The sequence below is a fragment of the Paramormyrops kingsleyae genome, chromosome 14 (assembly GCF_048594095.1).
Source record: "Paramormyrops kingsleyae isolate MSU_618 chromosome 14, PKINGS_0.4, whole genome shotgun sequence".
Lineage (NCBI taxonomy): Eukaryota > Metazoa > Chordata > Actinopteri > Osteoglossiformes > Mormyridae > Paramormyrops > Paramormyrops kingsleyae.
In genome coordinates, this window is record NC_132810.1 from 24,867,116 (window position 1) to 24,939,204 (window position 72,089).

Below are 72,089 nucleotides of genomic sequence, written 5' to 3' on the forward strand. Positions count from 1 at the left end.
AACTGATTTTCAAGGTTTATACAGACATGTTATGTTGTTGTAGCGCCCCCGTTTGACCGATCGGCACCAAATTTGGAGGGCCCTTCCGGACTACTATTCTACAGGATATATTAAAGTTTGGTGATGATTGGCTGAGGCAGGCCTGAGATATAGCTGTCTGATTGAATTGGGCATGGCACCTGTATGGTTTGTGTGTGGCTGGTGACTATACCTCATGGAAAGTTTATGATTTTTTTATGAATTATTTATTATGACTGTCTCCTGATTTAAATGATACCAGATTTGTGTAGGTTTGGTGAAAATCCTAGGAGGTTAACGAAATGTCTTGTTTTCAGACCAATATGAATTATGCAAAAACGCAAAGATGCAGAAGCAAGTTCTACATGTTGTTTGATTTGGCATGTCGTACTGAATTGACCTGGCAAGAAATGTCGATTGTAGGCTTCACCGTTCTCGAGAAATAGGCAGAAATGCAAAAGTTGTCACTGTTGCGCCCCCATCTGGCCGAGTGAGGTGTCCTTTACAGTTTAGGCAGAGGGTCAGAGCACAAATGTATCACCCAAATTTGATTTAGATTGGTCATTGAGAAGCCTGTGAAATGCCTGCTTGATTTTGATTGGCTGATGGCGGCCACTCTTTAAGGAATAATTACTGCCATTGTAGGTGACTGACCACAGGCTGCTTCCTAGTACATATCTACCAAATTTCAGTTAGATTGGCAAAGGCAGTCAGGAGATATTGCCAGTTTTTAGTTGTAGCGCCCCCTATTGACGAAATGCGGCCCGCCTCGGACCGTGTCCCCAGAATGGTGTAGGGAGGTAGCATTTCAAATTTGGTCAAGGTAGGCCAAGGCACGGCCAAGTTATAGCCGTCAGACCAAAACGGGCCAAATTTGGACATTGTTTGGGCGTGGCTAATGGCCGTAGGATATAAAAATGTCTGAATTTTGTGGATAATTCTTGATCAGCAGAGAATTCTGATTCGTCTGACACCTCATTTGTCTGATTTGGTAGGACAAGCCAGGACTTTAAGGAAAAAGTAGGATTGGCAAATTATGCAAATTAGCAAAAAATCTAAGTAGGCGGAGCTTCATAGTCCAAATGGCAAGTTGGTAGGGCTTTGCTGTCTGTATATGTAGAACAAAGAATTTCGATTGTAGGTCTAACAGGACAGGAGATATCGACCGAAACGTGTTGGGGGGCGCTAAGGCGCCCCCATCTGGCTGGCAGGACTGGGTAGGACAACCTGAGTAGTGGGTAGGAATTGACATCATCTGACCAAGTTTGGTTGGTCTAGCTCTTACAGTTTAGGCTGTACATTCAGTTTTAGGGCAGAAAAATAATAATAATAATAATAACTAGAAACTGCAGGCAGTTACTGAAGGGTCCAAAGGGTATGACAAGTAGGACAGGTAGGACAGGTAGGACAACAGATGGTTTGAGTAGAAGGTAGAAATCAGGATGGAGATTGTTGAGTGTCCGTCTAACAGGTCAGGAAATGTAGGACAGAATGTAGGACCCTGTGGTGTAGTGCCTGAACCTGACTGAATGTAATGTTTTGGTGAGATAGTCTGAGTAGTAGGTAGAAATCAGGATATAGACTAGTTAGTATCGGTCCAACAGGTCAGCAAATGCAGGACAGAATGTAGAACCCTGTGGTGGAGTGCCTTAGCCTGACTTAATACATGTTTTGGGTCAGATGGCCTGACTAGTTGGTAGATTTAGGGACCTTCATACCTGGTCTGGTAAGTGTAGATATTACATAGTTGCTTTTTTATACTGCCTGTGTAAACATAGGCTGTGTTGCATATTCTTAACAAAGTGCTGAGTTGCGGGAGTGTGACATGTAACAGCAGTAATATCATGCTGTATGCTATTCTAGGATGTATATTTAGACAGGAGAAAGGCTAAAAGTATTGAAGGCATTATTGAAATGGAGCGCTGACTCCACCTGCTGGCCAATTTATTATAAAATTGTAATTGCTGTAGTGTACACAGCCTGAAGAAAGATTAAAGTTTGAAAGATTTGTAAAAGTCAAATGGCAGGAGAATATAAGCAGATTAAAAATATGGACTTAGATGAAGGTTAAGGTGATTAATATTTTAATTTTTAAATAAACAATAAGCAGATTTCAGCTGCATTAACCAAGGTTGGTCTTAGACATATTATGACAGTGGCTGTAGTGCCCCCGTTTGACTGATTGCCACCAAACTTGGAAGGTCTTTTGCAGCTTGGCTGAGGCAGTCTAGTAACACAGCCGTGCATCAAATTTTGTGAGGATTGGATGAAGCATGCCAGAGATATAGCTATTTGAATGAAATAGGCATGGAAACAGTGTGGCCAGCAGGTGGAGTCAGCGCTCCATTTTAGAAATTGTATTCAATACTTTCAGGCCTTCTTATGTGTAAATTAAGTCTGATAATGTTCTATGAGGCAAATTGGTGAAAAATGAAAGTGAATAAAAAATATGGACTCAGGTGAAGGGAAAGGTAACAATTCTTTCAAGGTTTTATGAGAAATAAGGACATTTCAGCTGAATTTGCTAAGGTGGGTCTTAGACATATATGGACAGTGGCTGTAGCGCCCCTGTTTGACCGATTGGCACCAATATTGGAGGGTCTGTCTGAGGTCCCTTACTACATTAGGCCGTCAAATTTGATGAGGATTGGCTGAAGCACGGCTGAGATTCAGATGGTTGATTGAAATGAGCATGGATATGGTGCAGGTTTGTTGTAGCTGGTGGCCATAGCATACAGGTCAAGATATTTTTATGAATTATCCATAAGGGCAATGTCCTGATTGATGTACTACCAGAATGACCTACTTGGGCTGGATATTGTAGAAGTTACAGTAATATGTTATTTATTAAGTTATTAAACATCACAAGGGAATGAAAATGACTATCATTGGGCATTGCATATGTCTTGATTTGGCATGACTCACAGAACTGGCAGTACAAAATATTTTAACCAGTAATATGTCACTAGAACAGAAATGAGATAAATGTAAGTTGAACTGATTTTCAAGGTTTATACAGACATGTTATATTGTTGTAGCGCCCCCGTTTGACCGATCGGCACCAAATTTGGAGGGCCCTTCCGGACTACTATTCTACAGGATATATTAAAGTTTGGTGATGATTGGCTGAGGCAGGCCTGAGATATAGCTGTCTGATTGAATTGGGCATGGCACCTGTATGGTTTGTGTGTGGCTGGTGACTATACCTCATGGAAAGTTTATGATTTTTTTATGAATTATTTATTATGACTGTCTCCTGATTTAAATGATACCAGATTTGTGTAGGTTTGGTGAAAATCCTAGGAGGTTAACGAAATGTCTTGTTTTCAGACCAATATGAATTATGCAAAAACGCAAAGATGCAGAAGCAAGTTCTACATGTTGTTTGATTTGGCATGTCGTACTTAATTGACCGGGCAACAATTAGACTGCCATAACAGGATGGAGATTTAGCGTAGCTCTAATGTGACAGGAGATGTAGGGCAAACCGTAGAGGAGGATACTAAAAAGTCAGACAGAACTACAGGTCAGCAGATGTCAGACAGAACAGAACTTGTTTAGGTCAGATGGTTTGAGTAGAAGGTAGAAATCATGATGTAGATTGTTGAGTGTCGGTCTAACAGGTCAGGAAATGTAGGACAGAATGTAGAACCCTGTGGTGTAGTGCCTGAACCTGACTGAATGCATTGTTTTGGTCAGATGGTCTCAGTAGTAGGTAGAAATCAGGATATAGATTAGTTAGTATCGGTCTAACAGGTCAGCAAATGTAGGACAGAATGTAGAACCCTGTGGTGGAGTGCCTTAGCCTGACTGAATGCATGGTTTGGGTCAGATGGCCTGACTAGTTGGTAGATTTAGGGACCTTCATACCTGGTCTGGTAAGTCTAGATATTACAGTTTTCTTTTTTATACTGCCTGTGTAAACATAGGCTGTGTTGCATATTCTTAACAAAGTGCTGAGTTGCGTATTGTGACATGTAACAGCAGTAATATCATGCTGTATCATATTCTAGGTTATACATTTAGACAGGAGAAAGGCTAAAAGTATTGAAGGCATTATTGAAATGGAGCGCTGACTCCACCTGCTGGCCAATTTATTATAAAATTGTAATTGCTGCAGTGTACACAGCCTGAAGAAAGATTGAAGTTTGAAAGATTTGTAAAAGTCAAATGGCAGGAAAATATAAGCAGATTAAAAATATGGACTTAGATGAAGGGAAAGGTGATTAATTTTTTAATTTTTAAATAAACGATAAGCAGATTTCAGCTGCATTAACCAAGGTTGGTCTTAGACATATTAGGACAGTGGCTGTAGTGCCCCCGTTTGACCGATTGCCACCAAACTTGGAAGGTCTTTCTGAAGTCTAGTAACACAGATGTGCGTCAAATTTTGTGAGGATTGGATGAAGCATGCCAGAGATATAGCTATTTTAATGAAATGGGCATGGAAACAGTGTGGCCAGCAGGTGGAGTCAGCGCTCCATTTTAGAAATTGTATTCAATACTTTCAGGCCTTCTTATGTGTAAATTAAGTCTGATAATGTTCTATGAGGCAAATCGGTGAAAAATGAAAGTGAATAAGAAATATGGACTCAGGTGAAGGGAAAGGTAACAATTCTTTCAAGGTTTTATGAGAAATAAGGACATTTCAGCTGAATTTGCTAAGGTGGGTCTTAGAAATATATGGACAGTGGCTGTAGCGCCCCCATTTGACCGATTGGAACCAAAATTGGAGGGTCTGTCTGAGGTCCCTTACTACATTAGGCCGTCAAATTTGATGAGGATTGGCTGAAGCACAGCTGAGCTTTAGATGGTTGATTGAAATGAGCATGGATATGGTGCAGGTTTGTTGTAGCTGGTGGCCATAGCGTACAGGTTAAGATATTTTTATGAATTATCCATAATGGCAATGTCCTGATTGATGTACTACCAGAATGACCTACTTGGGCTGAACATTGTAGAAGTTACAGTAATATGTTATTTATTAAGTTTTTAAACATCACAAGGGAATGAAAATGACTATCATTGGGCATTGCATATGTCTTGATTTGGCATGACTCACAGAACTGGCAGTACAAAATATTTTAACCAGTAACATGTCACTAGAACAGAAATGAGATAAATGTAAGTTGAACTGATTTTCAAGGTTTATACAGACATGTTATGTTGTTGTAGCGCCCCCGTTTGACCGATCGGCACCAAATTTGGAGGGCCCTTCCGGACTACTATTCTACAGGATATATTAAAGTTTGGTGATGATTGGCTGAGGCAGGCCTGAGATATAGCTGTCTGATTGAATTGGGCATGGCACCTGTATGGTTTGTGTGTGGCTGGTGACTATACCTCATGGAAAGTTTATGATTTTTTTTATGAATTATTTATTATGACTGTCTCCTGATTTAAATGATACCAGATTTGTGTAGGTTTGGTGAAAATCCTAGGAGGTTAACGAAATGTCTTGTTTTCAGACCAATATGAATTATGCAAAAACGCAAAGATGCAGAAGCAAGTTCTACATGTTGTTTGATTTGGCATGTCGTACTGAATTGACCTGGCAAGAAATGTCGATTGTAGGCTTCACCGTTCTCGAGAAATAGGCAGAAATGCAAAAGTTGTCACTGTTGCGCCCCCATCTGGCCGAGTGAGGTGTCCTTTACAGTTTAGGCAGAGGGTCAGAGCACAAATGTATCACCCAAATTTGATTTAGATTGGTCATTGAGAAGCCTGTGAAATGCCTGCTTGATTTTGATTGGCTGATGGCGGCCACTCTTTAAGGAATAATTACTGCCATTGTAGGTGACTGACCACAGGCTGCTTCCTAGTACATATCTACCAAATTTCAGTTAGATTGGCAAAGGCAGTCAGGAGATATTGCCAGTTTTTAGTTGTAGCGCCCCCTATTGACGAAATGCGGCCCGCCTCGGACCGTGTCCCCAGAATGGTGTAGGGAGGTAGCATTTCAAATTTGGTCAAGGTAGGCCAAGGCACGGCCAAGTTATAGCCGTCAGACCAAAACGGGCCAAATTTGGACATTGTTTGGGCGTGGCTAATGGCCGTAGGATATAAAAATGTCTGAATTTTGTGGATAATTCTTGATCAGCAGAGAATTCTGATTCGTCTGACACCTCATTTGTCTGATTTGGTAGGACAAGCCAGGACTTTAAGGAAAAAGTAGGATTGGCAAATTATGCAAATTAGCAAAAAATCTAAGTAGGCGGAGCTTCATAGTCCAAATGGCAAGTTGGTAGGGCTTTGCTGTCTGTATATGTAGAACAAAGAATTTCGATTGTAGGTCTAACAGGACAGGAGATATCGACCGAAACGTGTTGGGGGGCGCTAAGGCGCCCCCATCTGGCTGGCAGGACTGGGTAGGACAACCTGAGTAGTGGGTAGGAATTGACATCATCTGACCAAGTTTGGTTGGTCTAGCTCTTACAGTTTAGGCTGTACATTCAGTTTTAGGGCAGAAAAATAATAATAATAATAATAATAATAATAATCCTAAGAAAAACAATAATGGTCCATAAGGACTTCGTCCTTTGGACCCTTAATAATAATAATCCTAAGAAAAACAATAATGGTCCATAAGGACTTCGTCCTTTGGACCCTTAATAATCCTAAGAAAAACAATAAGGTTCCATAGCATTTCATGCTTTGGACCCTTAATAAAGATAACTGCAAGCAGTGACAATCGGGTCCAAAGCTAATGGAAAGAAGCAATGAAGAGGAATGAAGTGAATGGCATAAAATTAGAAGTTCACTAATTATTGGAAATGAAGTACAGTCTGTAATTGATGAGCAATGCATTTAAATTGGTAGAAAATAGGAAATGCTTCTATGAGATGATACCTAACATTTGAACATTACCGTGGAAATGTTTATCAAGGTACGATGAAGGGAAAAGGGTAGATGAGAAACCGAAGGGAAATGTGGTGACTAGCTGTTTGAGAAATATTGCAATTGCTGCAGTGTACAGAGGATGAAGTAACATTGAAGTTTGATAGATTTCTAAAACTTAAATGGCAGAAATATATAAGCAGATTAAAAATATTGACTTAGATGAAGGGAAAGGTGATTAATATTTAAATGTTTAAATAAACAATAAGGAGATGTCAGCTGCATTAACCAAGGTTGTTGTTAGACATATTATGACAATGGCTAAATTGCAAATGAAGTGCAGACTGTAACTGATGACCAATGCATTGAATTAGTCAGAAAGTATGAAAATGGTAGATAAGAAACAGAAGGGAAATGTGGTGACTAGCTGATGGAAAAAATTGAAATTGCTGCAGTGTACATCACTGAAGTTTGATACATTTCTAAAAGTCAAATGGCAGGATAATGAAACCAATTTATTAATATATGACTGAGGTGAAGGTAATGGTGATTAATATTTAAATATTTGATGAGAAATAAGCTAATTTCAGTTGCATTAACCAAGGTTGGTCTTAGAAATATTATGACAGTGGCTAAATTGTAAATGAAGTACAGACTGTAACTGATGGCCAATGCATTTAAATAGTCAGAAAGTAGGAAATGCTACTATAAGATGATACCTGACATTTGAACATTACCGTAGAAATATTGATTAAGGTATAATAAATGGAAATCGGTAGATGAGAAACAGAAGGGAAATGTGGTGACTAGCTGTTCAAAGAAATTGCAATTGCTGCAATGTACAGAGCATGAAGTATCACTGAAGTTTGATACATTTCTAAAAGTCTAATGGCAGGAAAATTAAAGCAATTTAAAAATATTAACTGAGATCAAGGTAATAGTGATTAATCTTTAAATATTTGACGAGAAATAAGGTAATATCAGCTGCATTAGCCTATGTTGGTCTTAGACATATTTAGAGAGTAGCTGTAGCGCCCCCCTTTGACCAATCAGCACATAAGGTGGAGGGTCTGTCTGTGGGCCAGAGATAAATCAGTCGGTCAATTTTTGAGAGGATTGGATGAAGCATGCCAGCGATATAACTGTTTGATTGAAATGGGCATGGAAATGGTTTGGCCAGCAGGTGGAGTCAGCGCTCCATTTTAGAAATACTATTTAATACTTTTAGGCCTTCTCATGTGTAAATCAAGTCTGATAATGTTATATGAGGCAAATAGGTGAAAAATGAAAGGAAATGAAAAATATGGACAAAGGTGAAGGGAAAGGTAACAATTCTTTGAAGGTTTTATGAGAAAGAAGGACATTTCAGCTGAATTTGCTAAGGTGGGTCTTAGACATAAATGGACAGTAGCTGTAGCGCCCCCATTTGACCGATCGGCACCAAATTTGCAGGGTCTGTCTGAGGTGCAGTGCTACATTAGTGGGTCAAATTTGGTGATGATCAGATGAAGTATGCCTCTGATTTAGCTGTTTGATTGAAATGATCATGGAAATGCTGTAGGTTCAGTGTGGCTGGTGGCTATACTGTACAGGCAAGTGAAGTTATCTTTATAAATTATACATATGGGCAGTGTCCTGATTTTTCTACTACCAGATTGACCTACTTAGGCTGGACATTGCAGTAGTTACAGTAATATGTTATTAATTAAGTTTTTAAATATGACAAGGTAATGCAAATGACTATCATGGGACATTGCATATTTCTTGATTTGACATGACTCACAGAACTTGCAGGGCAAAAGATTTTAACCAGTAATATGTCACTGGATCAAAAATGAGATAAATGTAAGTTGAGCTGATTTAGCAGTTTATACAGTGATGTTATATTGCTGTAGCACCCCCGTTTGACTGATCGGCACCAAATTTGGAGGGCCCTTCTCCAGTAATATCCTACATTATATATTTAAGTTTGATGATGATTGGTTGAGGCAGGCCTGAGATATAGCTGTCTGATTGAAATGGGTGTGGCACCACTATGGTTTGGGTGTGGCTGGTGGCCGTACCTCATGGAAAGTTTATGATTTTTTTAATAATTTTATATATGGACTGTCTCCTGATTTAAATGATACCAGATTTGTGTAGGTTTGGTGAAAATCCTAGGACGATAAGAAAAAGTACTGTTTTAAGACTTTTACAAAATAGGCAAAAATGGCAAGAGATATGATGAAGTTCTTTATACCATTAAATTTGTCATGAGCTAGTGGATAGCATAAGCAGCAAATGTCAATTATATAATTAACAGTCCAGGAGAAATAGGCAGAAATGTGCTGTAGCGCCCCCATATGGCAGACTGACATGTCCTTTACAGGGTGGGCTCAGGGTCAGAATACAAATGTATAAGCCAAATTTGGTTTGGATTGCTCATTGTTTAGCTGGTCAAATGGCTGCTTGATTTTGATTGGCTAATGGTGGCCAGGATTTTACAACTAATGACTGCCATTTTACTTCTCTGACCTCAGGCTTGTACATAGTACATATCTGCCAAATTTCAATTAGATTGGTTAAGGCAGTCAGGAGATATTGGCAGTTATTAGTTGTAGCGCCCCCTATTGACGAAATGTGGGTCGCATTGTATGTTGACCCCATAATAGAGCAGGGAGGTTGGATTGTAAGTTTGGTTCAGGTAGGCTAAGGTATGGAGAAGTTATAGCATTCAGACTGAAATAGTCCAAATTTAGGTGGGATTTGGGCATGGCTAGTGGCCATAAAATAGACAAATGTCAGACTTTCTTGAATCTATTTTGATCAGCTAAGTGGACTGATCGGTTTGACAGCTCATTTGTCTGATTTGGTCCAATATTGTAGGACTTGAAGGCAGAAGTCAGTTTCACAAATTATGCAAATTAGCAAAAAATCTAAGTAGGCGGAGCTTCATAGTCCAAATAGCCAGTTGGTAGAGCAAAGCTGTCTGTATCAGCAGAAATAATAATTTCAATTATAGGACTAATAGGACAGGAGCTATGGACTGAAACGCGTTGGGGGGCGCTAGAGCGCCCCCATCTGGCTGACAGGCCTGGGTCAGAGAATCTGAGTAGCGGGTAGGAATTGACATCATATTACCAAGTTTGGTTGGTCTAGCACTTACGGTTTAGGCTGTGCATTCAGTTTTAGGGCGCAAAAAATAATAATAATAACTAGAAACTGCAGGCAGTTACTGAAGGGTCCAAAGGGTATGACAAGTAGGACAGGTAGGACAGGTAGGACAACAGATGGTTTGAGTAGAAGGTAGAAATCAGGATGGAGATTGTTGAGTGTCCGTCTAACAGGTCAGGAAATGTAGGACAGAATGTAGGACCCTGTGGTGTAGTGCCTGAACCTGACTGAATGCAATGTTTTGGTGAGATAGTCTGAGTAGTAGGTAGAAATCAGGATATAGACTAGTTAGTATCGGTCTAACAGGTCAGCAAATGCAGGACAGAATGTAGAACCCTGTGGTGGAGTGCCTTAGCCTGACTTAATACATGTTTTGGGTCAGATGGCCTGACTAGTTGGTAGATTTAGGGACCTTCATACCTGGTCTGGTAAGTGTAGATATTACATAGTTGCTTTTTTATACTGCCTGTGTAAACATAGGCTGTGTTGCATATTCTTAACAAAGTGCTGAGTTGCGGGAGTGTGACATGTAACAGCAGTAATATCATGCTGTATGCTATTCTAGGATGTATATTTAGACAGGAGAAAGGCTAAAAGTATTGAAGGCATTATTGAAATGGAGCGCTGACTCCACCTGCTGGCCAATTTATTATAAAATTGTAATTGCTGTAGTGTACACAGCCTGAAGAAAGATTAAAGTTTGAAAGATTTGTAAAAGTCAAATGGCAGGAGAATATAAGCAGATTAAAAATATGGACTTAGATGAAGGGAAAGGTGATTAATATTTTAATTTTTAAATAAACAATAAGCAGATTTCAGCTGCATTAACCAAGGTTGGTCTTAGACATATTATGACAGTGGCTGTAGTGCCCCCGTTTGACTGATTGCCACCAAACTTGGAAGGTCTTTTGCAGCTTGGCTGAGGCAGTCTAGTAACACAGCCGTGCATCAAATTTTGTGAGGATTGGATGAAGCATGCCAGAGATATAGCTATTTGAATGAAATAGGCATGGAAACAGTGTGGCCAGCAGGTGGAGTCAGCGCTCCATTTTAGAAATTGTATTCAATACTTTCAGGCCTTCTTATGTGTAAATTAAGTCTGATAATGTTCTATGAGGCAAATTGGTGAAAAATGAAAGTGAATAAAAAATATGGACTCAGGTGAAGGGAAAGGTAACAATTCTTTCAAGGTTTTATGAGAAATAAGGACATTTCAGCTGAATTTGCTAAGGTGGGTCTTAGACATATATGGAGTGGCTGTAGCGCCCCTGTTTGACCGATTGGCACCAATATTGGAGGGTCTGTCTGAGGTCCCTTACTACATTAGGCCGTCAAATTTGATGAGGATTGGCTGAAGCACGGCTGAGATTTAGATGGTTGATTGAAATGAGCATGGATATGGTGCAGGTTTGTTGTAGCTGGTGGCCATAGCATACAGGTCAAGATATTTTTATGAATTATCCATAAGGGCAATGTCCTGATTGATGTACTACCAGAATGACCTACTTGGGCTGGATATTGTAGAAGTTACAGTAATATGTTATTTATTAAGTTATTAAACATCACAAGGGAATGAAAATGACTATCATTGGGCATTGCATATGTCTTGATTTGGCATGACTCACAGAACTGGCAGTACAAAATATTTTAACCAGTAATATGTCACTAGAACAGAAATGAGATAAATGTAAGTTGAACTGATTTTCAAGGTTTATACAGACATGTTATATTGTTGTAGCGCCCCCGTTTGACCGATCGGCACCAAATTTGGAGGGCCCTTCCGGACTACTATTCTACAGGATATATTAAAGTTTGGTGATGATTGGCTGAGGCAGGCCTGAGATATAGCTGTCTGATTGAATTGGGCATGGCACCTGTATGGTTTGTGTGTGGCTGGTGACTATACCTCATGGAAAGTTTATGATTTTTTTATGAATTATTTATTATGACTGTCTCCTGATTTAAATGATACCAGATTTGTGTAGGTTTGGTGAAAATCCTAGGAGGTTAACGAAATGTCTTGTTTTCAGACCAATATGAATTATGCAAAAACGCAAAGATGCAGAAGCAAGTTCTACATGTTGTTTGATTTGGCATGTCGTACTTAATTGACCGGGCAACAATTAGACTGCCATAACAGGATGGAGATTTAGCGTAGCTCTAATGTGACAGGAGATGTAGGGCAAACCGTAGAGGAGGATACTAAAAAGTCAGACAGAACTACAGGTCAGCAGATGTCAGACAGAACAGAACTTGTTTAGGTCAGATGGTTTGAGTAGAAGGTAGAAATCATGATGTAGATTGTTGAGTGTCGGTCTAACAGGTCAGGAAATGTAGGACAGAATGTAGAACCCTGTGGTGTAGTGCCTGAACCTGACTGAATGCATTGTTTTGGTCAGATGGTCTCAGTAGTAGGTAGAAATCAGGATATAGATTAGTTAGTATCGGTCTAACAGGTCAGCAAATGTAGGACAGAATGTAGAACCCTGTGGTGGAGTGCCTTAGCCTGACTGAATGCATGGTTTGGGTCAGATGGCCTGACTAGTTGGTAGATTTAGGGACCTTCATACCTGGTCTGGTAAGTCTAGATATTACAGAGTTTTCTTTTTTATACTGCCTGTGTAAACATAGGCTGTGTTGCATATTCTTAACAAAGTGCTGAGTTGCGTATTGTGACATGTAACAGCAGTAATATCATGCTGTATCATATTCTAGGTTATACATTTAGACAGGAGAAAGGCTAAAAGTATTGAAGGCATTATTGAAATGGAGCGCTGACTCCACCTGCTGGCCAATTTATTATAAAATTGTAATTGCTGCAGTGTACACAGCCTGAAGAAAGATTGAAGTTTGAAAGATTTGTAAAAGTCAAATGGCAGGAAAATATAAGCAGATTAAAAATATGGACTTAGATGAAGGGAAAGGTGATTAATTTTTTAATTTTTAAATAAACGATAAGCAGATTTCAGCTGCATTAACCAAGGTTGGTCTTAGACATATTAGGACAGTGGCTGTAGTGCCCCCGTTTGACCGATTGCCACCAAACTTGGAAGGTCTTTCTGAAGTCTAGTAACACAGATGTGCGTCAAATTTTGTGAGGATAGGATGAAGCATGCCAGAGATATAGCTATTTTAATAAAATGGGCATGGAAACAGTGTGGCCAGCAGGTGGAGTCAGCGCTCCATTTTAGAAATTTTATTCAATATTTTCAGGCCTTCTTATGTGTAAATTAAGTCTGATAATGTTCTATGAGGCAAATCGGTGAAAAATGAAAGTGAATAAGAAATATGGACTCAGGTGAAGGGAAAGGTAACAATTCTTTCAAGGTTTTATGAGAAATAAGGACATTTCAGCTGAATTTGCTAAGGTGGGTCTTAGAAATATATGGACAGTGGCTGTAGCGCCCCCATTTGACCGATTGGAACCAAAATTGGAGGGTCTGTCTGAGGTCCCTTACTACATTAGGCCGTCAAATTTGATGAGGATTGGCTGAAGCACAGCTGAGCTTTAGATGGTTGATTGAAATGAGCATGGATATGGTGCAGGTTTGTTGTAGCTGGTGGCCATAGCGTACAGGTTAAGATATTTTTATGAATTATCCATAATGGCAATGTCCTGATTGATGTACTACCAGAATGACCTACTTGGGCTGAACATTGTAGAAGTTACAGTAATATGTTATTTATTAAGTTTTTAAACATCACAAGGGAATGAAAATGACTATCATTGGGCATTGCATATGTCTTGATTTGGCATGACTCACAGAACTGGCAGTACAAAATATTTTAACCAGTAACATGTCACTAGAACAGAAATGAGATAAATGTAAGTTGAACTGATTTTCAAGGTTTATACAGACATGTTATGTTGTTGTAGCGCCCCCGTTTGACCGATCGGCACCAAATTTGGAGGGCCCTTCCGGACTACTATTCTACAGGATATATTAAAGTTTGGTGATGATTGGCTGAGGCAGGCCTGAGATATAGCTGTCTGATTGAATTGGGCATGGCACCTGTATGGTTTGTGTGTGGCTGGTGACTATACCTCATGGAAAGTTTATGATTTTTTTATGAATTATTTATTATGACTGTCTCCTGATTTAAATGATACCAGATTTGTGTAGGTTTGGTGAAAATCCTAGGAGGTTAACGAAATGTCTTGTTTTCAGACCAATATGAATTATGCAAAAACGCAAAGATGCAGAAGCAAGTTCTACATGTTGTTTGATTTGGCATGTCGTACTGAATTGACCTGGCAAGAAATGTCGATTGTAGGCTTCACCGTTCTCGAGAAATAGGCAGAAATGCAAAAGTTGTCACTGTTGCGCCCCCATCTGGCCGAGTGAGGTGTCCTTTACAGTTTAGGCAGAGGGTCAGAGCACAAATGTATCACCCAAATTTGATTTAGATTGGTCATTGAGAAGCCTGTGAAATGCCTGCTTGATTTTGATTGGCTGATGGCGGCCACTCTTTAAGGAATAATTACTGCCATTGTAGGTGACTGACCACAGGCTGCTTCCTAGTACATATCTACCAAATTTCAGTTAGATTGGCAAAGGCAGTCAGGAGATATTGCCAGTTTTTAGTTGTAGCGCCCCCTATTGACGAAATGCGGCCCGCCTCGGACCGTGTCCCCAGAATGGTGTAGGGAGGTAGCATTTCAAATTTGGTCAAGGTAGGCCAAGGCACGGCCAAGTTATAGCCGTCAGACCAAAACGGGCCAAATTTGGACATTGTTTGGGCGTGGCTAATGGCCGTAGGATATAAAAATGTCTGAATTTTGTGGATAATTCTTGATCAGCAGAGAATTCTGATTCGTCTGACACCTCATTTGTCTGATTTGGTAGGACAAGCCAGGACTTTAAGGAAAAAGTAGGATTGGCAAATTATGCAAATTAGCAAAAAATCTAAGTAGGCGGAGCTTCATAGTCCAAATGGCAAGTTGGTAGGGCTTTGCTGTCTGTATATGTAGAACAAAGAATTTCGATTGTAGGTCTAACAGGACAGGAGATATCGACCGAAACGTGTTGGGGGGCGCTAAGGCGCCCCCATCTGGCTGGCAGGACTGGGTAGGACAACCTGAGTAGTGGGTAGGAATTGACATCATCTGACCAAGTTTGGTTGGTCTAGCTCTTACAGTTTAGGCTGTACATTCAGTTTTAGGGCAGAAAAATAATAATAATAATAATAAAGATAACTGCAAGCAGTGACAATCGGGTCCAAAGCAAATGGGCAGAAGCAATGAATAGTAATGAAGTGAATGGCATAAAATTAGAAGTTCACTAATTATTGTAAATGAAGTACAGACTGTAATTGATTAGCAATGCATTTAAATTGGCAGAAAATAGGAAATGCTTCTATGAGATGATACCTAACATTTAAACATTACCATGGAAATGTTTATCAAGGTACGATGAAGGGAAAATGGTAGATGAGAAACCGAAGGGAAATGTGGTGACTAGCTGTTTGAGAAATATTGCAATTGCTGCAGTGTACACAGGATGAAGTAATATTGAAGTTTGATAGATTTCTAAAAGTGAAATGGCAGTAATATATAAGCAGATAAATAATATGGACTTAGATGAAGGGAAAGGTGATTCATATTTAAATGTTTAAATAAACAATAAGGAGATGTCAGCTGCATTAACCAAGGTTGTTAGACATATTACGACAGTGGCTAAATTGTAAATGAAGTATAGACTGTAACTGATGGCCAATGCATAGAAATCGTCAGAAATAAGGAACATGGTAGATGAGAAAGAACGGACATGTGGTGACCAGCTTTTGGGAAAAATTGAAATTGCTGTAGTGTACATCACTGAAGTTTGATAGATTTCTAAAAGTCAAATGGCAGGAAAATGAAAGTAATTTTATAATATTGACTGAGATGAAGGGAAAGTTGATTAATATTTAAATATTTGATGACAGATAAATAATTTTCAGCTGCATTAACTAAGGTTGATCTTAGACATATTATGACAGTAGCTAAATTGTAAATGAAGTACAGACTGTAACTGATGGCCAATTAATTTAAATAGTCAGAGAATAGGAAATGATACTATGAGATGATGATACGTAACATTTTAACATTACCGTAGAAATGTTCATCAAGGTACGATAAAGGGAAAATGGTAGATGAGAAACAGAAGGGAAATGTGGTGACTAGCTGTTCAAAGAAATGGCAATTGCTGCAGTGTACATCACTGAAGTTTGATAGATTTCTAAAAGGTAAATGCCAGGAATATATAAGCAAATTAAAAACATAGACTTAGATGAAGGGAAAGTTGATTAATATTTTAATGTTTAAATAAACAATAAGGAGATGTCAGCTGCATTAACACAGTTTTAGACATATTTCGACAGTGGCAGTAGCGCCCCCGTTTAACCGAATGTCAGCAAAGTTTGATGGTCTATTCGTAGTCCAGTGCTATAGAAGTCAGTCAAATTTTATGAGAATTAGATGAAGTATGAATGAGATTTAGCAGACTAAACAAATTCGGAATGGAAATAGTGTTGCTAGCAGGTGCAGTTAGCACATTTGATAAATGGTAGCATGCAGTCCCTGGTGTGGCAGCTTGACTACTGCCATTAGCAGAAGCAGCCTTAGTACAACAATATATGATATAATAAAGAACCTTTTGGTGAAGTGCCTCAGCCCAAAAGAATGTGTGGTTTGTGTCAGATGATCTAAGTAGACAGTAAAAATAGGCACCTGCATACCTAATATTTTAAGTCTAGATCATACAAGTTAAGCTTACTTTATAGTACCTCAGTGAACAAATGCTGTCTTGTATATTTAAAAAACAACAGTGGCTTACTACATTTGTAAAGTATTCTTCTAGACATGAGAAGCCCTGAAATAATTTAATGGCATTAATGAAATAGAGGACGAACTCCACCTGCTGGCGAATCTATAAAAAAAAATCTAAAAATGTGCAATATAAATAGAGCACCATCTCCACCTACTGGCCAATTTAATACAAAAAAGCGAAAAGTCTGCAATATATAATGCCTGGCTTATAAATAAAATCTGATAATTTTCTATAAGTCAAATAGCAGAAAAATGAAAGGAGCTTAAAAATATGGACTGAGGTGAAGGGAAAGTTAATTACTTGAAACTATTATGAAGGATATTTCAGCTGAATTACCCAAGGTAGGTATTAGACATACTAGGACAGTGGCTGTACTGCTCCAGATTGACTGATCGCCACCAAACTTGGAAGATCTGTCTGTAGTCCAGACTTACAGAAGTGAATCAAATTTTGGAAGGATCGGATGAAGCATGCCTGAGATTTAGCTGTTTGAATGAAATGGGAATGGAAATGTTGTGGCCAGCAGGTGGAGTCAGCGCTCCATTTTAGAAAAGATATTAAATGCTTTCTGACCTTCTCATTTGTAAATGAAGTCTGATAATGTTGTATAAGGCAAATTGGTGAAAAATTAAAGGAAATTAAAAATATGGACTCAGCTGAAGGGAAAGGTAACAACTATTTGAAGATTTCATGAGGAATAAGGACATTTCAGCTGAATCTGCTAAGGTGGGTCTTACACATATATGGACAGTGGCTGTCACGCCCCCATTTGACCGATCGGCACCAAATTTGCAGGGTCTGTCTGAGGTGCAGTGCTACATTAGTGGGTCAAATTTGGTGATGATCAGATGAAGTATGCCTCTGATTTAGCTGTTTCATTGAAATGATCATGGAAATGCTGTAGGTTCAGTGTGGCTGGTGGCTATACTGTACAGGCAAGTGAAGTTATCTTTATAAATTATACATATGGGCAGTGTCCTGATTTTTCTACTACCAGATTGACCTACTTAGGCTGGACATTGCAGTAGTTACAGTAATATGTTATTAATTAAGTTTTTAAATATGACAAGGGAATGCAAATGACTATCATGGGACATTGCATATTTCTTGATTTGACATGACTCACAGAACTTGCAGGGCAAAAGATTTTAACCAGTAATATGTCACTGGATCAAAAATGAGATAAATGTAAGTTGAGCTGATTTTGCAGTTTATACAGTGATGTTATATTGCTGTAGCGCCCCCGTTTGACTGATCGGCACCAAATTTGGAGGGCCCTTCTCCAGTAATATCCTACATTATATATTTAAGTTTGATGATGATTGGTTGAGGCAGGCCTGAGATATAGCTGTCTGATTGAAATGGGTGTGGCACCACTATGGTTTGGGTGTGGCTGGTGGCCATACCTCATGGAAAGTTTATGATTTTTTTAATAATTTCATATAGGGACTGTCTCCTGATTTAAATGATACCAGATTTGTGTAGGTTTGGTGAAAATCCTAGGAGGATAAGAAAAAGTACTGTTTTAAGACTTTTACAAAATAGGCAAAAATGGCAAGAGATATGATGAAGTTCTTTATACCATTAAATTTGTCATGAGCTAGTGGATAGCTTAAGCAACAATTGTCAATTTTATAATTAACAGTCCAGGAGAAATAGGCAGAAATGTGCTGTAGCGCCCCCATATGGCAGACTGACATGTCCTTTACAGGGTGGGCTCAGGGTCAGAATACAAATGTATAAGCCAAATTTGGTTTGGATTGCTCATTGTTTAGCTGGTCAAATGGCTGCTTGATTTTGATTGGCTAATGGTGGCCAGGATTTTACAACTAATGACTGCCATTTTACTTCTCTGACCTCAGGCTTGTACATAGTACATATCTGCCAAATTTCAATTAGATTGGTTAAGGCAGTCAGGAGATATTGGCAGTTATTAGTTGTAGCGCCCCCTATTGACGAAATGTGGGCCGCATTGTATGTTGACCTCATAATAGAGCAGGGAGGTTGGATTGTAAGTTTGGTTCAGGTAGGCTAAGGTATGGAGAAGTTATAGCATTCAGACTGAAATAGGCCAAATTTAGGTGGGATTTGGGCATGGCTAGTGGCCATAAAATAGACAAATGTCAGACTTTCTTGAATCTATTTTGATCAGCTAAGTGGACTGATCGGTTTGACACCTCATTTGTCTGATTTGGTCCAATATTGTAGGACTTGAAGGCAGAAGTCAGTTTCACAAATTATGCAAATTAGCAAAAAATCTAAGTAGGCGGAGCTTCATAGTCCAAATAGCCAGTTGGTAGAGCAAAGCTGTCTGTATCAGCAGAAAAAATAATTTCAATTATAGGACTAATAGGACAGGAGCTATGGACTGAAACGCGTTGGGGGGCGCTAGAGCGCCCCCATCTGGCTGACAGGCCTGGGTCAGAGAATCTGAGTAGCGGGTAGGAATTGACATCATATTACCAAGTTTGGTTGGTCTAGCACTTACGGTTTAGGCTGTGCATTCAGTTTTAGGGCGCGAAAAATAATAATAATAATAATAAAAGAGAAAAATCCTAAGAAAAACAATAATGGTCCATAAGGACTTCGTCCTTTGGACCCTTAATAATAATAATCCTAAGAAAAACAATAATGGTCCATAAGGACTTCGTCCTTTGGACCCTTAATAAAGATAACTGCAAGCAGTGACAATCGGGTCCAAAGCAAATGGACAGAAGCAATGAAGAGGAATGAAGTGAATGGCATAAGATTAGAAGTTCACTAATTATTGTAAATGAAGTACAGACTGTAATTGATGAGCAATGCATTTAAATAATCAGAAAATAGGAAATGCTACTATGAGATGATAACTAACATTTGAACATTACTGTAGAAATGTTTATCAAGGTACAATAAAGGGAAAAGGGTAGATGAGAAATAGAAGGGATATGTGGTGACTAGTTGTTGGAGAAATATTGCAATTGCTGCAGTGTACATAGGCTGAAGTAACATTGAAGTTTGATAGATTTCTAAAAGTTAAATGGCAGTAATATATGAGATTAAAAATATGGACTTAGATGAAGGGAAAGGTGATTAATATTTAAATGTTTAAATAAACAATAAGGAGATGTCAGCTGCATTAACCAAGGTTGGTCTTAGACATATTATGACGGTGGCTAAATTGGAAATGAAGTACAGACTGTAACGGATGGCCAATGCATTTAAATAGACAGAAAGTAGGAAAATGGTAGATGAGAAAGAACGGACATGTGGTGACTAGTTGTTGGAAAAAATTGAAATTGCTGCAGTGTACATCACTGAAGTTTGATAGATTTCTAAAAGTGAAATGGCTGGAAAATGAAAGCAATTTAATAATATGGACTGAGATGAGGGGAAAGATGATTAATTTTTAATATTTCATGAGAAATAAGCTAATTTCAGCTGCATTATCGAAGGTTGGTCTTAGACATGTTATGACATTGGCTAAATTGGAAATGAAGTACAGACTGTAACTGATGGCCAATGTTTTTAAATAGTCAGAAAAAGTAGAAAATGCTTCTATGATAAGATAATACCTGATATTTTGAACATTGACTTTGATATGTTGATTAAGGTACGATAAACGGAAGAGGGTAGATCAGAAACAGAAGGGACATGTGGTGACTAGCTGTTGGAAGAAATTGCAATTGTTGCACTGTACACAGCCTGAAGTATCTCTGAACTTTGATACATTTCTAAAAGTGAAATGAAATGAAAATGTCAATAATCTTTGAAGGTTTGATGAAAAATAAATTTCAGCTGCATTAACTATTAGTATATTTTGACAGTGGCAGAAGCGCCCCCATTTAACCGAATGTCACCAAAGTTAGATGGTCTATTCATAGTCCAGTGCTACAGAAGTGAGTCAAATTTTGTGCGAATTCGATGAAGTATCAATGAGGTTTAGCAGACTTGATGAATTCGGTATGGAAATAGTGAGGCCAGCAGGTGGAGTTAGCGCTACATTTGATAATTGGTAGCATGCAGTCCCTGGTGTGGCAGTTTGACTACTGCCATTAGCAGAAGCAGCCTTAGTACAACAATATAAGATACAATATATAACCATTTGCTGAAGTGCCTCAGCCCAAAAGAATTTGTTTTTTGTGTCAGATGGTCTAAGTAGACGGTAGAAATAGGCACCTGCATACCTAATATTTTAAGTCTAGATCATACAAGTTAAGCTTACTTTATAGTACCTCAGTGAACACATGCTGTCTTGTATATTAAAAAAAACAACTGGCTTATTGCATTTGTAAAGTATTCTAGACATAAGAAGCCCTGAAAGAATTTAATGCCATTAATGAAATACAGGACGAACTACACCTGCTGGCTAATCTATAAAAAAAAATCTAAAAAACTGCAATATAAATAGAGCACCATCTCCACCTACTGGCCAATTTAATACAAAAAAGCGAAAAATCTGCAATATATACTGCCTGGCTTATAAATAAAATCTGATAATTTTCTATGAGTCAAATAGCAGAAAAATGAAAGGAGCTTAAAAATATGGACTGAGGTGAAGGGAAAGTTAATTCCTTGAAAGTATTATGAAGGATATTTCAGCTGAATTACCCAAGGTAGTGAATCAAATTTTGTAAGGATCGGATGAAGCATGCCTGAGATTTAGCTGTTTGAATGAAATGGGAATGGAAATGGTGTGGCCAGCAGGTGGAGTCAGCGCTCCATTTTAGAAATGATATTAAATGCTTTCTGACCTTCTCATTTGTAAATGAAGTCTGATAATGTTGTATAAGGCAAATTGGTGAAAAATGAAAGGAAATTAAAAATATGGACTCAGCTGAAGGGAAAGGTAACAATTATTTGAAGGTTTCATGAGGAATAAGGACATTTCAGCTGAATCTGCTAAGGTGGGTCTTACACATATATGGACAGTGGCTGTCACGCCCCCATTTGACCGATCAGCACCAAATTTGGACGGTCTGTCTGAGGTGCAGTGGTACATTAGTGGGTCAAATTTGGTGATGATCAGATGAAGTATTCCTCTGATTTAGCTGTTTGATTGAAATGATCATGGAAATGCTGTAGGTTCAGTGTGGCTGGTGGCTATACTGTACAGGCAAGTGAAGTTATCTTTATAAATTATACATATGGGCAGTGTCCTGATTTTTATACTACCAGATTGACCTACTTAGGATGGACATTGCAGTAGTTACAGTAATATGTTATTTATTAAGTTTTTAAATATGACAAGGGAATGCAAATGACTATCATGGGACATTGCATATTTCTTGATTTGACATGACTCACAGAACTTGCAGGGCAAAAGATTTTAACCAGTAATATGTCACTGGATCAAAAATGAGATAAATGTAAGTTGAGCTGATTTTGCAGTTTATACAGTGATGTTATATTGCTGTAGCACCCCCGTTTGACTGATCGGCACCAAATTTGGAGGGCCCTTCTCCAGTAATATCCTACATTATATATTTAAGTTTGATGATGATTGGTTGAGGCAGGCCTGAGATATAGCTGTCTGATTGAAATGGGTGTGGCACCACTATGGTTTGGGTGTGGCTGGTGGCCATACCTCATGGAAAGTTTATGATTTTTTTAATAATTTTATATAGGGACTGTCTCCTGATTTAAATGATACCAGATTTGTGTAGGTTTGGTGAAAATCCTAGGAGGATAAGAAAAAAGTACTGTTTTAAGACTTTTACAAAATAGGCAAAAATGGCAAGAGATATGATGAAGTTCTTTATACGATTAAATTTGTCATGAGCTAGTGGATAGCTTAAGCAACAATTGTCAATTTTATAATTAACAGTTCAGGAGAAATAGGCAGAAATGTGCTGTAGCGCCCCCATATGGCAGATTGACATGTCCTTTACAGGGTGGGCTCAGGGTCACAATACAAATGTATAACCAAAATTTGGTTTGGATTGCTCATTGTTTAGCTGGTCAAATGGCTGCTTGATTTTGATTGGCTAATGGTGGCCAGGATTTTACAACTAATGACTGCCATTTTACTTCTCTGACCTCAGGCTTGTACATAGTACATATCTGCCAAATTTCAATTAGATTGGTTAAGGCATTCAGGAGATATTGGCAGTTATTAGTTGTAGCGCCCCCTATTGACGAAATGTGGGCCGCATTGTATGTTGACCCCATGATAGAGCAGGGAGGTTGGATTGTAAGTTTGGTTCAGGTAGGCTAAGGTATGGAGAAGTTATAGCATTCAGACTGAAATAGGCCAAATTTAGGTGGGATTTGGGCATGGGTAGTGGCCATAAAATAGACAAATGTCAGACTTTCTTGAATCTATTTTAATCAGCTAAGTGGACTGATCGGTTTGACACCTCATTTGTCTGATTTGGTCCAATATTGTAGGACTTGAAGGCAGAAGTCAGTTTCACAAATTATGCAAATTAGCAAAAAATCTAAGTAGGCGGAGCTTCATAGTCCAAATAGCAAGTTGGTAGAGCAAAGCTGTCTGTATCAGCAGAAAAAATAATTTCAATTATAGGACTAATAGGACAGGAGCTATGGATTGAAACGCGTTGGGGGGCGCTAGAGCGCCCCCATCTGGCTGACAGGCCTGGGTCAGAGAATCTGAGTAGCGGGTAGGAATTGACATCATATTACCAATTTTGGTTGGTCTAGCACTTACGGTTTAGGCTGTGCATTCAGTTTTAGGGCGCGAAAAATAATAATAATAATAATAATAAAAGAGAAAAATCCTAAGAAAAACAATAATGGTCCATAAGGACTTCGTCCTTTGGACCCTTAATAAAGATAACTGCAAGCAGTGACAATCGGGTCCAAAGCTAATGGAAAGAAGAAATGAAGAGGAAAGAAGTGAATGGCATAAAATTAGAAGTTCACTAATTATTTGAAATGAAGTACAGACTGTAATTGATGAGCAATGCATTTAAATTGGCAGAAAATATGAAATGCTACTATGAGATGATATCTAACATTTAAACATTACCTTGGAAATGTTTATTAAGGTACGATAAAGGGAAAAAGGTAGATGAGAAACAGAAGGGAAATGTGGTGACTAGCTGTTGGAGAAATATTGCAATTGCTGCAGTGTACACAGACTGAAGTAACATTGAAGATTGATAGATTTCTAAAAGTGAAATGGCAGTAATTTATAAGCAGATTAAAAATATGGACTTAGATGAAGGGAAAGGTAATTAATATTTAAATGTTTAAATAAACAATAAGGAGATGTCAGCTGCATTAACCAAGGTTGTTGTTAGACATATTAGGACAGTGGCTAAATTGTAAAAGAAGTATAGACTGTTACTGATGGCCAATGCATTTAAATAGTCAGAAAATACGAAATGCTACTATGAGATGATAGCTAACATTTAAACATTATTGTGGAAATGTTTATCAAGGTATGATAAAGGAAAATGGTAGATGAGAAACGGAAGGGAAATGTGGTGACTAGCTGTTGGAGAAATATTGCAATTGCTGCAGTGTACACAGGCTAAAGTAACATTGAAGTTTGATAGATTTCTAAAAGTGAAATGGCATGATTCTATAAGCATATTAAAAATATGGACTTTGAAGAAGGGAAAGGTGAATAATATTTAAATGTTTAAAAAAACAATAAGGAGATGTCAGCTGCATTAATCAAGGTTAGTCTTAGACATATTAAGACAGTGGCTAAATTTTAAATGAAGTACGGACTGTAACTGATGGCCAATGCATTTAAATAGTCAGAAAGTAGGAAATGCTTCTATGATAAGATAATACCTGACATTTTGAACATTGACTTTGATATGTTGATTAAGGTACGATAAAGGGAATATGGTAGATGAGAAACAGAAGGGACATGTGGTGACTAGCTGTTGGAAGAAATTGCAATTGTTGCACTGTACACAGCCTGAAGTATCTCTGAACTTTGATACATTTCTAAAAGTGAAATGAAATGAAAATGTCAATAATCTTTGAAGGTTTGATGAAAAATAAAGAAATTTCAGCTGCATTAACTATTAGTATTTTTTGACAGTGGCAGATGCGCCCCCGTTTAACCGAATGTCACCAAAGTTAGATGGTCTATTCATAGTCCAGTGCTACAGAAGTGAGTCAAATTTTGTGAGAATTCGATGAAGTATGAATGAGGTTTAGCAGACTTAATGAATTCGGTATGGAAATAGTGAGGCCAGCAGGTGGAGTTAGCGCTACATTTGATAATTGGTATCATGCAGTCCCTGGAGTGGCAGTTTGACTACGGCCATTAGCAGAAGCAGCCATAGTACAACAATATAAGATACAATATATAACCATTTGCTGAAGTGCCTCAGCCCAAAAGAATTTGTTTTTTGTGTCAGATGGTCTAAGTAGACGGTAGAAATAGGCACCTGCATACCTAATATTTTAAGTCTGGATCATACAAGTTAAGCTTACTTTACACTACCTCAGTGAACACATGCTGTCTTGTATATTAAAAAAAACAACAGTGGCTTACTGCATTTGTAAAGTATTCTTCTAGACATGAGAAGCCCTGAAAGAATTTAATGCCATTAATGAAATACAGGACGAACTACACCTGCTGGCTAATCCATAAAAGAAATCCAAAAAACTGCAATATAAATAGAGCACCATCTCCACCTACTGGCCAATTTAATACAAAAAAGCCAAAAATCTGCAATATATACTGCCTGGCTTATAAATAAAATCTGATAATTTTCTATAAGTCAAATAGCAGAAAAATGAAAGGAGCTTAATAATATGGACTGAGGTGAAGGGAAAGTTAATTCCTTTAAAGTATTATGAAGGATATTTCAGCTGAATTAGCCAAGGTAGGTATTAGACATACTAGGAAAGTGGCTGTACCGCTCCAGATTGACTGATCGCCACCAAACTTGGAAGATATGTCTGTAGTCCAGTCATACAGAAGTGAATCAAATTTTGTAAGGATCAGATGAAGCATGCCTGAGATTTAGCTGTTTGAATGAAATGGGAATGGAAATGGTGTGGCCAGAAGGTGTAGTCAGCGCTCCATTTTAGAAATGATATTAAATGCTTTCTGACCTTCTCATTTGTAAATGAAGTCTGATAATGTTGTATAAGGCAAATTGGTGAAAAATGAAAGGAAATTAAAAATATGGACTAAGGTGAAGGGAAAGGTAACAATTCTTTGAAGGTTTCATGAGGAATAAGGACATTTCAGCTGAATCTGTTAAGGTGGCTCTTAGACATAATACAACATTGGCTGTAGTGCCCACATTTGCCCGATCACCACCAAACTTAGATGGTCTGTCTGTAGTCCACTCCTGCAGGAGAGAGTCAAATTTTGTGAAGATTGGGAGAAGCATGCCTGAGATTTAGCTGTTTGAATGAAATAGAAATGGAAATGGTGTGGCCAGCAGGTGGAGTCAACGCTCCATTTTAGAAATGCTATTTAATACTTTTAGGCCTTCTCATGTTTAAATGAATTCTGATAATGTTCTGAGGCAAATGGGTGAAAAATGAACAGAAATTAAAATATGGACCTAGTTGAAGGGAAAGCAAACAATTCTTTGAATGTTTGAAGAGAAATAAGGACATTCCAACTGAATTTGCTAAGGTGGGTCTTAGAAATATATAGACAGTGGCTGTAGCTCCCCCATTTGACCGATCGGCACCAAAGTTGGAAGGTCTGTCTGTGGTCTATGGTTACATTAGCTGGTCAAATTTTATGAGGATTGGATGAAGAATGCCTCAGATTTAGCTGTTTGATTGAAATGAGCATGGAAATGGTGCAGGTTTGGTGTAGTTGGTGGCCATAGCATACAGGTAGGTCAAGTTATTTTTATAAATTATCCATAAGGGCCGTGTCATGATTGATCTACTACCAGAATGACCTTCTTGGGCTGGACATTGTAGTAGTTATAGCAATATGTTATTTAAGTTTTTAAATGTCACAAGGGAATGCAAATGACAATTAGGCATTGCATATTTCTTGATTTGGCATAACTAAGAGAACTTGCAATACAAAAGATTTCAACCAGTCATATGTCACTGGAACAGAAATGAGATAAATGTAAGTTGTACTGATTTTGCAGGTTTATAAAGACATGTTATATTGCTGTAGCGCCCCCGTTTGACTGATCGGCACCAAATTTGGAAGGTCTGTCTGTAGTCCACTGATACAGAAGGGAATCAAATTTTGTTAGGATTGGATGAAGCATGCCAGAGATATAACTGTTTGATTGAAATGGGCATGGAAATCATTTGGCCAGCAGGTGGAGTCAACACTCCATTTTAGAAATGCTATTTAAAACTTTTAGGCCTTCTCATGTGTAAATGAAGTCTGATAATGTTCTATGAGGCAAATGGGTGAAAAATGAACAAAAATTAAAAATATGGACCTAGTTGAAGGGAAAGGGAACAAATCTTTCAATATTTGATGAGAAATAAGGACATTTCAGCTGAATTTGCTAAGGTGGGTCTTACACATATATGCACATTAGCTGTAGCGCCCCCATTTGACCGATCGGCACCAAATTTGGAGGGTCTGTCTGAGGTGCAGTGGTACATTAGTGGGTCAAATTTCGTGAAGATCATATGAAGTATACCTCATATTTAGCTGTTTGATTGAAATGAGCATGGAAATGTGGTAGGTTCAGAGTGGCTGGTGGCCATACTGTACAGGCAGGTGAAGCTATCTTTATAAATTATACATAAGGGCAGTGTCCTGATTGATCTACTACCAGAAAGACCTACTTTGGCTAGACATTGTAGTAGTTATAGTAATATGTTATTTATTAAGTTTTTAAATATCACAAGGTAATTCAAATGACTATTATGGACTATCTTGATTTAGCATGACTAACAGAACTTGCAGGACAAATGATTTTAACGAGTAATATGTCACTTTATCAAAAATGACAACAATGTAACTTGAACTGATTTTGCAGGTTTATACAGACATGTTATATTGCTGTAGTGCCCCTGTTTGACTGATTGGCATGAAAATTGGAGGGCCCTTCCCCAGTAATGTCCTACAATATATATTTAAGTTTCGTGATGATTGGCTGAGGCACGCCTCAGATATAGCTGTCTGATTGAAATGGGTGTGGCACCAGTATGGTGTGGGTGTGGCTGGTGGCCATACCACATGGAAAGTTTCAGATTTTTTTAATATTTCTTTATAAGGACTGTCTCCTGATTAAAATGATCACAGAAATATGAAGGTTTGGTGAAAATCCAAGGAGGTTAAGAAAAAGTACTGTTTTAAGACTTTTACAAAATAGGCAAAAATGGCAAGAGATATGATGAAGTTCTTTATGCCATTAAATTTGTCATGAGCTAGTGGATAGCGTAAACAACAATTGTTAATTTTATAATTAACAGTTCAGGAGAAATAGGCAGAAATGTGCTGTAGCGCCCCCATATGGCAGACTGACATGTCCATTACAGGGTGGGTTCAGGGTCAGAGTACAAATGTAGAACCCAAATTTGGTTTGGATTGCTCATTGTTTAGCCAGTCAAATGGCTGGTTGATTTTGATTGGCTAATGGTGGCCAGGATTTTACAACTAATGACTGCCATGATACTTGTCTGACCTCAGGCTTGTACGTAGTACATATCTGCCAAATTTCAATTAGATTGGTCAAAGCAGTCAGGAGATATCAGCAGTTTTTAGTTGTAGCGCCCCCTATTGACGAAATGTGGGCTGCATTGTATGGTCACCCCATAATAGAGCAGGGAGGTTGGATTCTAAGTTTGGTTCAGGTAGGCAAAGGTATGGAGAAGTTATAGCAGTCAGACTGAAATAGGCCAAATTTAGGTGTGATTTGGGCGTGGCTAGTGGCCATAAAATTGACAAATGTCAGACTTTCTTGAACAGCTTTTGATCAGGTCAGTGGACTGATCGGTTATACACCTCATGTGTCTGATTTGGTCCAACAGTGTAGGACTTGAAGGCAGAAGCCAGTTTCACAAATTATGCAAATTAGCAAAAAATCTAAGTAGGTGGAGCTTCATAGTCCAAATGGCAAGTTGGTAGAGCAAAGCTGTCTGTATCAGCAGAAAAAATAAATTCAATTGTAGGACTAATAGGACAGGAGATATGGACTGAAACGCGTTGAGGGGCGCTAGAGCGCCCCCATCTGGCTGACAGGACTGGGTCAGAGAATCTGAGTAGCGGGTAGGAATTGACATCATCTTACCAAGTTTGGTTGGTCTAGCTCTTACGGTTTAGGCTGTACATTCAGTTTTAGGGCAGGAAAAAAATAATAATAATAATAATAATAATAATAAAAAAGATAACTGCAAGCAGTGACAATCGGGTCCAAAGCTAATGGAAAGAAGCAATGAAGAGGAAAGAAGTGAATGGCATAAAATTAGAAGTTCACTAATTATTTGTAAATGAAGTACAGACTGTAATTGATGAGCAATGCATTTAAATTGGTAGAAAATATGAAATGCTACTATGAGATGATATCTAACATTTAAACATTACCTTTGGAAATGTTTATCAAGGTACGATAAAGGGAAAAAGGTAGATGAGAAACAGAAGGGAAATGTGGTGACAAGCTGTTGGAGAAATATTGCAATTGCTGCAGTGTACACAGGCTGAAGTAACATTGAAGTTTGATAGATTTCTAAAAGTCAAATGGCAGGAATTTATAAGCAGATTAAAAATATGGAGTTAGATGAAGGGAAAGGTGATTAATATTTAAATGTTTAAATAAACAATAAGGAGATGTCAGCTGCATTAACCAAGGTTGTTGTTAGACATATTATGACAGTGGCTAAATTGTAAATGAAATATAGACTGTAACTGATGGCCAATGCATTTAAATAGTCAGAAAATAAGAAATGCTACTATGAGATGATAGCTAACATTTAAACATTATTGTGGAAGTGTTTATCAAGGTATGATAAAGGAAAATGGTAGATGAGAAACGGAAGGGAAATGTGGTGACTAGCTGTTGGAGAAAGATTGCAATTGCTGCAGTGTACACAGGCTGAAGTAACATTGAAGTTTGATAGATTTCTAAAAGTCAAACGGCAGGAATTTATAAGCAGATTAAAAATATGGACTTTGAAGAAGGGAAAGGTGATTAATATTTAAATGTTTAAATAAACAATAAGGAGATGTCAGCTGCATTAACCAAGGTTGGTCTTAGACATATTATGACGGTGGCTAAATTGTAAATGAAGTGCAGACTGTAACGGATTTCCAATGCATTTAAATAGACAGAAAGTAGGAAAATGGTAGATGAGAAAGAACGGACATGTGGTGACTAGTTGTTGGAAAAAATTGAAATTGCTGCAGTGTACATCACTGAAGTTTGATAGATTTCTAAAAGTGAAATGGCAGGAAAATGAAAGCAATTTAATAATATGGACTGAGATGAGGGGAAAGATGATTAATTTTTAATATTTCATGAGAAATAAGCTAATTTCAGCTGCATTATCGAAGGTTGGTCTTAGACATGTTATGACATTGGCTAAATTGGAAATGAAGTACAGACTGTAACTGATGGCCAATGTTTTTAAATAGTCAGAAAAAGTAGAAAATGCTTCTATGATAAGATAATACCTGATATTTTGAACATTGACTTTGATATGTTGATTAAGGTACGATAAACGGAAGAGGGTAGATCAGAAACAGAAGGGACATGTGGTGACTAGCTGTTGGAAGAAATTGCAATTGTTGCACTGTTCACAGCCTGAAGTATCTCTGAACTTTGATACATTTCTAAAAGTGAAATGAAATGAAAATGTCAATGATCTTTGAAGGTTTGATGAAAAATAAAGAAATTTCAGCTGCATTAACTATGAGTATATTTTGACAGTGGCAGAAGCGCCCCCGTTTAACCGAATGTCACCAAAGTTAGATGGTCTATTCATAGTCCAGTGCTACAGAAGTGAGTCAAATTTTGTGAGAATTCGATGAAGTATGAATGAGGTTTAGCAGACTTAATGAATTCGGTATGGAAATAGTGAGGCCAGCAGGTGGAGTTAGCACTACATTTGATAATTGGTAGTATGCAGTCCCTGGTGTGGCAGTTTGACTACTGCCATTAGCAGAAGCAGCCTTAGTACAACAATATAAGATACAATATATAACCATTTGCTGAAGTGCCTCAGCCCAAAAGAATTTGTGTTTTGTGTCAGATGTTCTAAGTAGATGGTAGAAATAGGCACCTGCATACCTAATATTTTAAGTCTAGATCATACAAGTTAAGCTTACTTTATAGTACCTCACTGAACAAATGCTGTCTTGTATATTAAAAAAAACAACAGTGTCTTACTGCATTTGTAAAGTATTCTTCTAGACATAAGAAGCCCTGAAAGAATTTAATGCCATTAATGAAATACAGGACGAACACCACCTGCTGGCTAATGTATAAAAAAAAATCTAAAAAACTGCAATATAAATAGAGCACCATCTCCACCTACTGGCCAATTTAATACAAAAAAGCAAAAAATCTGCAATATATACTGCCTGGCTTATAAATAAAGTCTGATAATTTTCTATAAATTAAATAGCATAAAAATGAAAGGAGCTTAAAAATATGGACTGAGGTGAAGGGAAAGTTAATTCCTTGAAAGTATTATGAATGATATTTCAGCTGAATTAGCCAAGGTAGTTATTAGACATACTATGACAGTGGCTGTACCGCTCCAGATTGACTGATCGCCACCAAACTTGGAAGATTTGTCTGTAGTCCAGTCATACAGAAGTGAATCAAATTTTGTAAGGATCAGATGAAGCATGCCTGAGATTTAGCTGTTTGAATGAAATGGGAATGGAAATGGTGTGGCCAGAAGGTGTAGTCAGCGCTCCATTTTAGAAATGATATTAAATGCTTTCTGACTTTTTCATTTGTAAATGAAGTCTGATAATGTTGTATAAGGCAAATTGGTGAAAAATGAAAGGAAATTAAAAATATGGACTAAGGTGAAGGGAAAGGTAACAATTCTTTGAAGGTTTCATGAGGAATAAGGACATTTCAGCTGAATCTGTTAAGGTGGCTCTTAGACATAATACAACATTGGCTGTAGTGCCCCCATTTGCCCGATCACCACCAAACATAGATGGTCTGTCTGTAGTCCACTCCTGCAGGAGACAGTCAAATTTTGTGAAGATTGGGAGAAGCATGCCTGAGATTTAGCTGTTTGAATGATATGGAAATGGAAATGGTGTGGCCAGCAGGTGGAGTCAACGCTCCATTTTAGAAATGCTATTTAATACTTTTAGGCCTTCTCATGTTTAAATTAATTCTGATAATGTTCTGAGGCAAATGGGTGAAAAATGAACAGAAATTAAAATATGGACCTAGTTGAAGGGAAAGCAAACAATTCTTTGAATGTTTGAAGAGAAATAAGGACATTCCAACTGAATTTGCTAAGGTGGGTCTTAGAAATATATAGACAGTGGCTGTAGCTCCCCCATTTGACCGATCGGCACCAAAGTTGGAAGGTCTGTCTGTGGTCTATGGTTACATTAGCTGGTCAAATTTTATGAGGATTGGATGAAGAATGCCTCAGATTTAGCTGTTTGATTGAAATGAGCATGGAAATGGTGCAGGTTTGGTGTAGTTGGTGGCCATAGCATACAGGTAGGTCAAGTTATTTTTATAAATTATCCATAAGGGCCGTGTCATGATTGATCTACTACCAGAATGACCTTCTTGGGCTGGACATTGTAGTAGTTATAGCAATATGTTATTTATTAAGTTTTTAAATGTCACAAGGGAATGCAAATGACAATTAGGCATTGCATATTTCTTGATTTGGCATAACTAAGAGAACTTGCAATACAAAAGATTTCAACCAGTCATATGTCACTGGAACAGAAATGAGATAAATTTAAGTTGTACTGATTTTGCAGGTTTATAAAGACATGTTATATTGCTGTAGCGCCCCCGTTTGACTGATCGGCACCAAATTTGGAAGGTCTGTCTGTAGTCCACTGATACAGAAGGGAATCAAATTTTGTTAGGATTGGATGAAGCATGCCAGAGATATAACTGTTTGATTGAAATGGGCATGGAAATCATTTGGCCAGCAGGTGGAGTCAACACTCCATTTTAGAAATGCTATTTAAAACTTTTAGGCCTTCTCATGTGTAAATGAAGTCTGATAATGTTCTATGAGGCAAATGGGTGAAAAATGAACAAAAATTAAAAATATGGACCTAGTTGAAGGGAAAGGGAACAAATCTTTCAATATTTGATGAGAAATAAGGACATTTCAGCTGAATTTGCTAAGGTGGGTCTTACACATATATGCACATTAGCTGTAGCGCCCCCATTTGACCGATCGGCACCAAATTTGGAGGGTCTGTCTGAGGTGCAGTGGTACATTAGTGGGTCAAATTTCGTGAAGATCATATGAAGTATACCTCATATTTAGCTGTTTGATTGAAATTAGCATGGAAATGTGGTAGGTTCAGTGTGGCTGGTGGCCATACTGTACAGGCAGGTGAAGCTATCTTTATAAATTATACATAAGGGCAGTGTCCTGATTGATCTACTACCAGAAAGACCTACTTTGGCTAGACATTGTAGTAGTTATAGTAATATGTTATTTATTAAGTTTTTAAATATCACAAGGTAATTCAAATGACTATTATGGACTATCTTGATTTAGCATGACTAACAGAACTTGCAGGACAAATGATTTTAACGAGTAATATGTCACTTTATCAAAAATGACAACAATGTAACTTGAACTGATTTTGCAGGTTTATACAGACATGTTATATTGCTGTAGTGCCCCTGTTTGACTGATTGGCATGAAAATTGGAGGGCCCTTCCCCAGTAATGTCCTACAATATATATTTAAGTTTCGTGATGATTGGCTGAGGCACGCCTCAGATATAGCTGTCTGATTGAAATGGGTGTGGCACCAGTATGGTGTGGGTGTGGCTGGTGGCCATACCACATGGAAAGTTTCAGATTTTTTTAATATTTCTTTATAAGGACTGTCTCCTGATTAAAATGATCACAGAAATATGAAGGTTTGGTGAAAATCCAAGGAGGTTAAGAAAAAGTACTGTTTTAAGACTTTTACAAAATAGGCAAAAATGGCAAGAGATATGATGAAGTTCTTTATGCCATTAAATTTGTCATGAGCTAGTGGATAGCGTAAACAACAATTGTTAATTTTATAATTAACAGTTCAGGAGAAATAGGCAGAAATGTGCTGTAGCGCCCCCATATGGCAGACTGACATGTCCATTACAGGGTGGGTTCAGGGTCAGAGTACAAATGTAGAACCCAAATTTGGTTTGGATTGCTCATTGTTTAGCCAGTCAAATGGCTGGTTGATTTTGATTGGCTAATGGTGGCCAGGATTTTACAACTAATGACTGCCATGATACTTGTCTGACCTCAGGCTTGTACGTAGTACATATCTGCCAAATTTCAATTAGATTGGTCAAAGCAGTCAGGAGATATCAGCAGTTTTTAGTTGTAGCGCCCCCTATTGACGAAATGTGGGCTGCATTGTATGGTCACCCCATAATAGAGCAGGGAGGTTGGATTCTAAGTTTGGTTCAGGTAGGCAAAGGTATGGAGAAGTTATAGCAGTCAGACTGAAATAGGCCAAATTTAGGTGTGATTTGGGCGTGGCTAGTGGCCATAAAATTGACAAATGTCAGACTTTCTTGAACAGCTTTTGATCAGGTCAGTGGACTGATCGGTTTGACACCTCATGTGTCTGATTTGGTCCAACAGTGTAGGACTTGAAGGCAGAAGCCAGTTTCACAAATTATGCAAATTAGCAAAAAATCTAAGTAGGTGGAGCTTCATAGTCCAAATGGCAAGTTGGTAGAGCAAAGCTGTCTGTATCAGCAGAAAAAATAAATTCAATTGTAGGACTAATAGGACAGGAGATATGGACTGAAACGCGTTGAGGGGCGCTAGAGCGCCCCCATCTGGCTGACAGGACTGGGTCAGAGAATCTGAGTAGCGGGTAGGAATTGACATCATCTTACCAAGTTTGGTTGGTCTAGCTCTTACGGTTTAGGCTGTACATTCAGTTTTAGGGCAGGAAAAAAATAATAATAATAATAATAATAATAATAATAATAATAATAACTAGAAACTGCAGGCAGTTACTGAAGGGTCCAAAGGGTATGACAAGTAGGACAGGTAGGACAGGTAGGACAACAGATGGTTTGAGTAGAAGGTAGAAATCAGGATGGAGATTGTTGAGTGTCCGTCTAACAGGTCAGGAAATGTAGGACAGAATGTAGGACCCTGTGGTGTAGTGCCTGAACCTGACTGAATGTAATGTTTTGGTGAGATAGTCTGAGTAGTAGGTAGAAATCAGGATATAGACTAGTTAGTATCGGTCTAACAGGTCAGCAAATGCAGGACAGAATGTAGAACCCTGTGGTGGAGTGCCTTAGCCTGACTTAATACATGTTTTGGGTCAGATGGCCTGACTAGTTGGTAGATTTAGGGACCTTCATACCTGGTCTGGTAAGTGTAGATATTACATAGTTGCTTTTTTATACTGCCTGTGTAAACATAGGCTGTGTTGCATATTCTTAACAAAGTGCTGAGTTGCGGGAGTGTGACATGTAACAGCAGTAATATCATGCTGTATGCTATTCTAGGATGTATATTTAGACAGGAGAAAGGCTAAAAGTATTGAAGGCATTATTGAAATGGAGCGCTGACTCCACCTGCTGGCCAATTTATTATAAAATTGTAATTGCTGTAGTGTACACAGCCTGAAGAAAGATTAAAGTTTGAAAGATTTGTAAAAGTCAAATGGCAGGAGAATATAAGCAGATTAAAAATATGGACTTAGATGAAGGTTAAGGTGATTAATATTTTAATTTTTAAATAAACAATAAGCAGATTTCAGCTGCATTAACCAAGGTTGGTCTTAGACATATTATGACAGTGGCTGTAGTGCCCCCGTTTGACTGATTGCCACCAAACTTGGAAGGTCTTTTGCAGCTTGGCTGAGGCAGTCTAGTAACACAGCCGTGCATCAAATTTTGTGAGGATTGGATGAAGCATGCCAGAGATATAGCTATTTGAATGAAATAGGCATGGAAACAGTGTGGCCAGCAGGTGGAGTCAGCGCTCCATTTTAGAAATTGTATTCAATACTTTCAGGCCTTCTTATGTGTAAATTAAGTCTGATAATGTTCTATGAGGCAAATTGGTGAAAAATGAAAGTGAATAAAAAATATGGACTCAGGTGAAGGGAAAGGTAACAATTCTTTCAAGGTTTTATGAGAAATAAGGACATTTCAGCTGAATTTGCTAAGGTGGGTCTTAGACATATATGGACAGTGGCTGTAGCGCCCCTGTTTGACCGATTGGCACCAATATTGGAGGGTCTGTCTGAGGTCCCTTACTACATTAGGCCGTCAAATTTGATGAGGATTGGCTGAAGCACGGCTGAGATTCAGATGGTTGATTGAAATGAGCATGGATATGGTGCAGGTTTGTTGTAGCTGGTGGCCATAGCATACAGGTCAAGATATTTTTATGAATTATCCATAAGGGCAATGTCCTGATTGATGTACTACCAGAATGACCTACTTGGGCTGGATATTGTAGAAGTTACAGTAATATGTTATTTATTAAGTTATTAAACATCACAAGGGAATGAAAATGACTATCATTGGGCATTGCATATGTCTTGATTTGGCATGACTCACAGAACTGGCAGTACAAAATATTTTAACCAGTAATATGTCACTAGAACAGAAATGAGATAAATGTAAGTTGAACTGATTTTCAAGGTTTATACAGACATGTTATATTGTTGTAGCGCCCCCGTTTGACCGATCGGCACCAAATTTGGAGGGCCCTTCCGGACTACTATTCTACAGGATATATTAAAGTTTGGTGATGATTGGCTGAGGCAGGCCTGAGATATAGCTGTCTGATTGAATTGGGCATGGCACCTGTATGGTTTGTGTGTGGCTGGTGACTATACCTCATGGAAAGTTTATGATTTTTTTATGAATTATTTATTATGACTGTCTCCTGATTTAAATGATACCAGATTTGTGTAGGTTTGGTGAAAATCCTAGGAGGTTAACGAAATGTCTTGTTTTCAGACCAATATGAATTATGCAAAAACGCAAAGATGCAGAAGCAAGTTCTACATGTTGTTTGATTTGGCATGTCGTACTTAATTGACCGGGCAACAATTAGACTGCCATAACAGGATGGAGATTTAGCGTAGCTCTAATGTGACAGGAGATGTAGGGCAAACCGTAGAGGAGGATACTAAAAAGTCAGACAGAACTACAGGTCAGCAGATGTCAGACAGAACAGAACTTGTTTAGGTCAGATGGTTTGAGTAGAAGGTAGAAATCATGATGTAGATTGTTGAGTGTCGGTCTAACAGGTCAGGAAATGTAGGACAGAATGTAGAACCCTGTGGTGTAGTGCCTGAACCTGACTGAATGCATTGTTTTGGTCAGATGGTCTCAGTAGTAGGTAGAAATCAGGATATAGATTAGTTAGTATCGGTCTAACAGGTCAGCAAATGTAGGACAGAATGTAGAACCCTGTGGTGGAGTGCCTTAGCCTGACTGAATGCATGGTTTGGGTCAGATGGCCTGACTAGTTGGTAGATTTAGGGACCTTCATACCTGGTCTGGTAAGTCTAGATATTACAGTTTTCTTTTTTATACTGCCTGTGTAAACATAGGCTGTGTTGCATATTCTTAACAAAGTGCTGAGTTGCGTATTGTGACATGTAACAGCAGTAATATCATGCTGTATCATATTCTAGGTTATACATTTAGACAGGAGAAAGGCTAAAAGTATTGAAGGCATTATTGAAATGGAGCGCTGACTCCACCTGCTGGCCAATTTATTATAAAATTGTAATTGCTGCAGTGTACACAGCCTGAAGAAAGATTGAAGTTTGAAAGATTTGTAAAAGTCAAATGGCAGGAAAATATAAGCAGATTAAAAATATGGACTTAGATGAAGGGAAAGGTGATTAATTTTTTAATTTTTAAATAAACGATAAGCAGATTTCAGCTGCATTAACCAAGGTTGGTCTTAGACATATTAGGACAGTGGCTGTAGTGCCCCCGTTTGACCGATTGCCACCAAACTTGGAAGGTCTTTCTGAAGTCTAGTAACACAGATGTGCGTCAAATTTTGTGAGGATTGGATGAAGCATGCCAGAGATATAGCTATTTTAATGAAATGGGCATGGAAACAGTGTGGCCAGCAGGTGGAGTCAGCGCTCCATTTTAGAAATTGTATTCAATACTTTCAGGCCTTCTTATGTGTAAATTAAGTCTGATAATGTTCTATGAGGCAAATCGGTGAAAAATGAAAGTGAATAAGAAATATGGACTCAGGTGAAGGGAAAGGTAACAATTCTTTCAAGGTTTTATGAGAAATAAGGACATTTCAGCTGAATTTGCTAAGGTGGGTCTTAGAAATATATGGACAGTGGCTGTAGCGCCCCCATTTGACCGATTGGAACCAAAATTGGAGGGTCTGTCTGAGGTCCCTTACTACATTAGGCCGTCAAATTTGATGAGGATTGGCTGAAGCACAGCTGAGCTTTAGATGGTTGATTGAAATGAGCATGGATATGGTGCAGGTTTGTTGTAGCTGGTGGCCATAGCGTACAGGTTAAGATATTTTTATGAATTATCCATAATGGCAATGTCCTGATTGATGTACTACCAGAATGACCTACTTGGGCTGAACATTGTAGAAGTTACAGTAATATGTTATTTATTAAGTTTTTAAACATCACAAGGGAATGAAAATGACTATCATTGGGCATTGCATATGTCTTGATTTGGCATGACTCACAGAACTGGCAGTACAAAATATTTTAACCAGTAACATGTCACTAGAACAGAAATGAGATAAATGTAAGTTGAACTGATTTTCAAGGTTTATACAGACATGTTATGTTGTTGTAGCGCCCCCGTTTGACCGATCGGCACCAAATTTGGAGGGCCCTTCCGGACTACTATTCTACAGGATATATTAAAGTTTGGTGATGATTGGCTGAGGCAGGCCTGAGATATAGCTGTCTGATTGAATTGGGCATGGCACCTGTATGGTTTGTGTGTGGCTGGTGACTATACCTCATGGAAAGTTTATGATTTTTTTTATGAATTATTTATTATGACTGTCTCCTGATTTAAATGATACCAGATTTGTGTAGGTTTGGTGAAAATCCTAGGAGGTTAACGAAATGTCTTGTTTTCAGACCAATATGAATTATGCAAAAACGCAAAGATGCAGAAGCAAGTTCTACATGTTGTTTGATTTGGCATGTCGTACTGAATTGACCTGGCAAGAAATGTCGATTGTAGGCTTCACCGTTCTCGAGAAATAGGCAGAAATGCAAAAGTTGTCACTGTTGCGCCCCCATCTGGCCGAGTGAGGTGTCCTTTACAGTTTAGGCAGAGGGTCAGAGCACAAATGTATCACCCAAATTTGATTTAGATTGGTCATTGAGAAGCCTGTGAAATGCCTGCTTGATTTTGATTGGCTGATGGCGGCCACTCTTTAAGGAATAATTACTGCCATTGTAGGTGACTGACCACAGGCTGCTTCCTAGTACATATCTACCAAATTTCAGTTAGATTGGCAAAGGCAGTCAGGAGATATTGCCAGTTTTTAGTTGTAGCGCCCCCTATTGACGAAATGCGGCCCGCCTCGGACCGTGTCCCCAGAATGGTGTAGGGAGGTAGCATTTCAAATTTGGTCAAGGTAGGCCAAGGCACGGCCAAGTTATAGCCGTCAGACCAAAACGGGCCAAATTTGGACATTGTTTGGGCGTGGCTAATGGCCGTAGGATATAAAAATGTCTGAATTTTGTGGATAATTCTTGATCAGCAGAGAATTCTGATTCGTCTGACACCTCATTTGTCTGATTTGGTAGGACAAGCCAGGACTTTAAGGAAAAAGTAGGATTGGCAAATTATGCAAATTAGCAAAAAATCTAAGTAGGCGGAGCTTCATAGTCCAAATGGCAAGTTGGTAGGGCTTTGCTGTCTGTATATGTAGAACAAAGAATTTCGATTGTAGGTCTAACAGGACAGGAGATATCGACCGAAACGTGTTGGGGGGCGCTAAGGCGCCCCCATCTGGCTGGCAGGACTGGGTAGGACAACCTGAGTAGTGGGTAGGAATTGACATCATCTGACCAAGTTTGGTTGGTCTAGCTCTTACAGTTTAGGCTGTACATTCAGTTTTAGGGCAGAAAAATAATAATAATAATAATAACTAGAAACTGCAGGCAGTTACTGAAGGGTCCAAAGGGTATGACAAGTAGGACAGGTAGGACAGGTAGGACAACAGATGGTTTGAGTAGAAGGTAGAAATCAGGATGGAGATTGTTGAGTGTCCGTCTAACAGGTCAGGAAATGTAGGACAGAATGTAGGACCCTGTGGTGTAGTGCCTGAACCTGACTGAATGTAATGTTTTGGTGAGATAGTCTGAGTAGTAGGTAGAAATCAGGATATAGACTAGTTAGTATCGGTCTAACAGGTCAGCAAATGCAGGACAGAATGTAGAACCCTGTGGTGGAGTGCCTTAGCCTGACTTAATACATGTTTTGGGTCAGATGGCCTGACTAGTTGGTAGATTTAGGGACCTTCATACCTGGTCTGGTAAGTGTAGATATTACATAGTTGCTTTTTTATACTGCCTGTGTAAACATAGGCTGTGTTGCATATTCTTAACAAAGTGCTGAGTTGCGGGAGTGTGACATGTAACAGCAGTAATATCATGCTGTATGCTATTCTAGGATGTATATTTAGACAGGAGAAAGGCTAAAAGTATTGAAGGCATTATTGAAATGGAGCGCTGACTCCACCTGCTGGCCAATTTATTATAAAATTGTAATTGCTGTAGTGTACACAGCCTGAAGAAAGATTAAAGTTTGAAAGATTTGTAAAAGTCAAATGGCAGGAGAATATAAGCAGATTAAAAATATGGACTTAGATGAAGGTTAAGGTGATTAATATTTTAATTTTTAAATAAACAATAAGCAGATTTCAGCTGCATTAACCAAGGTTGGTCTTAGACATATTATGACAGTGGCTGTAGTGCCCCCGTTTGACTGATTGCCACCAAACTTGGAAGGTCTTTTGCAGCTTGGCTGAGGCAGTCTAGTAACACAGCCGTGCATCAAATTTTGTGAGGATTGGATGAAGCATGCCAGAGATATAGCTATTTGAATGAAATAGGCATGGAAACAGTGTGGCCAGCAGGTGGAGTCAGCGCTCCATTTTAGAAATTGTATTCAATACTTTCAGGCCTTCTTATGTGTAAATTAAGTCTGATAATGTTCTATGAGGCAAATTGGTGAAAAATGAAAGTGAATAAAAAATATGGACTCAGGTGAAGGGAAAGGTAACAATTCTTTCAAGGTTTTATGAGAAATAAGGACATTTCAGCTGAATTTGCTAAGGTGGGTCTTAGACATATATGGACAGTGGCTGTAGCGCCCCTGTTTGACCGATTGGCACCAATATTGGAGGGTCTGTCTGAGGTCCCTTACTACATTAGGCCGTCAAATTTGATGAGGATTGGCTGAAGCACGGCTGAGATTCAGATGGTTGATTGAAATGAGCATGGATATGGTGCAGGTTTGTTGTAGCTGGTGGCCATAGCATACAGGTCAAGATATTTTTATGAATTATCCATAAGGGCAATGTCCTGATTGATGTACTACCAGAATGACCTACTTGGGCTGGATATTGTAGAAGTTACAGTAATATGTTATTTATTAAGTTATTAAACATCACAAGGGAATGAAAATGACTATCATTGGGCATTGCATATGTCTTGATTTGGCATGACTCACAGAACTGGCAGTACAAAATATTTTAACCAGTAATATGTCACTAGAACAGAAATGAGATAAATGTAAGTTGAACTGATTTTCAAGGTTTATACAGACATGTTATATTGTTGTAGCGCCCCCGTTTGACCGATCGGCACCAAATTTGGAGGGCCCTTCCGGACTACTATTCTACAGGATATATTAAAGTTTGGTGATGATTGGCTGAGGCAGGCCTGAGATATAGCTGTCTGATTGAATTGGGCATGGCACCTGTATGGTTTGTGTGTGGCTGGTGACTATACCTCATGGAAAGTTTATGATTTTTTTATGAATTATTTATTATGACTGTCTCCTGATTTAAATGATACCAGATTTGTGTAGGTTTGGTGAAAATCCTAGGAGGTTAACGAAATGTCTTGTTTTCAGACCAATATGAATTATGCAAAAACGCAAAGATGCAGAAGCAAGTTCTACATGTTGTTTGATTTGGCATGTCGTACTTAATTGACCGGGCAACAATTAGACTGCCATAACAGGATGGAGATTTAGCGTAGCTCTAATGTGACAGGAGATGTAGGGCAAACCGTAGAGGAGGATACTAAAAAGTCAGACAGAACTACAGGTCAGCAGATGTCAGACAGAACAGAACTTGTTTAGGTCAGATGGTTTGAGTAGAAGGTAGAAATCATGATGTAGATTGTTGAGTGTCGGTCTAACAGGTCAGGAAATGTAGGACAGAATGTAGAACCCTGTGGTGTAGTGCCTGAACCTGACTGAATGCATTGTTTTGGTCAGATGGTCTCAGTAGTAGGTAGAAATCAGGATATAGATTAGTTAGTATCGGTCTAACAGGTCAGCAAATGTAGGACAGAATGTAGAACCCTGTGGTGGAGTGCCTTAGCCTGACTGAATGCATGGTTTGGGTCAGATGGCCTGACTAGTTGGTAGATTTAGGGACCTTCATACCTGGTCTGGTAAGTCTAGATATTACAGTTTTCTTTTTTATACTGCCTGTGTAAACATAGGCTGTGTTGCATATTCTTAACAAAGTGCTGAGTTGCGTATTGTGACATGTAACAGCAGTAATATCATGCTGTATCATATTCTAGGTTATACATTTAGACAGGAGAAAGGCTAAAAGTATTGAAGGCATTATTGAAATGGAGCGCTGACTCCACCTGCTGGCCAATTTATTATAAAATTGTAATTGCTGCAGTGTACACAGCCTGAAGAAAGATTGAAGTTTGAAAGATTTGTAAAAGTCAAATGGCAGGAAAATATAAGCAGATTAAAAATATGGACTTAGATGAAGGGAAAGGTGATTAATTTTTTAATTTTTAAATAAACGATAAGCAGATTTCAGCTGCATTAACCAAGGTTGGTCTTAGACATATTAGGACAGTGGCTGTAGTGCCCCCGTTTGACCGATTGCCACCAAACTTGGAAGGTCTTTCTGAAGTCTAGTAACACAGATGTGCGTCAAATTTTGTGAGGATTGGATGAAGCATGCCAGAGATATAGCTATTTTAATGAAATGGGCATGGAAACAGTGTGGCCAGCAGGTGGAGTCAGCGCTCCATTTTAGAAATTGTATTCAATACTTTCAGGCCTTCTTATGTGTAAATTAAGTCTGATAATGTTCTATGAGGCAAATCGGTGAAAAATGAAAGTGAATAAGAAATATGGACTCAGGTGAAGGGAAAGGTAACAATTCTTTCAAGGTTTTATGAGAAATAAGGACATTTCAGCTGAATTTGCTAAGGTGGGTCTTAGAAATATATGGACAGTGGCTGTAGCGCCCCCATTTGACCGATTGGAACCAAAATTGGAGGGTCTGTCTGAGGTCCCTTACTACATTAGGCCGTCAAATTTGATGAGGATTGGCTGAAGCACAGCTGAGCTTTAGATGGTTGATTGAAATGAGCATGGATATGGTGCAGGTTTGTTGTAGCTGGTGGCCATAGCGTACAGGTTAAGATATTTTTATGAATTATCCATAATGGCAATGTCCTGATTGATGTACTACCAGAATGACCTACTTGGGCTGAACATTGTAGAAGTTACAGTAATATGTTATTTATTAAGTTTTTAAACATCACAAGGGAATGAAAATGACTATCATTGGGCATTGCATATGTCTTGATTTGGCATGACTCACAGAACTGGCAGTACAAAATATTTTAACCAGTAACATGTCACTAGAACAGAAATGAGATAAATGTAAGTTGAACTGATTTTCAAGGTTTATACAGACATGTTATGTTGTTGTAGCGCCCCCGTTTGACCGATCGGCACCAAATTTGGAGGGCCCTTCCGGACTACTATTCTACAGGATATATTAAAGTTTGGTGATGATTGGCTGAGGCAGGCCTGAGATATAGCTGTCTGATTGAATTGGGCATGGCACCTGTATGGTTTGTGTGTGGCTGGTGACTATACCTCATGGAAAGTTTATGATTTTTTTTATGAATTATTTATTATGACTGTCTCCTGATTTAAATGATACCAGATTTGTGTAGGTTTGGTGAAAATCCTAGGAGGTTAACGAAATGTCTTGTTTTCAGACCAATATGAATTATGCAAAAACGCAAAGATGCAGAAGCAAGTTCTACATGTTGTTTGATTTGGCATGTCGTACTGAATTGACCTGGCAAGAAATGTCGATTGTAGGCTTCACCGTTCTCGAGAAATAGGCAGAAATGCAAAAGTTGTCACTGTTGCGCCCCCATCTGGCCGAGTGAGGTGTCCTTTACAGTTTAGGCAGAGGGTCAGAGCACAAATGTATCACCCAAATTTGATTTAGATTGGTCATTGAGAAGCCTGTGAAATGCCTGCTTGATTTTGATTGGCTGATGGCGGCCACTCTTTAAGGAATAATTACTGCCATTGTAGGTGACTGACCACAGGCTGCTTCCTAGTACATATCTACCAAATTTCAGTTAGATTGGCAAAGGCAGTCAGGAGATATTGCCAGTTTTTAGTTGTAGCGCCCCCTATTGACGAAATGCGGCCCGCCTCGGACCGTGTCCCCAGAATGGTGTAGGGAGGTAGCATTTCAAATTTGGTCAAGGTAGGCCAAGGCACGGCCAAGTTATAGCCGTCAGACCAAAACGGGCCAAATTTGGACATTGTTTGGGCGTGGCTAATGGCCGTAGGATATAAAAATGTCTGAATTTTGTGGATAATTCTTGATCAGCAGAGAATTCTGATTCGTCTGACACCTCATTTGTCTGATTTGGTAGGACAAGCCAGGACTTTAAGGAAAAAGTAGGATTGGCAAATTATGCAAATTAGCAAAAAATCTAAGTAGGCGGAGCTTCATAGTCCAAATGGCAAGTTGGTAGGGCTTTGCTGTCTGTATATGTAGAACAAAGAATTTCGATTGTAGGTCTAACAGGACAGGAGATATCGACCGAAACGTGTTGGGGGGCGCTAAGGCGCCCCCATCTGGCTGGCAGGACTGGGTAGGACAACCTGAGTAGTGGGTAGGAATTGACATCATCTGACCAAGTTTGGTTGGTCTAGCTCTTACAGTTTAGGCTGTACATTCAGTTTTAGGGCAGAAAAATAATAATAATAATAATAATAATAATAATCCTAAGAAAAACAATAATGGTCCATAAGGACTTCGTCCTTTGGACCCTTAACTAGAAACTGCAGGCAGTTACTGAAGGGTCCAAAGGGTATGACAAGTAGGACAGGTAGGACAGGTAGGACAACAGATGGTTTGAGTAGAAGGTAGAAATCAGGATGGAGATTGTTGAGTGTCCGTCTAACAGGTCAGGAAATGTAGGACAGAATGTAGGACCCTGTGGTGTAGTGCCTGAACCTGACTGAATGTAATGTTTTGGTGAGATAGTCTGAGTAGTAGGTAGAAATCAGGATATAGACTAGTTAGTATCGGTCTAACAGGTCAGCAAATGCAGGACAGAATGTAGAACCCTGTGGTGGAGTGCCTTAGCCTGACTTAATACATGTTTTGGGTCAGATGGCCTGACTAGTTGGTAGATTTAGGGACCTTCATACCTGGTCTGGTAAGTGTAGATATTACATAGTTGCTTTTTTATACTGCCTGTGTAAACATAGGCTGTGTTGCATATTCTTAACAAAGTGCTGAGTTGCGGGAGTGTGACATGTAACAGCAGTAATATCATGCTGTATGCTATTCTAGGATGTATATTTAGACAGGAGAAAGGCTAAAAGTATTGAAGGCATTATTGAAATGGAGCGCTGACTCCACCTGCTGGCCAATTTATTATAAAATTGTAATTGCTGTAGTGTACACAGCCTGAAGAAAGATTAAAGTTTGAAAGATTTGTAAAAGTCAAATGGCAGGAGAATATAAGCAGATTAAAAATATGGACTTAGATGAAGGTTAAGGTGATTAATATTTTAATTTTTAAATAAACAATAAGCAGATTTCAGCTGCATTAACCAAGGTTGGTCTTAGACATATTATGACAGTGGCTGTAGTGCCCCCGTTTGACTGATTGCCACCAAACTTGGAAGGTCTTTTGCAGCTTGGCTGAGGCAGTCTAGTAACACAGCCGTGCATCAAATTTTGTGAGGATTGGATGAAGCATGCCAGAGATATAGCTATTTGAATGAAATAGGCATGGAAACAGTGTGGCCAGCAGGTGGAGTCAGCGCTCCATTTTAGAAATTGTATTCAATACTTTCAGGCCTTCTTATGTGTAAATTAAGTCTGATAATGTTCTATGAGGCAAATTGGTGAAAAATGAAAGTGAATAAAAAATATGGACTCAGGTGAAGGGAAAGGTAACAATTCTTTCAAGGTTTTATGAGAAATAAGGACATTTCAGCTGAATTTGCTAAGGTGGGTCTTAGACATATATGGACAGTGGCTGTAGCGCCCCTGTTTGACCGATTGGCACCAATATTGGAGGGTCTGTCTGAGGTCCCTTACTACATTAGGCCGTCAAATTTGATGAGGATTGGCTGAAGCACGGCTGAGATTCAGATGGTTGATTGAAATGAGCATGGATATGGTGCAGGTTTGTTGTAGCTGGTGGCCATAGCATACAGGTCAAGATATTTTTATGAATTATCCATAAGGGCAATGTCCTGATTGATGTACTACCAGAATGACCTACTTGGGCTGGATATTGTAGAAGTTACAGTAATATGTTATTTATTAAGTTATTAAACATCACAAGGGAATGAAAATGACTATCATTGGGCATTGCATATGTCTTGATTTGGCATGACTCACAGAACTGGCAGTACAAAATATTTTAACCAGTAATATGTCACTAGAACAGAAATGAGATAAATGTAAGTTGAACTGATTTTCAAGGTTTATACAGACATGTTATATTGTTGTAGCGCCCCCGTTTGACCGATCGGCACCAAATTTGGAGGGCCCTTCCGGACTACTATTCTACAGGATATATTAAAGTTTGGTGATGATTGGCTGAGGCAGGCCTGAGATATAGCTGTCTGATTGAATTGGGCATGGCACCTGTATGGTTTGTGTGTGGCTGGTGACTATACCTCATGGAAAGTTTATGATTTTTTTATGAATTATTTATTATGACTGTCTCCTGATTTAAATGATACCAGATTTGTGTAGGTTTGGTGAAAATCCTAGGAGGTTAACGAAATGTCTTGTTTTCAGACCAATATGAATTATGCAAAAACGCAAAGATGCAGAAGCAAGTTCTACATGTTGTTTGATTTGGCATGTCGTACTTAATTGACCGGGCAACAATTAGACTGCCATAACAGGATGGAGATTTAGCGTAGCTCTAATGTGACAGGAGATGTAGGGCAAACCGTAGAGGAGGATACTAAAAAGTCAGACAGAACTACAGGTCAGCAGATGTCAGACAGAACAGAACTTGTTTAGGTCAGATGGTTTGAGTAGAAGGTAGAAATCATGATGTAGATTGTTGAGTGTCGGTCTAACAGGTCAGGAAATGTAGGACAGAATGTAGAACCCTGTGGTGTAGTGCCTGAACCTGACTGAATGCATTGTTTTGGTCAGATGGTCTCAGTAGTAGGTAGAAATCAGGATATAGATTAGTTAGTATCGGTCTAACAGGTCAGCAAATGTAGGACAGAATGTAGAACCCTGTGGTGGAGTGCCTTAGCCTGACTGAATGCATGGTTTGGGTCAGATGGCCTGACTAGTTGGTAGATTTAGGGACCTTCATACCTGGTCTGGTAAGTCTAGATATTACAGTTTTCTTTTTTATACTGCCTGTGTAAACATAGGCTGTGTTGCATATTCTTAACAAAGTGCTGAGTTGCGTATTGTGACATGTAACAGCAGTAATATCATGCTGTATCATATTCTAGGTTATACATTTAGACAGGAGAAAGGCTAAAAGTATTGAAGGCATTATTGAAATGGAGCGCTGACTCCACCTGCTGGCCAATTTATTATAAAATTGTAATTGCTGCAGTGTACACAGCCTGAAGAAAGATTGAAGTTTGAAAGATTTGTAAAAGTCAAATGGCAGGAAAATATAAGCAGATTAAAAATATGGACTTAGATGAAGGGAAAGGTGATTAATTTTTTAATTTTTAAATAAACGATAAGCAGATTTCAGCTGCATTAACCAAGGTTGGTCTTAGACATATTAGGACAGTGGCTGTAGTGCCCCCGTTTGACCGATTGCCACCAAACTTGGAAGGTCTTTCTGAAGTCTAGTAACACAGATGTGCGTCAAATTTTGTGAGGATTGGATGAAGCATGCCAGAGATATAGCTATTTTAATGAAATGGGCATGGAAACAGTGTGGCCAGCAGGTGGAGTCAGCGCTCCATTTTAGAAATTGTATTCAATACTTTCAGGCCTTCTTATGTGTAAATTAAGTCTGATAATGTTCTATGAGGCAAATCGGTGAAAAATGAAAGTGAATAAGAAATATGGACTCAGGTGAAGGGAAAGGTAACAATTCTTTCAAGGTTTTATGAGAAATAAGGACATTTCAGCTGAATTTGCTAAGGTGGGTCTTAGAAATATATGGACAGTGGCTGTAGCGCCCCCATTTGACCGATTGGAACCAAAATTGGAGGGTCTGTCTGAGGTCCCTTACTACATTAGGCCGTCAAATTTGATGAGGATTGGCTGAAGCACAGCTGAGCTTTAGATGGTTGATTGAAATGAGCATGGATATGGTGCAGGTTTGTTGTAGCTGGTGGCCATAGCGTACAGGTTAAGATATTTTTATGAATTATCCATAATGGCAATGTCCTGATTGATGTACTACCAGAATGACCTACTTGGGCTGAACATTGTAGAAGTTACAGTAATATGTTATTTATTAAGTTTTTAAACATCACAAGGGAATGAAAATGACTATCATTGGGCATTGCATATGTCTTGATTTGGCATGACTCACAGAACTGGCAGTACAAAATATTTTAACCAGTAACATGTCACTAGAACAGAAATGAGATAAATGTAAGTTGAACTGATTTTCAAGGTTTATACAGACATGTTATGTTGTTGTAGCGCCCCCGTTTGACCGATCGGCACCAAATTTGGAGGGCCCTTCCGGACTACTATTCTACAGGATATATTAAAGTTTGGTGATGATTGGCTGAGGCAGGCCTGAGATATAGCTGTCTGATTGAATTGGGCATGGCACCTGTATGGTTTGTGTGTGGCTGGTGACTATACCTCATGGAAAGTTTATGATTTTTTTTATGAATTATTTATTATGACTGTCTCCTGATTTAAATGATACCAGATTTGTGTAGGTTTGGTGAAAATCCTAGGAGGTTAACGAAATGTCTTGTTTTCAGACCAATATGAATTATGCAAAAACGCAAAGATGCAGAAGCAAGTTCTACATGTTGTTTGATTTGGCATGTCGTACTGAATTGACCTGGCAAGAAATGTCGATTGTAGGCTTCACCGTTCTCGAGAAATAGGCAGAAATGCAAAAGTTGTCACTGTTGCGCCCCCATCTGGCCGAGTGAGGTGTCCTTTACAGTTTAGGCAGAGGGTCAGAGCACAAATGTATCACCCAAATTTGATTTAGATTGGTCATTGAGAAGCCTGTGAAATGCCTGCTTGATTTTGATTGGCTGATGGCGGCCACTCTTTAAGGAATAATTACTGCCATTGTAGGTGACTGACCACAGGCTGCTTCCTAGTACATATCTACCAAATTTCAGTTAGATTGGCAAAGGCAGTCAGGAGATATTGCCAGTTTTTAGTTGTAGCGCCCCCTATTGACGAAATGCGGCCCGCCTCGGACCGTGTCCCCAGAATGGTGTAGGGAGGTAGCATTTCAAATTTGGTCAAGGTAGGCCAAGGCACGGCCAAGTTATAGCCGTCAGACCAAAACGGGCCAAATTTGGACATTGTTTGGGCGTGGCTAATGGCCGTAGGATATAAAAATGTCTGAATTTTGTGGATAATTCTTGATCAGCAGAGAATTCTGATTCGTCTGACACCTCATTTGTCTGATTTGGTAGGACAAGCCAGGACTTTAAGGAAAAAGTAGGATTGGCAAATTATGCAAATTAGCAAAAAATCTAAGTAGGCGGAGCTTCATAGTCCAAATGGCAAGTTGGTAGGGCTTTGCTGTCTGTATATGTAGAACAAAGAATTTCGATTGTAGGTCTAACAGGACAGGAGATATCGACCGAAACGTGTTGGGGGGCGCTAAGGCGCCCCCATCTGGCTGGCAGGACTGGGTAGGACAACCTGAGTAGTGGGTAGGAATTGACATCATCTGACCAAGTTTGGTTGGTCTAGCTCTTACAGTTTAGGCTGTACATTCAGTTTTAGGGCAGAAAAATAATAATAATAATAATAATAATAATAATCCTAAGAAAAACAATAATGGTCCATAAGGACTTCGTCCTTTGGACCCTTAATAATAATAATCCTAAGAAAAACAATAATGGTCCATAAGGACTTCGTCCTTTGGACCCTTAATAATAATCCTAAGAAAAACAATAATGGTCCATAAGCATTTCATGCTTTGGACCCTTAATAATAATAATAATAATAATAATAATAATAATAATAATAATCCTAAGAAAAACAATAATGGTCCATAAGCATTTCATGCTTTGGACCCTTAATAATAATAATAATAAAGATAACTGCAAGCAGTGACAATCGGGTCCAAAGCTAATGGAAAGAAGCAATGAAGAGGAATGAAGTGAATGGCATAAAATTAGAAGTTCACTAATTATTGGAAATGAAGTACAGACTGTAATTGATGAGCAATGCATTTAAATTGGCAGGAAATAGGAAATGCTTCTATGAGATGATACCTAACATTTGAACATTACCGTGGAAATGTTTATCAAGGTATGATGAAGGGAACAGGGTAGATGAGAAACTGAAGGGAAATGTGGTGACTAGCTGTTTGAGAAATATTGCAATTGCTGCAGTGTACACAGGATGAAGTAACATTGAAGTTTGATAGATTTCTAAAAGTCAAATGGCAGTAACATATAAGCAGATTAAAAATATGGACTTAGATGAAGGTAAAGGTGATTAATATTTAAATGTCTAAATAAACAATAAGGAGATGTCAGCTGCATTAACCAAGGTTGTTGTTAGACATATTAAGACAGTGGCTAAATTGTAAATGAAGTATAGACTGTAACTGATGGCCAATGCATTTAAATAGTCAGAAAATAGGAAATGCTACTATGAGATGATAGCTAACATTTAAACATTATTGTGGAAATGTTTATCAAGGTATGATAAAGGAAAATGGTAGATGAGAAACGGAAGGGAAATGTGGTGACTAGCTGTTGGAGAAATATTGCAATTGCTGCAGTGTACACAGGCTGTGGACATTGAAGTTTGATAGATTTTTAAAAGTGAAATGGCAGGATTATATAAGCAGATTAAAAATATGGACTTTGAAGAAGGGAAAGGTGAATAATATTTAAATGTTTAAATAAACAATAAGGAGATGTCAGCTGCATTATCCAAGGTTGATCTTAGACATATTATGACAGTGGCTAAATTTGAAATGAAGTACAGACTGTAACTGATGGCCAATGCATTTAAATAGACACAAAGTAGGAAATGCTTCTATGATAAGATTATACCTGACATTTTGAACATTGACTTTGATATGTTGATTAAGGTACGATAAAGGGAAGAGGGTAGATGAGAAACAGAAGGGACATGTGGTGACTAGCTGTTGGAAGAAATTGCAATTGTTGCACTGTACACAGCCTGAAGTATCTCTGAACTTTGATACATTTCTAAAAGTGAAATGAAATGAAAATGTCAATAATCTTTGAAGGTTTGATGAAAAATAAAGAAATTTCAGCTGCATTAACAACTAGTATATTTCGACAGTGGCAGAAGCACCCCCGTTTAACCGAATGTCACCAAAGTTAGATGGTCTATTCATAGTCCAGTGCTACAGAAGTGAGTCAAATTTTGTGAGAATTCGATGAAGTATGAATGAGGTTTAGCAGACTTAATGAATTCGGTATGGAAGTAGTGAGGCCAGCAGGTGGAGTTAGCACTACATTTGATAATTGGTAGTATGCAGTCCCTGGTGTGGCAGTTTGACTACTGCCATTAGCAGAAGCAACCATAGTACAACAATATAAGATACAATATATAACCATTTGCTGAAGTGCCTCAGCCCAAAAGAATTTGTTTTTTGTGTCAGATGGTCTAAGTAGACGGTAGAAATAGGCACCTGCATACCTAATATTTTAAGTCTAGATCATACAAGTTAAGCTTACTTTATACTACCTCAGTGAACAAATGCTGTCTTGTATATTAAAAAAAACAACAGTGGCTTACTGCATTTGTAAAGTATTCTTCTAGACATAAGAAGCCCTGAAAGAATTTAATGCCATTAATGAAATACAGGACGAACACCACCTGCTGGCTAATGTATAAAAAAAAATCCAAAAAACTGCAATATAAATAGAGCACCATCTCCACCTACTGGCCAATTTAATACAAAAAAGCAAAAAATCTGCAATATATACTGCCTGGCTTATAAATAAAATCTGATAATTTTCTATAAGTCAAGTAGCATAAAAATGAAAGGAGCTTAAAAATATGGACTGAGGTGAAGGGAAAGTTAATTCCTTGAAAGTATTATGAAGGATATTTCAGCTGAATTAGCCAAGGTAGTTATTAGACATACTAGGACAGTGGCTGTACCGCTCCAGATTGACTGATCGCCACCAAACTTGGAAGATTTGTCTGTAGTCCAGTCATACAGAAGTGAATCAAATTTTGTAAGGATCAGATGAAGCATGCCTGAGATTTAGCTGTTTGAATGAAATGGTAATGGAAATGGTGTGGCCAGCAGGTGGAGTCAGCGCTCCATTTTAGAAATGATATTAAATGCTTTCTGACCTTCTCATTTGTAAATGAAGTCTGATAATGTTGTATAAGGCAAATTGGTGAAAAATGAAAGGAAATTAAAAATATGGACTCAGCTGAAGGGAAAGGTAACAATTATTTGAAGGTTTCATGAGGAATAAGGACATTTCAGCTGAATCTGCTAAGGTGGGTCTTACACATATATGGACAGTGGCTGTCTCGCCCCCATTTGACCGATCAGCACCAAATTTGGAAGGTCTGTTTGAGGTCCAGTGCTACATTAGTGGGTCAAATTTGGTGATGATCAGACGAAGTCTGCCTCAGATTTAGCTGTTTGATTGAAATGAGCATGGAAATGGTGCAGGTTTGGTGTAGTTGGTGGCCATAGCATACAGGTAGGTCAAGCTATTTTTATAAATTATCTATAAGGACCATGTCATGATTGATCTACTATCAGAATGACCTACTTTGGCTGGACATTGTAGTAGTTATAGCAATATGTTATTTATTAAGTTTTTAATAATCACAAGGGAATGCAAATGACTATCATGTAACATTGCATATATCTTGGTTTGGAATGACACACAGAACTTGCAGGACAAAATATTTTTATCAGTAAAATGTGACTGTAACAGAAATAAGAACAATGTAAGTTGAACTGATTTTCCACATTTATACAGACATGTTATATTGCTGTAGCGCCCCCGTTTGACCGATCGGCACCAAATTTGTATGGTCTGTCTGAGGTGCAGTGTTACATTAGTGGCTCAAATTTGGTGATGATCAGACGAAGCATGCCTCAGATTTAGCTGTTTGATTGAAATGATTATGGAAATGCTGTAGGTTCAGTGTGGCTGGTGGCCATAATGTACAGGCAGGTTATGATATCTTTATAAATTATACATAAGGGCAGTGTCCTGATTAATCTACTACCAGATTGACCTACTTAGGCTGGACATTGCAGTAGTTACAGTAATATGTTATTTATTAAGTTTTTAAATATGACAAGGGAATGCAAATGACTATCATGTGACATTGCATATTTCTTGATTTGACATGACTAACAGAACTTGCAGGGCAAAAGATTTTAACCAGTAATATGTCACTTGATCAAAAATGAGATAAATGTAAGTTGAGCTGATTTTGCAGTTTATACAGTGATGTTATATTGCTGTAGCGCCCCCGTTTGACCGATCGGCACAAAATTTGGAGGGCCCTTCCCCAGTAATGTCCTACATTATATATTTAAGTTTGGTGATGATTGGTTGAGGCACGCCTGAGATATAGCTGTCTGATTGAAGTGGGTGTGGCACCACTATGGTTTGGGTGTGGCTGGTGGTCGTACCTCATGGAAAGTTTATGATTTTTTTAATAATTTTATATAGGGACTGTCTCCTGATTTAAATGATACCAGATTTGTGTAGGTTTGGTGAAAATCCTAGGAGGATAAGAAAAAACCCTGTTTTCAGACTGTTACAAAATAGGCAAAAACGGCAAGAGATATGATGAAGTTCTTTATACCATTAAATTTGCCATGAGCGAGTGGATAGGATTCGCAACAATTCTAAATTTAATCTTTATCAGTTCAAGAGAAATAGACAGAAATGCAAAACTTGTTGCTGTAGCGCCCCCATATGGCTGATTGCGGTGTCCTTAACATGGTATGCTAAGGGTAGGGAATCAAATGTGACAGCCTGTTTTGGTTGAGATTCGGTATTGTTTAGCCTGTCAAATGGCTGCTTCATTTTGATTGGCTGATGATGACCATGATTTTATGATCAATGACTGCTATGATATATGTCTGATCTCAGAATTGGTTGTAGTACATATCTGCCAAATTTCAATTAGATTGGTCAATGCAGTCAGGAGATATTGGCAGTTTTTAGTTGTAGCGCCCCCTATTGATGAAATGGGGCCAGCTTTATACCTAGTCCCCAGAATGGCACTGGGAGGAAGGATTTCAAATTTGGTTAAGATTGGTTAAAGCAGAGCCAAGTTATAGCAATCAGACTGAAACTGGCCAAATTTATGCAAAGTTTGGGCGTGGCTGAAGACCATATGATACAGAAATTTCATGATTATTTTTGTAAGTCTTGATCAGCTCAGAGAACTGATTGGTTTGACATGTCATTTGTCTGATTTGGACAGACGGGGTAGGACTTGAAGGCAGAGGTCAGTTTTGCAAATTATGCAAATTAGCAAAAAATCTAAGTAGGCGGAGCTTCATAGTCCAAATGGCAAGTTGGTAGAGCAAAGCTGTCTGTATCAGCAGAAAAAATAATTTCAATTGTAGGACTAATAGGACAGGAGATATGGACTGAAACGCGTTGGGGGGCGCTAGAGCGCCCCCATCTGGCTGACAGGCCTGGGTCGGAGAATCTGAGTAGCGGGTAGGAATTGACATCATCTTACCAAGTTTGGTTGGTCTAGTTCTTACGGTTTAGGCTGTACATTCAGTTTTACGGCAGGAAAAAAATAATAATAATAATAATAACTAGAAACTGCAGGCAGTTACTGAAGGGTCCAAAGGGTATGACAAGTAGGACAGGTAGGACAGGTAGGACAACAGATGGTTTGAGTAGAAGGTAGAAATCAGGATGGAGATTGTTGAGTGTCCGTCTAACAGGTCAGGAAATGTAGGACAGAATGTAGGACCCTGTGGTGTAGTGCCTGAACCTGACTGAATGTAATGTTTTGGTGAGATAGTCTGAGTAGTAGGTAGAAATCAGGATATAGACTAGTTAGTATCGGTCTAACAGGTCAGCAAATGCAGGACAGAATGTAGAACCCTGTGGTGGAGTGCCTTAGCCTGACTTAATACATGTTTTGGGTCAGATGGCCTGACTAGTTGGTAGATTTAGGGACCTTCATACCTGGTCTGGTAAGTGTAGATATTACATAGTTGCTTTTTTATACTGCCTGTGTAAACATAGGCTGTGTTGCATATTCTTAACAAAGTGCTGAGTTGCGGGAGTGTGACATGTAACAGCAGTAATATCATGCTGTATGCTATTCTAGGATGTATATTTAGACAGGAGAAAGGCTAAAAGTATTGAAGGCATTATTGAAATGGAGCGCTGACTCCACCTGCTGGCCAATTTATTATAAAATTGTAATTGCTGTAGTGTACACAGCCTGAAGAAAGATTAAAGTTTGAAAGATTTGTAAAAGTCAAATGGCAGGAGAATATAAGCAGATTAAAAATATGGACTTAGATGAAGGTTAAGGTGATTAATATTTTAATTTTTAAATAAACAATAAGCAGATTTCAGCTGCATTAACCAAGGTTGGTCTTAGACATATTATGACAGTGGCTGTAGTGCCCCCGTTTGACTGATTGCCACCAAACTTGGAAGGTCTTTTGCAGCTTGGCTGAGGCAGTCTAGTAACACAGCCGTGCATCAAATTTTGTGAGGATTGGATGAAGCATGCCAGAGATATAGCTATTTGAATGAAATAGGCATGGAAACAGTGTGGCCAGCAGGTGGAGTCAGCGCTCCATTTTAGAAATTGTATTCAATACTTTCAGGCCTTCTTATGTGTAAATTAAGTCTGATAATGTTCTATGAGGCAAATTGGTGAAAAATGAAAGTGAATAAAAAATATGGACTCAGGTGAAGGGAAAGGTAACAATTCTTTCAAGGTTTTATGAGAAATAAGGACATTTCAGCTGAATTTGCTAAGGTGGGTCTTAGACATATATGGACAGTGGCTGTAGCGCCCCTGTTTGACCGATTGGCACCAATATTGGAGGGTCTGTCTGAGGTCCCTTACTACATTAGGCCGTCAAATTTGATGAGGATTGGCTGAAGCACGGCTGAGATTCAGATGGTTGATTGAAATGAGCATGGATATGGTGCAGGTTTGTTGTAGCTGGTGGCCATAGCATACAGGTCAAGATATTTTTATGAATTATCCATAAGGGCAATGTCCTGATTGATGTACTACCAGAATGACCTACTTGGGCTGGATATTGTAGAAGTTACAGTAATATGTTATTTATTAAGTTATTAAACATCACAAGGGAATGAAAATGACTATCATTGGGCATTGCATATGTCTTGATTTGGCATGACTCACAGAACTGGCAGTACAAAATATTTTAACCAGTAATATGTCACTAGAACAGAAATGAGATAAATGTAAGTTGAACTGATTTTCAAGGTTTATACAGACATGTTATATTGTTGTAGCGCCCCCGTTTGACCGATCGGCACCAAATTTGGAGGGCCCTTCCGGACTACTATTCTACAGGATATATTAAAGTTTGGTGATGATTGGCTGAGGCAGGCCTGAGATATAGCTGTCTGATTGAATTGGGCATGGCACCTGTATGGTTTGTGTGTGGCTGGTGACTATACCTCATGGAAAGTTTATGATTTTTTTATGAATTATTTATTATGACTGTCTCCTGATTTAAATGATACCAGATTTGTGTAGGTTTGGTGAAAATCCTAGGAGGTTAACGAAATGTCTTGTTTTCAGACCAATATGAATTATGCAAAAACGCAAAGATGCAGAAGCAAGTTCTACATGTTGTTTGATTTGGCATGTCGTACTTAATTGACCGGGCAACAATTAGACTGCCATAACAGGATGGAGATTTAGCGTAGCTCTAATGTGACAGGAGATGTAGGGCAAACCGTAGAGGAGGATACTAAAAAGTCAGACAGAACTACAGGTCAGCAGATGTCAGACAGAACAGAACTTGTTTAGGTCAGATGGTTTGAGTAGAAGGTAGAAATCATGATGTAGATTGTTGAGTGTCGGTCTAACAGGTCAGGAAATGTAGGACAGAATGTAGAACCCTGTGGTGTAGTGCCTGAACCTGACTGAATGCATTGTTTTGGTCAGATGGTCTCAGTAGTAGGTAGAAATCAGGATATAGATTAGTTAGTATCGGTCTAACAGGTCAGCAAATGTAGGACAGAATGTAGAACCCTGTGGTGGAGTGCCTTAGCCTGACTGAATGCATGGTTTGGGTCAGATGGCCTGACTAGTTGGTAGATTTAGGGACCTTCATACCTGGTCTGGTAAGTCTAGATATTACAGTTTTCTTTTTTATACTGCCTGTGTAAACATAGGCTGTGTTGCATATTCTTAACAAAGTGCTGAGTTGCGTATTGTGACATGTAACAGCAGTAATATCATGCTGTATCATATTCTAGGTTATACATTTAGACAGGAGAAAGGCTAAAAGTATTGAAGGCATTATTGAAATGGAGCGCTGACTCCACCTGCTGGCCAATTTATTATAAAATTGTAATTGCTGCAGTGTACACAGCCTGAAGAAAGATTGAAGTTTGAAAGATTTGTAAAAGTCAAATGGCAGGAAAATATAAGCAGATTAAAAATATGGACTTAGATGAAGGGAAAGGTGATTAATTTTTTAATTTTTAAATAAACGATAAGCAGATTTCAGCTGCATTAACCAAGGTTGGTCTTAGACATATTAGGACAGTGGCTGTAGTGCCCCCGTTTGACCGATTGCCACCAAACTTGGAAGGTCTTTCTGAAGTCTAGTAACACAGATGTGCGTCAAATTTTGTGAGGATTGGATGAAGCATGCCAGAGATATAGCTATTTTAATGAAATGGGCATGGAAACAGTGTGGCCAGCAGGTGGAGTCAGCGCTCCATTTTAGAAATTGTATTCAATACTTTCAGGCCTTCTTATGTGTAAATTAAGTCTGATAATGTTCTATGAGGCAAATCGGTGAAAAATGAAAGTGAATAAGAAATATGGACTCAGGTGAAGGGAAAGGTAACAATTCTTTCAAGGTTTTATGAGAAATAAGGACATTTCAGCTGAATTTGCTAAGGTGGGTCTTAGAAATATATGGACAGTGGCTGTAGCGCCCCCATTTGACCGATTGGAACCAAAATTGGAGGGTCTGTCTGAGGTCCCTTACTACATTAGGCCGTCAAATTTGATGAGGATTGGCTGAAGCACAGCTGAGCTTTAGATGGTTGATTGAAATGAGCATGGATATGGTGCAGGTTTGTTGTAGCTGGTGGCCATAGCGTACAGGTTAAGATATTTTTATGAATTATCCATAATGGCAATGTCCTGATTGATGTACTACCAGAATGACCTACTTGGGCTGAACATTGTAGAAGTTACAGTAATATGTTATTTATTAAGTTTTTAAACATCACAAGGGAATGAAAATGACTATCATTGGGCATTGCATATGTCTTGATTTGGCATGACTCACAGAACTGGCAGTACAAAATATTTTAACCAGTAACATGTCACTAGAACAGAAATGAGATAAATGTAAGTTGAACTGATTTTCAAGGTTTATACAGACATGTTATGTTGTTGTAGCGCCCCCGTTTGACCGATCGGCACCAAATTTGGAGGGCCCTTCCGGACTACTATTCTACAGGATATATTAAAGTTTGGTGATGATTGGCTGAGGCAGGCCTGAGATATAGCTGTCTGATTGAATTGGGCATGGCACCTGTATGGTTTGTGTGTGGCTGGTGACTATACCTCATGGAAAGTTTATGATTTTTTTTATGAATTATTTATTATGACTGTCTCCTGATTTAAATGATACCAGATTTGTGTAGGTTTGGTGAAAATCCTAGGAGGTTAACGAAATGTCTTGTTTTCAGACCAATATGAATTATGCAAAAACGCAAAGATGCAGAAGCAAGTTCTACATGTTGTTTGATTTGGCATGTCGTACTGAATTGACCTGGCAAGAAATGTCGATTGTAGGCTTCACCGTTCTCGAGAAATAGGCAGAAATGCAAAAGTTGTCACTGTTGCGCCCCCATCTGGCCGAGTGAGGTGTCCTTTACAGTTTAGGCAGAGGGTCAGAGCACAAATGTATCACCCAAATTTGATTTAGATTGGTCATTGAGAAGCCTGTGAAATGCCTGCTTGATTTTGATTGGCTGATGGCGGCCACTCTTTAAGGAATAATTACTGCCATTGTAGGTGACTGACCACAGGCTGCTTCCTAGTACATATCTACCAAATTTCAGTTAGATTGGCAAAGGCAGTCAGGAGATATTGCCAGTTTTTAGTTGTAGCGCCCCCTATTGACGAAATGCGGCCCGCCTCGGACCGTGTCCCCAGAATGGTGTAGGGAGGTAGCATTTCAAATTTGGTCAAGGTAGGCCAAGGCACGGCCAAGTTATAGCCGTCAGACCAAAACGGGCCAAATTTGGACATTGTTTGGGCGTGGCTAATGGCCGTAGGATATAAAAATGTCTGAATTTTGTGGATAATTCTTGATCAGCAGAGAATTCTGATTCGTCTGACACCTCATTTGTCTGATTTGGTAGGACAAGCCAGGACTTTAAGGAAAAAGTAGGATTGGCAAATTATGCAAATTAGCAAAAAATCTAAGTAGGCGGAGCTTCATAGTCCAAATGGCAAGTTGGTAGGGCTTTGCTGTCTGTATATGTAGAACAAAGAATTTCGATTGTAGGTCTAACAGGACAGGAGATATCGACCGAAACGTGTTGGGGGGCGCTAAGGCGCCCCCATCTGGCTGGCAGGACTGGGTAGGACAACCTGAGTAGTGGGTAGGAATTGACATCATCTGACCAAGTTTGGTTGGTCTAGCTCTTACAGTTTAGGCTGTACATTCAGTTTTAGGGCAGAAAAATAATAATAATAATAATAATAATAATAATCCTAAGAAAAACAATAATGGTCCATAAGGACTTCGTCCTTTGGACCCTTAACTAGAAACTGCAAGCAGTTACGAAAGGGTCCAAAGCGTAGGACGATCGGACTGGTAGGACAGTAGAGGAATAACGGCAGAGAACCAGCGGCCAGGGTAGTAGAAAGTCAGACAAAATTAGACTGCCATAACAGGATGAAGATTTAGCGTAGCTCTAATGCGACAGGAGATGTAGGGCAAACCGTAGAGGAGGGTACTAACAAGTCAGACAGAACTACAGGTCAGCAGATGTCAGACAGAACAGAACTTGTTTAGGTCAGATGGTTTTAGTAGAAGGTAGAAATCAGGATGCAGATTGTTTAGTGTCGGTCTAACAGGTCAGGAAATGTAGGACATAATGTAGAACCCTGTGGTGTAGTGCCTGAACCTGACTGAATGCATTGTTTTGGTCAGATGGTCTAAGTAGTAGGTAGAAATCATGATATAGATTAGTTAGTATCGGACTAACAGGTCAGCAAATGTAGGACAGAATGTAGAACCCTGTGGTGTAGTGCCTTAGCCTGACTGAATGCATGGTTTTGGTCAGATGGCCTGACTAGTTGGTAGATTTAGGGACCTTCATACCTGGTCTGGTAAGTCTAGATATTACAGAGTTGCTTTTTTATACTGCCTGTGTAAACAGGCTGTGTTGCATATTCTTAACAAAGTGCTGAGTTGCATAGTGTGACATGTACCAGCAGGAATATCATGCTGTATCATATTCTAGGTTATACATTTAGACAGGAGAAAGGCTAAAAGTATTGAAGGCATTATTGAAATGGAGCGCTGACTCCACCTGCTGGCCAATTTATTATAAAATTGTAATTGCTGCAGTGTACACAGCCTGAAGAAAGATTGAAGTTTGAAAGATTTGTAAAAGTCAAATGGCAGGAAAATATAAGCAGATTAAATATATGGACTTAGATGAAGGGAAAGGTGATTAATATTTTAATTTTTAAATAAACAATAAGCAGATTTCAGCTGCATTAACCAAGGGTGGTCTTAGACATATTATGACAGTGGCTGTAGTGCCCCCGTTTGACCGATTGCCACCAAACTTGGAAGGTCTTTCTGAAGTCTAGTAACACAGATGTGCGTCAAATTTTGTGAGGATTGGATGAAGCATGCCAGAGATATAGCTATTTGAATGAAATGGGCATGGAAATAGTGTGGCCAGCAGGTGGAGTCAGCGCTACATTTTAGAAATTGTATTGAATACTTTCATGCCTTATTATGTGTAAATTAAGTCTGATAATGATGTATGAGTTAAATCGGTGAAAAATGAAAGTTAATAAAAAAATATGGACTGAGGTGAAGGGAAAGGTACCAATTATTTCAAGGTTTTATGAGAAATAAGGACATTTCAGCTCAATTTGCTAAGGTGGGTCTTAGACATATATGGACAGTGGCTGTAGCGCCCCCGTTTGACCGATTGGCACCAAAATTTGAGGGTCTGTCTGAGGTCCCTTACTACATTAGGCCGTCAAATTTGATGAGGATTGGCTGAAGCACGGCTGAGATTTAGATGGTTGATTGAAATCAGCATGGATATGGTGCAGGTTTGTTGTAGCTGGTGGCCATAGCATACACGTCAAAATATTTTTATGAATTATCCATAAGGGCAATGTCCTGATTGATGTACTACCAGAATGACCTACTTGGGCTGGACATTGTAGAAGTTACAGTAATATGTTATTTATTAAGTTTTTAAACATCACAAGGGAATGAAAATTACTATCATTCGCCATTGCATGTGTCTTGATTTGGCATGACTCACAGAACTGGCAGTACAAAATATTTTAACCAGTAATATGTCACTAGAAAAGAAATGAGATAAATGTAAGTTGAACTGATTTTCAAGGTTTATACAGACATGTTATATTGTTGTAGCGCCCCCGTTTGATTGATCGGCACCAAATTTGGAGGGCCCTTCCGGACTACTATTCTACAGGATATATTAAAGTTTGGTGATGATTGGCTGAGGCAGGCCTGAGATATAGCTGTCTGATTGAATTGGGCATGGCACCTGTATGGTTTGTGTGTGGCTGGTGACTATACCTCATGGAAAGTTTATGATTTTTTTATGAATTATTTATTATGACTGTCTCCTGATTTAAATGATATCAGATTTGGGTAGGTTTGGTGAAAATCCTAGGAGGTTAATGAAATGTCTTGTTTTCAGAACAATAACAATTATGCAAAAACGCAAAGATGCATAAGCAAGTTCTACATGTTGTTTGATTTGGCATGTCGTACTGAATTGACCTGGCAATAAATGTCGATTGTAGGCTTCACCGTTCTCGAGAAATAGGCAGAAACGCAAAAGTTGTCACTGTAGCGCCCCCATGTGGCCGAGTGAGGTGTCCTTTGCATGTTGGGCTGGGGGTCGGAGGACAAATATACCACCAAAATTTGGTCTAGATTGGTCATTGATAAGACTGTCAAATGGCTGCTTGATCTTGATTGGCCGATGGCGGCCACGATCTAAGGACTAATGACTGCCATTGTATGTGGCTGACCTCAGGCTGGGTCCAAGCACATATCTACCAAATTTCAGTCAGATTGGCCAAGGCAGTCAGGAGATATTGCCAGTTTTTAGTTGTAGCGCCCCCTATGGGCGAAATGCGGCCCGCCTCGGACCGTGTCCCCAGAATGGTGTAGGGAGGTAGCATTTCAAATTTGGTCAAGGTAGGCCAAGGCACGGCCAAGTTATAGCCGTCAGACCAAAACGGGCCAAATTTGGACATTGTTTGGGCTTGGCTAATGGCCATAGGATGTAAAAATGTCTGAATTTTCTTAATGATTCTTGATCAGCTGAGAATTCTGATTCGTCTGACACCTCATTTGTCTGATTTGGTAGGACAAGCCAGGACTTGAAGGAAAAAGTAGGATTTGCAAATTATGCAAATTAGCAAAAAATCTAAGTAGGCGGAGCTTCATGGTCCCATTGACTTTTTGGTAGGGCATGGCTGTCTGTATCAGGAGAAAAAAGAATTTCGAAGGTAGGACAAACTGGACAGGAGATATCATCCAAAACGTGTTGGGGGGCGCTATGGCGCCCCCCTCTGGCTGAGTCGGACGCGTCGGACACGCTGAGTAGTGGGTAGGAATTCCAATCATCCTACCAAATTTGGTAGGCCTAGGACTTACGGTTTAGGCTGGGCATTCAGTTTTAGGGCAGAAAAATAATAATAATAATAATAATAATAATAATCCTAAGAAAAACAATAATGGTCCATAAGGACTTCGTCCTTTGGACCCTTAATAATAAAGATAACTGCAAGCAGTGACAATCGGGTCCAAAGCTAATGGAAAGAAGCAATGAAGAGGAATGAAGTGAATGGCATAAAATTAGAAGTTCACTAATTATTGGAAATGAAGTACAGTCTGTAATTGATGAGCAATGCATTTAAATTGGTAGAAAATAGGAAATGCTTCTATGAGATGATACCTAACATTTGAACATTACCGTGGAAATGTTTATCAAGGTACGATGAAGGGAAAAGGGTAGATGAGAAACCGAAGGGAAATGTGGTGACTAGCTGTTTGAGAAATATTGCAATTGCTGCAGTGTACAGAGGATGAAGTAACATTGAAGTTTGATAGATTTCTAAAACTTAAATGGCAGAAATATATAAGCAGATTAAAAATATTGACTTAGATGAAGGGAAAGGTGATTAATATTTAAATGTTTAAATAAACAATAAGGAGATGTCAGCTGCATTAACCAAGGTTGTTGTTAGACATATTAGGACAGTGGCTAAATTGGAAATGAAGTACAGACTGTAACTGATGGCCAATGCATTTAAATAGTCAGAAAGTAGGAAAATGGTAGATGAGAAAGAACGGACATGTGGTGACTAGCTGTTGGAAAAAATTGACATTGGTGTAGTGTACATCACTGAAGTTTGATACACAGGAAAGTGAAAGCAATTTAATAATATGGACTGAGATGAAGGGAAAGGTGATTAATATTTCAATATTTGAAGAGAGATAAGCTAATTTCAGCTGCATTAACCAAGGTTGATGTGTGACATATAAGGACAGTGGCTAAATTGGAAATGAAGTACAGACTGTAACTGATGGTCAATGCATTTAAATAGTCATAAAGTAGGACATGCTTCTCTGATAAGATGATACCTGACATTTGAACATTACTGTAGAAATGTTGATTAAGGTATGATAAAGGGAACAGGGTAGATGAGAAACAGAAGGGAAATGTGGTGACTAGCTGTTGGAGAAATACTGCAATTGCTGCAGTGTACACAGGCTAAAGTAACATTGAAGTTTGATAGATTTCTAAAAGTCAAATGGCAGGATTGTATAAGCAGATTAAAAATATGGACTTAGAGGAAGGGAAAGGTGATTAATATTTAAATCTTTAAATAAACAATAAGCAGATTTCAGCTGCATTAACCAAGGTTGGTCTTAGACATATTAAGACAGTGGCTGTATTGGAAATGAAGTACAGACTGTAAATGATGGCCAATGCATTGAAATAGTCAGAAAGTAGGAAAATGGTAGATGAGAAAGAATTGACATGTGGTGACTTGCTGTTGGAAAAAATTGAAATTGCTGCAGTGTACATCACTGAAGTTTGATACATTTCTAAAAGTCTAATGGCAGGAAAATGAAAGTAATTTAAAAATATAGACTAAGATGAAGGGAAAGGTGATTATCTTACAGTATTTGATGATAAATAAGGAAATTTCAGCTGCATTAGCCAAGGTGGGTCTTAGACATATTTAGACAGTGGCCGTAGCGCCCCCATTTGACCAATCAGCACGAAAGGTGGAGGGTCTGTCTGTGGGCCAGTGATAAATCAGTGGGTTAAATTTTGAGGGGATTGGATGAAGCATGCCAGAGATATAGCTGTTTGATTGAAATGGGCATGGAAATAGTTTGGCCTGCAGGTGGAGTCAGCGCTCCATTTTAGAAATGCTCTTTAATATTTTCAGACCTCCTTAAGTGTAAATGAAGTCTGATAATGTTGTATAAGGCAAATGGGTGAAAAATGAAAGGAAATTAAAAATATGGACTCAGGTGAAGGGAAAGGTAACAATTTGCTGAAGGTTTTATGAGAAAGAAGGATATTTCAGCTTAATTTGCTAAGGTTGGTCTTAGACATATATAGACAGTAGCTGTAGTGCCCCTATTTGACCGATCGGCACCAAATTTGCAGGGTCTGTCTGAGGTGCAGTGGTACATTAGTGTGTCAAATTTGTTGATGATCAGACGAAGTCTGCCTCAGATATAGCTGTTTGATTGAAATGAGCATGGAAATGGTGCAGGTTTGGTGTAGTTGGTGGCCATAGCACACAGATTGGTCAAGTTATTTTTATATATTATCGATAAGGGCCGTGTTGTGATTGATCTAATACCAGAATGACCTACTTAGGCTGGACATTGTAGTAGTTATAGCAATATGTTATTTATTAAGTTTTTAAATATCACAAGGGAATGCAAATGACTATCATGGGACATTGCATATATTTTGATTTGGCATGACTCACAGATCTTGCAGGAAAAAATATTCTAACCAGTATTATGTCACTTGATCAAAAATGAGAACAAAGTAAGTTGAACTGATTTTGCAGGTTTATACAGACATGTTATATTGCTGTAGCGCCCCCGTTTGATCGATCGGCACCAAATTTGGAGGGCCCTTCCCCAATGATGTCCTACATTATATATTTAAGATTGGTGATGATTGGCTGAGGTACACCTGAGATATAGCTGTCTGATTGAAATGGGTGTGGCACCAGTATGGTTCAGGTGTGGCTGGTGGCCATACCTGATGGAAAGTATATGATTTTTTGGATAATTATATATATGGACTGTCTCCAGATTTAAATGATACCAGATTTGTGTAGGATTGGTGAAAACCCTAGGAGGCTAACAAAAAGCCCTGTTTTCAGACTTTTACAAAATAGGCAAAAAGGGCAATAGTTATGATGAAGTTCTTTATAACATTAAATTTGCCATGATCTAGTGGATAGGATTAGCAACAATTCTTAATTTAATCTTTAACAGTTCAGGAGAAATAGGCAGAAATGCAAAACTTGTTGCTGTAGCGCCCCCATCTGGCTGATTGCGGTGTCCTTAACAGGGTATGCTAAGGGTCAGGAATCAAATGTGACAGCCTGTTTTGGTTGAGATTCGGTATTGTTTAGCCTGTCAAATGGCTGCTTCAATTTGATTGGCTGATGATGACCATGATTTTATGATCAATGACTACTATGATATATGTCTGATCTCAGAATTGGTCGTAGTACGAATTTGCCAAATTTTAGTTTGATTGGTCAAGGCAGTCAGGAGATATTGGCAGTTTTTAGTTGTAGCGCCCCCTATTGATGAAATGGGGCCAGCTTTATATCTAGTCCCCAGAATGGCGCTGGGAGGAACGATTAAAAATTTGGTTAAGATTGGTTAAAGCAGAGCCAAGTTATAGCAATCAGACTGAAACTGGCCAAATTTATGCAAAGTTTGGGCGTGGCTGAAGACCATATGATACAGAAATTTCATGATTATTTTTGTAAGTCTTGATCAGCTCAGAGAACTGATTGGTTTGACACCTCATTTGTCTGATTGGGACAGACGGGGTAGGACTTGAAGGCAGAGGTCAGTTTTGCAAATTATGCAAATTAGCGAAAAATCTAAGTAGGCGGAGCTTCATAGTCCAAATGGCAAGTTGGTAGAGCAATGCTGTCTGTATCAGCAGAAAAAAAAAATTTAATTGTAGGACTAATAGGACAGGAGATATGGACTGAAACGCGTTGGGGGGCGCTAGAGCGCCCCCATCTGGCTGACAGGCCTGGGTCGGAGAATCTGAGTAGCGGGTAGGAATTGACATCATCTGACCAAGATTGGTTGGTCTAGCTCTTACGGTTTAGGCTGTACATTCAGTTTTACGGCAGGAAAAAAATAATAATAATAAAGATAACTGCAAGCAGTGACAATCGGGTCCAAAGCAAATGGACAGAAGCAATGAAGAGGAATGAAGTGAATGGCATAAGATTAGAAGTTCACTAATTATTGTAAATGAAGTACAGACTGTAATTGATGAGCAATGCATTTAAATAATCAGAAAATAGGAAATGCTACTATGAGATGATAACTAACATTTGAACATTACTGTAGAAATGTTTATCAAGGTACAATAAAGGGAAAAGGGTAGATGAGAAATAGAAGGGATATGTGGTGACTAGTTGTTGGAGAAATATTGCAATTGCTGCAGTGTACATAGGCTGAAGTAACATTGAAGTTTGATAGATTTCTAAAAGTTAAATGGCAGTAATATATGAGATTAAAAATATGGACTTAGATGAAGGGAAAGGTGATTAATATTTAAATGTTTAAATAAACAATAAGGAGATGTCAGCTGCATTAACCAAGGTTGGTCTTAGACATATTATGACGGTGGCTAAATTGGAAATGAAGTACAGACTGTAACGGATGGCCAATGCATTTAAATAGACAGAAAGTAGGAAAATGGTAGATGAGAAAGAACGGACATGTGGTGACTAGTTGTTGGAAAAAATTGAAATTGCTGCAGTGTACATCACTGAAGTTTGATAGATTTCTAAAAGTGAAATGGCTGGAAAATGAAAGCAATTTAATAATATGGACTGAGATGAGGGGAAAGATGATTAATTTTTAATATTTCATGAGAAATAAGCTAATTTCAGCTGCATTATCGAAGGTTGGTCTTAGACATGTTATGACATTGGCTAAATTGGAAATGAAGTACAGACTGTAACTGATGGCCAATGTTTTTAAATAGTCAGAAAAAGTAGAAAATGCTTCTATGATAAGATAATACCTGATATTTTGAACATTGACTTTGATATGTTGATTAAGGTACGATAAACGGAAGAGGGTAGATCAGAAACAGAAGGGACATGTGGTGACTAGCTGTTGGAAGAAATTGCAATTGTTGCACTGTACACAGCCTGAAGTATCTCTGAACTTTGATACATTTCTAAAAGTGAAATGAAATGAAAATGTCAATAATCTTTGAAGGTTTGATGAAAAATAAATTTCAGCTGCATTAACTATTAATACATTTTGACAGTGGCAGAAGCGCCCCCATTTAACCGAATGTCACCAAAGTTAGATGGTCTATTCATAGTCCAGTGCTACAGAAGTGAGTCAAATTTTGTGCGAATTCGATGAAGTATCAATGAGGTTTAGCAGACTTGATGAATTCGGTATGGAAATAGTGAGGCCAGCAGGTGGAGTTAGCGCTACATTTGATAATTGGTAGCATGCAGTCCCTGGTGTGGCAGTTTGACTACTGCCATTAGCAGAAGCAGCCTTAGTACAACAATATAAGATACAATATATAACCATTTGCTGAAGTGCCTCAGCCCAAAAGAATTTGTTTTTTGTGTCAGATGGTCTAAGTAGACGGTAGAAATAGGCACCTGCATACCTAATATTTTAAGTCTAGATCATACAAGTTAAGCTTACTTTATAGTACCTCAGTGAACACATGCTGTCTTGTATATTAAAAAAAACAACTGGCTTATTGCATTTGTAAAGTATTCTAGACATAAGAAGCCCTGAAAGAATTTAATGCCATTAATGAAATACAGGACGAACTACACCTGCTGGCTAATCTATAAAAAAAAATCTAAAAAACTGCAATATAAATAGAGCACCATCTCCACCTACTGGCCAATTTAATACAAAAAAGCGAAAAATCTGCAATATATACTGCCTGGCTTATAAATAAAATCTGATAATTTTCTATGAGTCAAATAGCAGAAAAATGAAAGGAGCTTAAAAATATGGACTGAGGTGAAGGGAAAGTTAATTCCTTGAAAGTATTATGAAGGATATTTCAGCTGAATTACCCAAGGTAGTGAATCAAATTTTGTAAGGATCGGATGAAGCATGCCTGAGATTTAGCTGTTTGAATGAAATGGGAATGGAAATGGTGTGGCCAGCAGGTGGAGTCAGCGCTCCATTTTAGAAATGATATTAAATGCTTTCTGACCTTCTCATTTGTAAATGAAGTCTGATAATGTTGTATAAGGCAAATTGGTGAAAAATGAAAGGAAATTAAAAATATGGACTCAGCTGAAGGGAAAGGTAACAATTATTTGAAGGTTTCATGAGGAATAAGGACATTTCAGCTGAATCTGCTAAGGTGGGTCTTACACATATATGGACAGTGGCTGTCACGCCCCCATTTGACCGATCAGCACCAAATTTGGACGGTCTGTCTGAGGTGCAGTGGTACATTAGTGGGTCAAATTTGGTGATGATCAGATGAAGTATTCCTCTGATTTAGCTGTTTGATTGAAATGATCATGGAAATGCTGTAGGTTCAGTGTGGCTGGTGGCTATACTGTACAGGCAAGTGAAGTTATCTTTATAAATTATACATATGGGCAGTGTCCTGATTTTTATACTACCAGATTGACCTACTTAGGATGGACATTGCAGTAGTTACAGTAATATGTTATTTATTAAGTTTTTAAATATGACAAGGGAATGCAAATGACTATCATGGGACATTGCATATTTCTTGATTTGACATGACTCACAGAACTTGCAGGGCAAAAGATTTTAACCAGTAATATGTCACTGGATCAAAAATGAGATAAATGTAAGTTGAGCTGATTTTGCAGTTTATACAGTGATGTTATATTGCTGTAGCACCCCCGTTTGACTGATCGGCACCAAATTTGGAGGGCCCTTCTCCAGTAATATCCTACATTATATATTTAAGTTTGATGATGATTGGTTGAGGCAGGCCTGAGATATAGCTGTCTGATTGAAATGGGTGTGGCACCACTATGGTTTGGGTGTGGCTGGTGGCCATACCTCATGGAAAGTTTATGATTTTTTTAATAATTTTATATAGGGACTGTCTCCTGATTTAAATGATACCAGATTTGTGTAGGTTTGGTGAAAATCCTAGGAGGATAAGAAAAAAGTACTGTTTTAAGACTTTTACAAAATAGGCAAAAATGGCAAGAGATATGATGAAGTTCTTTATACGATTAAATTTGTCATGAGCTAGTGGATAGCTTAAGCAACAATTGTCAATTTTATAATTAACAGTTCAGGAGAAATAGGCAGAAATGTGCTGTAGCGCCCCCATATGGCAGATTGACATGTCCTTTACAGGGTGGGCTCAGGGTCACAATACAAATGTATAACCAAAATTTGGTTTGGATTGCTCATTGTTTAGCTGGTCAAATGGCTGCTTGATTTTGATTGGCTAATGGTGGCCAGGATTTTACAACTAATGACTGCCATTTTACTTCTCTGACCTCAGGCTTGTACATAGTACATATCTGCCAAATTTCAATTAGATTGGTTAAGGCATTCAGGAGATATTGGCAGTTATTAGTTGTAGCGCCCCCTATTGACGAAATGTGGGCCGCATTGTATGTTGACCCCATGATAGAGCAGGGAGGTTGGATTGTAAGTTTGGTTCAGGTAGGCTAAGGTATGGAGAAGTTATAGCATTCAGACTGAAATAGGCCAAATTTAGGTGGGATTTGGGCATGGGTAGTGGCCATAAAATAGACAAATGTCAGACTTTCTTGAATCTATTTTGATCAGCTAAGTGGACTGATCGGTTTGACACCTCATTTGTCTGATTTGGTCCAATATTGTAGGACTTGAAGGCAGAAGTCAGTTTCACAAATTATGCAAATTAGCAAAAAATCTAAGTAGGCGGAGCTTCATAGTCCAAATAGCAAGTTGGTAGAGCAAAGCTGTCTGTATCAGCAGAAAAAATAATTTCAATTATAGGACTAATAGGACAGGAGCTATGGATTGAAACGCGTTGGGGGGCGCTAGAGCGCCCCCATCTGGCTGACAGGCCTGGGTCAGAGAATCTGAGTAGCGGGTAGGAATTGACATCATATTACCAATTTTGGTTGGTCTAGCACTTACGGTTTAGGCTGTGCATTCAGTTTTAGGGCGCGAAAAATAATAATAATAATAATAATAAAAGAGAAAAATCCTAAGAAAAACAATAATGGTCCATAAGGACTTCGTCCTTTGGACCCTTAATAAGATAACTGCAAGCAGTGACAATCGGGTCCAAAGCAAATGGACAGAAGCAATGAAGAGGAATGAAGTGAATGGCATAAGATTAGAAGTTCACTAATTATTGTAAATGAAGTACAGACTGTAATTGATGAGCAATGCATTTAAATAATCAGAAAATAGGAAATGCTACTATGAGATGATAACTAACATTTGAACATTACTGTAGAAATGTTTATCAAGGTACAATAAAGGGAAAAGGGTAGATGAGAAATAGAAGGGATATGTGGTGACTAGTTGTTGGAGAAATATTGCAATTGCTGCAGTGTACATAGGCTGAAGTAACATTGAAGTTTGATAGATTTCTAAAAGTTAAATGGCAGTAATATATGAGATTAAAAATATGGACTTAGATGAAGGGAAAGGTGATTAATATTTAAATGTTTAAATAAACAATAAGGAGATGTCAGCTGCATTAACCAAGGTTGGTCTTAGACATATTATGACGGTGGC